The following is a 72089-nucleotide window of genomic DNA, read 5'->3' on the forward strand; positions in this document are numbered from 1 at the left end:
AAAGCATATATGCTTTAAAGATCCTTGAAGAATATTTGAGTTATATTAGCTTTATACGCGTATATAGAGCTAATATAGAGCTTGATTGCATTGTAAATGTTGATATCGGGTCCAATGCAACAATTATGCTAATGTGTACGCAATATTGTGCAATTGTAGTTACTTAAGAAAACGACCTCAACACGATCTCTGAAGCTGTGCAGGTTAAAAAGCATAAGATTATACTGCGTAATCGCTAGAAATATCTGGTTGGGCAGGCTATCTGTACATATGGATTGGGAAGCGCAATTGTGTTCGTCAACCAACGAATGTAAGTGATCGAGTGTATGGAAGAGCGACTGCTGCCTTTCCTGAAACAATACAATTTTTCTATACAGTAAACATTTTGATTTGACCAAGTTTTGTTGAAACGCCATTTAAGATCTGTTCATAATTTTTTTAAGAAGTTTATTTGTGTTCAGTACCTGAAACCGACCGTCTCTAATTCTCATTGGTAATTTTTGAGAGCATATATTAATCTTCAATAAATATTTTAGACAGATGCTCATTTTCACACAGCCAAAGAGCCAGCTATAGAACGAATGCTTCCCGAAAACGTCCTAGTCATACGAATCTCGATGATCTATCTTTCATCGAACGGTTCAGGACAATTTATTAATATCCAACAAGAGTTTTTTTTTCTCTATTTTCAATGTTCAACGTTTGTTTGAAACGCAGATATGGGATAATGTATATTTTATTATTGTCGTTATTATACCTGACCCACAGAACTGCACTGCAGCGGAAGATATGAATGACACAAAGGCAACTGATAGCAACAAAAAAAAACTATGTTCAGCGACAAAATGCAAATAAATTTTTTTATGCAACAAATCTCCCGTAACCAACGCATAACGCACCCGGCAGCAGTGCGTGGCAGCGGATTTTTTTTTGTTTGCTGCAGCAATCTATTTTTTACGGTTTCAACAGTTGCTGTACACACATATTCAATTGATCGTGTCTGTCGGGCGAAGCGTTTATGGTAATACATTTTTTTTATTATTTCTTCCTCAGCTTAATCTGTGCTGGTTCGACTGTACTTGAAATAATTTAATTCCGTGCGTTAACACTGAAGCGAAGAAAAAAATATAGCTGATAGAATTAAATTTCACCGGTGCTGCAGGAATAAGTTTACGTCGTCCGATGGTTATTGGATGGCAGCTTGGATGGGCAGCCGTTAAAAAAACGCCACCTAACCAACAGGCCTAACCTGGGCCCGTCTATCGGTGGTTAGTTTTTTTTTGTTGGTGTACATATGGTTCGAGAATTTTTTTTTTCTTGCTAGCATTTACTCGTTTTTGTTGTTTCCTTCATCTAGTACGGATCTCTAACCTTCCCGTGCTTAAGCTGCAACGAACAATTGAACACGTAATCATGTTAATTTGATCTGAATTTATGGGTTGAAATTGAATGGACAAAATCCTCTACTTGGCTTGCTAAGGCTAGGTTGGGTGCTTAGCTACAAACTTGGCCTGCCATATGGATGTTTGCAATGTGGTGCATTCGGGACGTGGCCAACTTCTCCTGGCGCGAGGCTTTCCCGTGTACATGCAGTACCGAAGCAGGGTCGGTTCCGGTGAATGCATGGCAGAGTAGAAACAGTTAGATTACTACAGTGAAAGAATATTCTTTAAGAGCAGTTGGAGTAAAACGCATTCCCTAAGGAAATATTATCCAAGCTTAGCTGTAGACAGTAATACGGGAATTCAATAAATTCTATCATTTTACCTGAATTTCCCTCGGTCATCGCAATCATAACGGGATATTCTAAAACATAAATGATGGACAACTTTTTAAAATAACTTATTAGGCCATTACAAATATTTTTTAAAAATTATGTCACCCCCCCCCCCCCCCCCTTCAAAATCGCTGAAAAAAATCAGGGGGCAAATAATTTTTTTAAATTAACCAGAATTCAAAAAATTGTCACGTTTTATAGAACAACAATAGCTTCCATAGAGTTTTGCTTTTCGTAACTGAAAACTATTATGATAGTTTTAGAAATTACCATCCCATGATAATCCCATTCTCGGGTAAATGTGAAGTTTAAATGAGATCATCGATCCAGTCCAACACCAAATGAAACGTTTGCTGGTCGCGGAAGGAAGGACCCATCTGTGTATTATCAAACAAACATCCCGAGCAGAGTCTGATAACAAATTGAGAACTAAACTTGATGTTGTGATGTAGTAGGGAATGATTGCTCAGGTTGTTATCATTTTGGTCGTTTTAACGGTTAAAAGGTCAAAATCGAAAGCAGAAAAATTGCACTATGACATCAAACAGAAAACTATTCATGCTATCAGTGAAAGCAAGTTGAAAACTCATTGAGATGGTGAAATATTTCATTGATAACAAAATAAGTAATCAATTTGATGAAATAGAAACAAACTTTTTTTTTCTAAAAATGTAAGCACATCAAAATGAGATCAAAATATGATGTTATATCTGAAAAAGTTTAAATTGATATCAAAATAAGATTTCAATTTGATGCTTGATATCAAAATATGTTGTCTATTTGCTGTAATTTTGATGTTGGACTTTGCTCGGGATCTCATGGAAAGGCTAATACAGACCGACTTCTGAATCGATTCCAGTTTAAACGCAACAGTCGATAGAGACATAATCGATCGTTGCATTCGAAAATAATTTCGATAAGGAAACAATCTGAATTCAAATCAAACTCCTGGAGATTTATATGTGGTTCAATATTCAATATACATGAGCTTTACCGAAAGGTTTTTGACTTTTAAAAATTTCATATGGGATCGTAGTATTCATACCGTATATCCGCAACCATATGTGCGTTTCTTATGAACTTGATCAGATCAAAATCTGCTACTAAACCTTCCATTTAAGGCTAAGCTTGTGAAAATCGAATAAGCCGTTTTCCAAGAACTCGAAGAGACATTAATTCTGAAATATTCCAAGAACCAGAAACATGCGAAATTTTCGAGATAGACGCTGGAATCAAAAGAACTTTGTCTGGCCATCAGCGATCAAGAATGCTCTAGCAAAACTAAATATAGATCTTACAAATAATGGTATCATCGGCACTTACCGTAGGAAGAACCGGGAATCCATTATCGATGTCAATTTTTGTAGCCTTGGAGTAACCGGAAAGATGGACTGAAAAGTGTGCGAGGATTTATCCTCAGCGACCTCCAAGCGATTTGGTACAGCATTGATAACAGGACTATGAACTACACATGAATATGAATATGTAGGAGATATATAAACGAGTGAAGATGGAAAACAGCGATTTTTCACAGGAACGTGTCCGTCGAAGAACTTGAATTTAAGGGTATCCTCTTCAACCTAAATGCGAACGAGTTCACGGCACTACTAACAAAGGCGTGTAATGCGACCATACCAAGGGATGGGAAACTGAGAAACGGTCGCCGGATGCAATACGACGATTATCGATCTACGTATAAGTTGCCTCCGAGCTTGGAGAAGAAGTCGGAGATCACTTCGGTTTCTCATCTCGCTCAGTTCAGAAGCTAGAAATCGCTCCGCTGCAATAGCAGGGCAAGTAATCAAATTTATCCGCGCGACGCTTGGCAAAAATTGATTCCTTCTGCCTAGTGTGTGATACGTGAACAAACAATGAGTGATAATGCCAAGCAAAAGTATATCACGATGCGGGCAAACTGTGTTGCTGTTGACTACACGAAATATCCGGTAATACCATCAATTCATGAAGGGGAGCAAATGTTGAAGGTGAACTTGAAGTTCAACGTAGCTAGCGGTACTTTATGTGGTGCAATTCCACCATTTACGTCATGCGGTACTGAATATGTTAAAAAATATCAATCAATCAGTCAATCAGAATCATTCGCCTCCCAGAACAACATGAAACACATCATCGAATGTAATAACATTTTATACAGTATCCCAACGTATATAGATGTTGACAGCATTGAAATAAAGATACATGACCTGGCACCACGTACTAGTTCCTTCGCTATCAAACAAATCCTGTCAAAATACGGAGAGGTGAATAGTGTTAAGGAAGATAGTTGGAGGAACTACTTCCCAAGACTCCGCAACGGAGTTCGTGTGGTGAGAATGCGTCCGACAAAACCTATTCCCTCTTACTTGACTTTCACATGCAAATCACCTCATGGTGTTGAATATTCTCAACGAACACTAGTCACGCACCCAGGACAGATTCCTACCTGTCAATATTGTGATCATCCGCTACACCACGGGAAACCTTGCGCAGAGACTGCTAAAGAAATTCCACCTGATACGACCAAAGCCGGTATACAATCATCGTATGTTAAACCACAACCAGTTGGTAAACCAAAAACTGCAGACCGGAAATTCACAAACACCCAACAACGATCGGCCCCAGTACCACTAAACCAACTGCCATTACCAACATCGAAGTAACAACGATTACAGCAAATGTTTCCAAACCAACAACCAACACCACCAATAAGGAATCTAATACCGATGAAGAAGGATTTACAATAGCGACCCGTAAGCACAAACAACAAATAAGAACATCCGACGATGAGCAAGATGAATGCAGTACCGATGATGACATGGACGTAAACGAAAACGCGAGAGAAGACGGACCAAATGACCCCCAAGGTGCGCTCCACGGCTCAGTTGTGCTCACGCATTGTGCCGTGTCAAATATATTTAAAATTAAAAAAGAAGTCAGAAAGCTCGAGGGAAGCGAGCTGCAAGAACCGCTCTCAACAAAGCAGTCAAGCTGTACAAGAAAGCCTTGCCACAAAGCCAACGCGAATTTCCTTAGGAGAGACCTACAAAGTTGGCATAACAAAGATAAAAGGCTCAGTTGCACCACCTGAAAGGTGCCCGGAAAAGATGGAGGTCACCATCGAAGGAGTTTCCCCCACAACATGAATCTATTTACGCTGTACAGTGAGGAGGATGATCACAAACATGAAGATCGATTTACCAACAAACAGCTTATCGAGATGGCGAAAGCCATAAAAGTGAAGCGATACATAAGAGCCCGGATATGTTCAAAACGATCCGATAATTGGAAGCGACAAAAGCTGATGTTGCTTCCGATGCCGGGACAACATGGAAATCTTTCAGCGTAGTCAATATATCCCTTGGTAATGTTAGAGAGAAGGAGTTATCCTGAACAAGCTAACGAAGTACGCGGACCGTGAGAACGGCATCTCATGTAATTCGGCTTCCTTATAGGCAGGTCTACAGTGAAATCCATCCAAACGGTTGTGGGAGCTGTGGAGACAGCAGAGATAAGGATATCTTTTTTGCGTGGTGGTTCCCTTAGGTGTGAAGAATGCTTCAATAGTACTAGCTGGGAAGCAATCGCCCATTCGCTGTACAGCATGAGTAACTCTGCAGGATATTATAGAGCTACTTTCAGTACCGAACACTGATCTACGAGACAGATAAGGGGGAATCACAACTACAACTGACGTTCCTCGACTCGACGCTGTGGAACGCAGTGTACGATGGAGTATTGAAGCTGAACCTTCCCAGAGATATAACGATTTTCGGCTTAACGGATGATGTGGTGTTCCAAGTAATCGGACAATCGCTAGAAGAGGAGACACTCGACACGGAGACGATTACCCATCATAAAACAGAGTTGGTGATGACTAGCAGCCGAAAGACAGCGCGGTCGGAAAATATATCATCGACTTGAACTTTTAAAGTCACGACGATTATGTTAAGGGGAAGGCTGTGAGAGCAATCACAGCTTTGCTTGAGGCGCCAGTGTACTGGGCACCACGAACCAGCGGAAATCGCTGGACCGAGCATGTGAGCAGACTAGTTTCACCGTCAGGGACAAGATCGAGTAGGTCGAGTGAAGTACCAGCGGTGGGTCGTCGAGTTTTCAACGAACCGGAAGCAGCGAACCAGAAGCTACGCTCCATCCGGTATCGCCGAACCGTCCTCGCCAAGTACTGGTTAGCCCTTTGAGTAGGATTTATGGACTATGCGAGTAGATTGCGACAAAACTGGGAGCTAAATGACTCGCGCAACAGGCATCGGTATCGGGAGAACTTCCGACGAGGAATTGAGATGGCTCGCGAAAACAGGAAGTAAATGGTTCACAGAAACGGGTGCCAAATGGCTAACGGAAGTTCACCACTGCGATTAGCCGGATATGTGTTCGGAGCTAAACCGCTCTAATGTATCATTTTGTCTTAAAACTGAATCAGCCTCCCCACGATATAACGCTTCGATGCAGTCTCGTGGAACAAAAGGAAGGAAGAAAAGTGAGGACTGTTAGTAGTGGTTAGGCACAAAAGTGAGTCCCACCTAGGGCCAATGCAGTTTTGAAGCTATTTAACCATACTATAAAACATACAGACATTTTCAGATATCGACGAACTGAATCTAGTGCTATATGACACTCGACACTCCGGGTGTAGCTTAAAAAGTCGAGTTTCAGAGTGATTGCACAGTCTTCCTTATATGAAAAACCTTTGACCGATTTTCATGCCTTGTGTGTACAGTCGGTCCTTGTGCCGCCACAACGGAACGAAAACTATTCAAGCAACCAAAAGTTAATACCTTAATGTACTCTTAAATGTTTACATTAAGTTCATAGAGAACTTTCAAGCTTTTATTGGGAATTTAGAAATTGCACTGTTCGGAAAATTATTTAAAACGAAAACTTTAGCATCCCTTTCCTATGTGAACTTTTGATTGATTCAGTAATGTTTGCTTGAATTTTTCTAGTAAAACAAATAGCTCAACCCCGCTATACGAAATCACCCTGCGGAAACGTCCACGAGAACAATCGAAAGAAAATGTAAAAAGAAAAAAAAAATTTGTGTTTATTAAAATAAATATTTATTTTTTGTTTGCCCCCTCCCTTCAGAAAAAAAATTGTACTTGGACATAATTTTTAAAAAAGATTTGTAATGGCCTTATTGCTTTTTAAAATATACTTGAAACGCATCATAAAACGGGAAATAATGTACCGAAATAACGGAGCAAAATGCACCGCGAACAAACAAAAAAAAATCCAGCGGAATTTCACATAAGTGTAGTATTAAATAGCCTTGGCTTCTGCAATTACCAAGTTTTCAGAACAATATTTCTATTTTCTATTACAAAATCAGCAAAATTAAAGAAGAAGGCATTTTACTCCCGATACACAGTGGTCAGAAATTCAAAAACCTATTTAATCCACCTAAAAGTGAGGCGAATTATTTCTTATACCACTACTTCGTTCTCATTATTTTTTCAAAATGCCTGTACACAATTAATGAGAGAAAGAACGTAATAAAATGCATGAAAGAAATAAAATAAATGCGCGGAATGCATAAAATGCATAATTCAATAAAACTAAAAAATTGAAACAAATTAATCATATACATACGGTAAGGTGAAGCAAATCCGACCTAGTAAATGGTTTTGACAATAAAATGCTCATTTTACATCGGATCAAGTTGTTAGCTGATCAACTCTGACGAAAAAACCCGTACACCAACCGTTGGATATTCGATTTTGCCAAGAAGGTTTGTCCGGATTCCGCCCCGAAACACCGTTTTCGATGGTGGAGTTCTCTCTTGCTCTCTTGTAATGTAACAATAAAGCCCCAGGGCCAGACAGAATCAAATTTAACTTGTTAAAGAATCTGCCAAACTCTGCAAAGAGACGCTTGTTGAATTTATTTAATAAGTTTCTTGAAGGTAATATTGTCCCTCATAACTGGAGACAAGTGAAGGTCATCGCCATCCAAAAAATCAGGAAAACCAGCAGCCGCCCACAACTTGTATCGACCGATTACGATGCTGTCCGTGTATCCGAAAGATGTTCGAGAAAATGACCTTGTTTTGTCTCGACAATTCGGTTGAAACAAATAGCTTACTGTCAGATACACAATTTGGCTTCCGCAAAGGCACGAACAACTGTTTTGTGTTGCTCTCAGCAGAAATTCAAATGGTTTATGCTAGCTAAGAGCAGATGGCATCAGTGTTCCTAGATATTAAGGGGGCTTTTGATTCAGTTTCTATCAACATTCTTTCAGAAAAGCTGCACCAGCATGGTCTCTCAGCGACTTTAAACAACTTTTTACTAAACTTGTTGTCGGAAAAGCATATGCATTTTTCGCATGGTGACTTATCGACATCACGATTTAGCTACATGGGCCTTCCCCAGGGCTCATGTCTAAGCCCTCTATTATACAATTTCTATGTCAACGACATTAATGAATGTCTTCACAATTCCTGCACGTTAAGGCAACGGGACCCAAAGCTGTCGATCTACAAGGACCATTACAGAATATATTGGACAATTTGTCTGCTTGGGCTATTTCTGGGCAATGAGAAAGCGGACTTCTTAGCTAAGGTGGAATCAGAATATATTGGCTCAAATGGTACGTTCCCCGTACATAGATTAGCTAAGGTGGGTGCCCTAAAAGGTGACGTTTATGAAAGACCAATTTGCTTACACGAATCTTTCAGTATTACTCATCAGAGAACCCTCGAAAGTTGGCAAACTTCGTGGAGCAATGGTGAACTAGGAAGGTGGCTACATTCGATAGTCCCTAAGGTATTAGGGTTCTCAGTACCGACCCTTTTTAGCGAGAACCGGTACTACGGTACTGAAGCCCTCAGTACCGGTAGTACCGGTAAAGTATCGGTACTCGAATATTTCTTTAAAAAAATCGAAAAAGGCTTCAAACTGAAATTGAATGCTCAAACTGATGATCTTATTCTTAGATGATTGATTTGTGCTGATCAAAAAACATGTTTATTGTTTTTAATTGCTTCGGAATGGCAAGACTCATTTCACAGAAGATATTTTTCGTATAGGGCACATTCTTTTATTTCGAAATCTAGGCCACTTTGAAATCAATAACTGCTAAGTAGTGCGACTTTCGTCGACTTGAACAGATGGTAAATGTATGAAACCCTATTAACAACAGTAAATCAAAGCGAGAATGGCAGTAAATCCGAGCAGGTTCATCGCATTTCCTCTCTTGCTTTTCTGAAAATGGGTTTCGACCTTAATGCATATCAAGGATCCTTGCTTTTCTGTAAACTATGGAGTTTTGCTGAATTTTCAGATCACCAATAATTAAAAATCGCCCCATTTGAAGCAGTTCACCAAGCCTAAAACTGTTAGCTACTAAATCGCTGTTCGTTCTTTTATAGATAAGTGAATAATGGAACCCAATCAGAATGTCGCTAATAAAACTTTAACTTATAGAATTATTATTATGATGGCCCCACTTCATTCCCACACAAAGATGATATCTCAACGATTTATCTTGAACGAAAATTAATATAATTAAACGTTATCTTGCAGACCGATATTTTGAACCAGATCCCCCTGCAGAGTTGACATATTTGTCATAAAAAATTGTATAGTACCGAAAATACCGGTACTGGCTTTTGTTCAGTACCGGTATTGCGGTACCAAAATGGGTCGGTATTCCCAGGATTTTCGGTACCGGTATTACCGGTAATGACGGTCTAAGAAAAAAGACCGTGTTCAAAGAAAAGCTTTGAAACCCTATATGCACTAGAAAAAAGGCGGGCATTAAAGTGTTAAGCTAACGCAAACCTACCGAATTGAATAAAAAAACTAGTGATTTATTTATAATGATTTTAAGATGTAATTTAATCAGGTGGATAATTTTAATTTAATCAGGTGGATCGTATCAGAGTTGGCAGCACCCTCTCAGATTTTAATGAAACTTTCTGTACATGAAGACTTTGTCACAAAAAGCCACTTTGCATACTTTGTTTTTCCAAAAATGATCTAGACTGCATTTTCAAAAGGGTCAAACTTTTTTTACCATTTTTTTAGAATGGCTATAGTCTTAAAATGACAAGTCCTACTAAAAATATTATAGGAGTGATTTTCACAAAATTAGTCAAATTTTTTAAAAAAAATATTGAAAAAATTCTGCATTGAAGTCGATTTATAAAAAAACCATCTTTAATTTGGATGAAATTTTGTTCCAAGATAGGTAATTATGTTCCCTGCCTGCCGTCAAAAATTCACCACTTGGGCACTTTCAAGGAAAAAAAGTTATTTTGAATTTTTTTTTTCAGTGTATTTTTATCGATAGCTAAGCCAATAAAAGTCGTAATCATCTCAGAATCCAATTTCCCAACTGCTAGTTGCCTGATATATGCAAAAAGTATCAGTACCGAATTTGGTATATATTCATAACAAACTTGAATGAGGGCAAAGATAAGCCGAGATTTAACTAAATACCACTTGGCTGTGTACGAAGAAGTATCTTATCTACGTACCCGCCCGAGATGTGGAGATTGATGGTTTAGTCTCCAACAGGGGCCTTAATTGCGACGTATAGGGTTCGCTCCTTCAAGAACCCTTTGCTTCGGTCCGTGAAAATTCTGGTTCGCAAGCAATTGCGTTCAGGAAAAATCAAGGAGTATATAAAAACAACTTATTTTCCATCAGCCTCATTTCGAACCTTTCGCCGAATCTGCTCTTCTAAACTTTGATCATTTGGACGGGGCTAGTCTATCTGTTCGCCTTTTTGTGCTGCGAGGCATGAACTACCGCCGTTGCAAACAATTGGGCTTACAGCGATTTATTGTAGAAACAAGGCACGATGTGGAAAATGCGGAGAGAATCATGAAAAGTTTTCCTACTGTGGGGAGACTCCGCATGATCTCTCGACATATCCCGCACATAAAGTATGTGGGGACGAAATGAAACATTATTTTAAGCAACTCTCCGATAAGAAATGCAAAAGAGCGTTACACCACCGACAACGACTAATTTCTACGTTTCCGTAATGAGCGAGAGTCTGACCATCAGGGATGCCAAAGGTACCGGTAAACTAGCCCGCACACGAAAGCGTTGATGCCGGTCGTGGCGTAAACGAACCGCATTCATTGTCGTCGTTTGTGATTGAAAATATTGAATAAATTAAAAATATAAAAAAGTGTAAAATAAGGAAAAAGAAGCTGTACCGCTCGCGTCTGGTGGCTGTACTGGGGGCAGTATTTTTTGTCATGTTACTACTTTGCTTACAGACTGCCGTACAGCACTGGGCGTCCTGCAATAACGAACGACAGCAGCGTCGAGAGAGAAATGAGAATGTAGGCAGAAAAATTACAGCCGCAGAAAAGGTAGGCATTTTGCATCCTTGCTGACCATCCCATTGTGGGAACATCTTCTAATGTGGCTATAAATTTCCGAAAGAGGAAAATCAGTTTTCTCTCCTAAGTTTCCCCGTAAAGGTCTGAGAGTGTCTCTTGAAGGATGCTGTTACAAAACCGAAGTAAGTGGTTCCTGGTCTCGGTAACCTTGGAAACTAGCAGGAACTTCCACATGGGACATCAAACACCCCAAGTGTCCCTATATTCCAGCCCCTACATTTTCCCCCAGGTTTCATACAATGCATTTGCACTACGATTAAAGGTCAGACGAAAAGAGTACCCGACGCGAACAACCGTGTACACGTACAGTCTTCTACTTCATGGTGGGCAGAGATTGCTCAGAATTGTAGGCGAAAGAGACTTTTGAACGTCGGATCGCCCGAATTTTTCCCAATATACGCGACGCTACAAATGCAAATGAAAAACTTGATGAAAGCTCAAAAAGGAGATTATTGACACCGGTTCGTCAACGGATTAACGGACGGATCATCAGAGCAACAATGTTTCGTCGGGTGGCTTGAACCTACGTTGTGTATTCGATTCATCTTGCGATTGGAATACACGGAACGTTCGTCATATGATGACAGCTATGCATCGCTTTTATGCTAATTATTATGACAGTAATGGTGAGTGCAATCATAAAAGAGGCTGTTCTACTGACATTCTCCTCACAAAACTGATGGTTTTATATTTACCTATCAACGACCATGCCCACATCGTTGTAGTTCCAAGGAGGCTCTCCGGTCGATGGGACATGGAAAACACTCTTTGTATTTTCTGCAGAAAACATAAGAGTTCCTGAGTGCTTTATCCAAAAAAATATACCAAACTACCTTAGTTTGAGTGCATTCTCAGTGCTCAATTCCGAGTAATGAGAAAGCCGGACACTTGGATTAGAATGATAATGAGTAGGTGAACATTTAGGCAATAGACGGTGATATTTATGCTTCAACGAGTTTTTAATTATTTCTCCTCAGAGGACGCTCGAATATTGGCAAACTTCGTGGAGCGATGGAAACTCAGGAATCCAAAAGGTATCAACAAACATTGGTCCAAAAGAATGGATAAGGGTCATGACTTCATTCGGGTGATACCTCGGGTCATGCACAATAATTATACGTAGAATGTCCATCTGCGGCGTATTGGGGTCGTGGAGAGCAGTCTCCGCTATCGCGATATTGAACATGTTGTCTGGTCGTACGCTGTTCTAGTACCAGATCTCCGTTAAACGAATACCTTCGGCCTTGTTCCAGTCCAGTCCGAGATACTATACCAAATTCGTTACTGATACTTTTTGCATGTATCAGGCAACTAGCAGTTGGGAAATTAGATTTTGAGATGATTATGACTTTCATTGGTTTAGTTATCGATAAAAATACACTGAAAAAAAAATCAGTTTGGGCAAGGAAGTTTTTTTTTTAAAAAAACTTTTTTTTCCTTAAAAGCCCCCAACATGAATTTTTGACGGTAGGTAGGGAACATAATTACCTATCTTGAAACAAAATTTCATTAAAATCAAAAATGTTTTTTTTTTTGTAAATCGATTTTAAGTTTTTAATATCGATTTTTTTTCCAGTTTTGAAGTCGAAAAAGAATTTTTTTCAAAATTTTTATTCAAAAATTTGACTAATTTCGTGAAAATCACTCCTACAACATTTTTTTGTAGGATTTGTCATTTTTCGACTATAGCAATTTGAAGAAAAAATTGATAAAAAAGTATGACTCTTTTCAAAAGACAGTTTAGATCGTTCTCATACGGAAAGTTTAGTTAAAATCTGAGAGGGTGCTGCCAAGATTCGTTCGAGTTGACGCGAAATTCGTCATGTATGGTCAATGCTTCTGTCTGTCACGTTACATTTGTACGCATATTTCATAAGATAAGTCAGCAAAAACAATAGAACAAGATTCTATCACAAATGCACATTATTAATATCACTAAACCCCACATTTTTTTCTACAGAAAGTTTTTTTTCTATCATGAACCGTTTTCACTTTATTGTCATTTTGATACGTCTGTCACGTTACACAATTTTCGCAGTTAGTTTGGAGGTTGCCCGACTAAATAGAAAAAGTCTGCTCCGTTGGCCCCCAAATTTGCATGAACACAGTTTTAAGTTGAAGCTTAGAAAACAAGGAAGAGTTTGAAATATAGTTTTCCTGAAGAAAAACTTTGTTTTCGATTTTATGGAGTAGGGGAACATGGGAAGACTTGACCAGGTTTTCAGCTAAAACTGCATAAATCTCTAAAAAAGCCTTCAATCCCCCAAAAATCATCCAGATATAATGCGCAAAGTTATTGCGCGTCTTCATGATTTTTTGCAGAATTTTTAATTTAATTTTTGAAAAGTTACAAAAGTTTTTCTGTGATCGTTTTTTCTGGTCAAGTCTCCCCATTGCGGGGAGACTTGACCAAGGCGTGGGGAGACTTGACCAAGAGAATTTTGAAAAATCATAACAAAAAATAGTGACAAAACATACTGTAATTATTTTTTTCCCTATTGTCGAGATCCTTAGGTAGCAGTAAAAAATATAAAAGAGTTGCATTTGATAAATTTTGATTTTTTAAATGCATTTCTTTTTAAGGATTAACTGTACTGCTTGCATTGCATGTTCATACGTCACGAAATCAGTCCCACTATTGCTAACTTTGCTTACAAATTTTAAAATATAAAGACTTATGTTTGAGGTGGGATTTTTTTATGGCGTGATTAACATTAACAGTAGGTACCAAAGCATAATAAATATTAAGAATTTTGTATTTTTCTTCAGCTGATCGCCACTTGGTCAAGTCTCCCCATAAAATCTTGGTCAAGTCTCCCCAACATTAGTTATTTTGTTCAATTTCATGCGAATTCTAGTAATAACTATTCCAATGTTCCAGTTTATGTAAAATCATTTCATTGCTTCACAAGGATTATGATGGTATATTAGTCCTTTAATAGTAATTAGTAGTCGAGTAGATATGTCCATACAAAGTTTGATAAAAAATTACATCATTTCATGCAAATTTATTAATCACGTAATATTTTCTGCAAGGAAAGGATTTTTTACTCCAAACTTTCAAAATTACCTTAAGGGATCGAAACAAGTATAAAAATATTTTGGAAATAAATTAAGAATAGAATAGGAGACGCCATAGCCGAAAATAGAATTTTGCGCTTGGTCAAGTCTCCCCATGTTCCCCTACTCTCAATGATATGTCACGTTACAACCAGAATCTGTCACGTTACAGTTCTGCATTTTGATTGAAGCAAGGATATCAAGACAATCGTACACAAATCACCCTTAATATAGGAAGTGAATATTAACGGGAAATTTCATGTTTATTTTGAAAAACGCATTGGTTTTGATGAACAAACGTTAATAACTTTTGAAAAGATCGTAATTTCACGAAGTAACATATTATGTCGAAAGAAAATCTAAAGTAACTTAAAAACAACTGCATTCTGAAGGGTAATTTTTCACAAGCATTTTGAATTGAAAAAACAATTTTGAAATACATTCTGTAACTAAATTATTTTAAAAAAAAATTCAAGTTAAAAGAATTTTTGAAATATGTCAAAACTTTTTATTGTTATTTTCTCTACGATGCAATTATATTCTTGAGTTTTTTTTATTTGCAATTAAATTTTATACGTGTTGTTTTTTAGCGTTTGATATTTGTGAGTAATTTATTAAAAGGGCGTATTTTCACTACTAGATATTTCTGTTGAAAAAAAATCTAAATATTTCGGAAAATTTTTCTTAAGAGCATTTTGCTTCAAAATGATATTTAGTATTAATATTGTATAAGAAAATTATATTCATGACTGGCAAATACTAAGAAATTTAGAAGAATATTTGAAGTTAAAAATGCTTTCTTACTAATAACTACCTAATAGTGCAATTCCACTTTCTTCAGTTTTTTTACTTTCGTTAACAAAAAAATCATTGTTTTTCTGTAATAGTATTTTTATTTTTTAGTTTTTTTAACAATATATATTTTTTAAACATTTTTGTTGTAGTTTTTAACATTGCTTTGTTTTTTTTTTTTTTTGAAAAATTTCACCAAGAAACATTCACAAAGAAGAATTAATTCCCTGGAACTCGCTATCATATAGTTTTGCTGCACAAATGGCGATTTTCGAACAATATATATTGAAAGTAGTGCATTCAAGATCTCATACGCACTTTTCAAATATTACTCTTGAATAAAAATTATTTGTTTAATATTGCAAAATACTTAGTCTCCCATATAGATGAAACGTAAAAGATTTCATCAGAATCCAAGATGGTCACCATCATTGACGTAATTGAATCAAACTTGATGGAATTGCCTTACAGCAGAAAACATCTGTCACGTTACATAAGATCAACTGTGTTTTCTTAAAAATGAATAAAACTTTAAAGTTTTCACAATACAGTTTTAAAAAGTAGACTCAAAGTAGTAAGAAAAAATGCAGGTAGACATTGCATGCATGCTTTTGGTGTGGTCCACAAAACTTTTTCGAATTTTTTATTTGTCACGTTACAAGTTATTTGGTTTCGATTACTTCACAACTGAAAATAAGCAATAATCCATATTCATCTAAATTTTTCAAGCAATATCATCAAATTTAAATTAGACTACGATGGAAAAATGTGGTTGTAAGCAAAAAGTTGAAAATATCTTTGCCTTTTTATTTTTTTACCGTCTTTTAGTCATTTTCAGATCATGCAAGTAGCATCAACAAACTTTTATAAATGACAGACATGGAATTTTTTCCTGGGATCTCCATACATATTTTTTAATATTAGAGGTTATGTACATACGAAAAACAAACAGTTTGACGCAAAATTTGATAAAAAAAAACTACAAGGAGCAGCCCTATGGGGTTGCACGAACTGTAGACGTAGGACTATACTATTTAATGTAAAATATTTATTTTCTTAGTACTTAGTGTGTGGGAAAAACACCCGGACCGGTGAAGAAAAATCAAATTTTAGACAATGTAATCACATCTCATGTATAGAACAAGCTTTCTAGTTGCTCTCAAACAGATCCTAAAAGTTCAAACACACATGGATAACCCCAAGTTTGTAGATGTATTTCGATGCCACAGGATTGTAAAATGGTTAATATTACGTCATGAAAATTCAATTCTTCCGTGACAATTTTTTTGCCTGCAAAATGCCCTGTGTGTATGCAAAGCTTATGATTTGTTGGGATATTAGCATTGATCGGAAAATGCTTTCCAACACTGCGCATTGCATACATACAGAACATTTTGCAGGTCACCAGAAGTTGTTCATTTTACCACCGCCACATGTTCATATTACCCACTCGCTATAAACATGTCTCATTTTTTGACATGTTTAAAAATCAAGAATCATGTTTGAAAAAAATGTGTTCATGACGAAGTATTTTTACCAGATATGTACAAAACATGTCTAACAAGAAACATAAGGTGATTGTAATATCTCATTCACTTATTAGTTAGAAAATAATGAGTTTGCTTAACGTGTTCATTTTACCGCCAGTTCCCCTACCTACCAACACATTCGCCCCAATCATTGAACTCAAAATTACAATGCAAAATGAGTCAACGCTGATGATGATGGCTAGAGCGAAAGAGACAACTAGTACCACCACGACACTATTAGCGCATTTCACCAAAATTCCACGCGGCCTTTCCCGATTGAAAGGAACGGCCGCGCTTAGCCCATCTGTCATAATATCGTGATTTTGCATAGCGAAGGGCTGAATGATAACACATTTTATTCCAAAAAAAAAACAGCCCTGCGTTATGCAACACTTTGTGCAGGTTGATTATACCAGTTGCAAGTGGGGCCAAATTCACCAAGTTCCGTAAAATTTCTTTTAAATTACAGAATTGATAAAATTGCTTAGATGAGCTAAACTAATTAATCAAATCCTGTTTTAAAACTGTCCTTGCGTTTAAACCAAAATGGGAAGCTTATTACTACCACTACATTACTTAATTTCAAGCGCAAACAGCAAATGCATGTGCTAGTTAAACCAAAAATTTACTGGCAACATTACAGCGGCATTTAGGAAGCAGTTGGAGCGATCGCCTGTTGGACGACACAGGGTAGCGTCCCTCCACAGCCAGTGTAACGGACTTCTAGCTCAGCTACACTGGCTGTAAAAAACACAGCGCAGCGATCTGCTTCACCAGCCGTTCAACAGGGAACTGAGCGTGTCTGGCCAAGTCCGTTCTTTAAATAGTCGATGATGACGTCATTCACAGAAGCGTTGCGCGCTAGGTACACCAATTCGTCGTACAGGGCTTGGGAAGCGCTATCTTCTGTCTGTTAATGCGCGATATTTTGACAAGGTTGTATATTATTTAATTTTTTAATGCTATGATATCAAAAATCTTTGGGTTTATCTATTGGAATCTATTCTTTGAAGTATTTCGGGGCGATTTGTGCAAAAAAATTGAAAATTTATCGTGAGATGGCTGAATTATATGCGTTTAAAATTGGACCACTTTTCGTTACATACCATTTTTGTAGAATTTGCAGAGTGCACCCCCATATCGAAAACAAAGACGTAGTCCTACGTCAAAAATTTCGCCAGTGGTTGACATTTTCGGAGCCTTGACCATGGACTTACGTCCAGGCGTCGTGTGCCTCAGCTGCCTAGCTCCAGTAACATTTTATTAAATACACCTGAAGATGAAAGTGGTTCTAACATCCTAACTTTTCATTTATGAAGTGAACCCGATGACTTTTTAACATGATCTCAGTTTGGGATACCCTAATGGGGAACCTGCCAATCGAGTCAATCTATTCTGATTTCTGATTCCGATTAACAATTTATAGAAACGCCACATGCGGAGTAAAATTACGCGATTTAAGAGATTATATGTCAAGTAAAATTACAACCAAACGTAAACCTACGTCATTGTTGTAGCTCGTATATATCAGTATCATGATACGTAAATTTATACGACTTTTTCTAGGTGTGCTGGATCCCTCCGAGTTACTCCTCCGAATTACGAAACTGCTCGTGAATTGAAAAGCAGTATTCGTAGTGATCTTATTTCTTCTAGACGACATGATCAAATTAATTGCCAACAAAATAAATGTATGTATGTTAATTTATAAACACGGAAGTTCTTCCCGTTTCAACTAAAAACATGAAAAATATAGGTTGCATTCTTTGGACACCAGTCATTTGACTTTCGACGGTTTGCGTGACCACTCAAATTCTCGGAATTATTTTTTTCATTTGCAGAAAATGCTCTACATAAAATACCGAAAAAATTGACATGTCCTTAAAATACCAATCTTTGTTTTTGTTCGCGCTGCTTCCCAGAATCAGGTTTCAGGTCAACTCATCAACTGCTTCGCGTTGGGACCCCGCTCAATTTAACAACGGGACACAACAACACGGAGGAGTGCAATCATCCAAAGTAGCACTTTCCAGATCCCGGCAAGATATGCCGGAGGCCTAGGGCAATAAAATAATCAAATGTATTACCAGGTTCCATTAGAGTGACACGAAAGGTCCCCCTTGTTCCTCCCTCGGGAAAGAATGCGGCATCACGCACTGGGCCCGAACCAGGTTTATTTCTTTCGCTGCAATTGACCCTGTAACACTGGTCCCGTACGAGCCGCCAGTGGCCAGTCGTACGTACTTGAATGGTCATTACCGGGAACCGAAAGCATATTTATTAAACATTAAAGTGGTAATATGGATATGGCTAATTTTAGCTAACCCTCTAAAGCAGGAAATCGGAATGACTGCATGGTGCTAGCGTGGGGGAAGGAGGGAGGGAGGTAGGTAGGAGGAGTTGTCCACCGAGCGTCTACAGGCAGGTCAGGCACGATACATCAAATGTCACCGAACGGTGGAGTATCGGCGCATATGGAACGAGAATGTGTCAACTGTTTATCTGATTTGGTCACGCTGCCGTTGTTGCTGGGAATGCTTCACCAGCCGTGAGCTGCTGTTGCTGCTGTGGTCATTTGAATTGCGCTGTACGGTTGGCCTGTTGGTGGTAACGAACCTCGTTGTTTCCGTGTGTATACTTATGATGTGGTATGAATCGACATGGTTGTGGTTTGATTGCTGTTCGTGCAATCGTTTGGAACTTGCTTTGCAACGTACTTACAGGTCCTGCAGGTCAGTTCGGTGTTATGCTAGATACTACATCTTGAAATCGATTCCGAATCTGATCATGATTTCATCGGGCCCAAAACCAATTCGTTTTTAGATACACCAAACTCATTGGGAATAAATGTGTGGGATTAGTAGACAATTTAGAACAATATGAATATCAAAAAGAAAACTTAACTGCCTAGTTTCCCAACCTTTCGAAATGCGGCAATATTTAACACTACGAAATTTGACTACCCACTCACGATCAACCAAAGTTCAGTAAACTTAATCGAATCGTTCGTTGGCCGGTGTATCGGGACTGGACCGGCCGTTCCCGGCGCAGAGACGAGAGACACCGCTGGGTCGTCATCGTCATCGCCGTTCGTCGTCGTTGTTGTCGTCCCAGCCAGCAGCGATCCCACAGCAGCGTTGGATGTAAACAACATCAACCTGTTCCGGGAGCGATTCGGAATGTGCGTCTCCCGCTGTCGTGTGCACCGTGGTCGTCCGTTCCAGTCGTCCAAGTTTTCATGTTCGTTCGGTGACTGACCAGGAGAAAAGCTTCTTCTTATCTGCCGTCCGGCCGTTTTGAATGGGAAGACGCAGGCAAAAATACGACAAAAAATCGTTACTAAAAACTGGAATAACTGGCTAGGAAGGAAATATAAAACGTTCCCCGATGCTCGATGTCGAGATGATGTTTTTTTTAGTATCGCAAGATTTTTCTGCCTTTCCCACTTGTTCCATGCCAAGTTTTGTCCTGCGGACCTGTGCCTGCGACAGCGACTCTCCGGTCGCTGGCTGCTGGCCGGAGCAATGTTGTTATTTTGTTTTCGTAAAAGGAGGAAAATAATAAACATAATAAGTGCTTTCTTTCAACTCTTTCCCCTTCTGAAGTCGATGTTTTGCTGCTGCCTTTGGAGCAATTTATATGTGACTGTATTTCGCCCAGCTCGCTGGATGGATGGATGGATGGATGGGATCTGCTCTGTCCTGTCCTGGTCGGTTTGCCTGTCCAGCTACCTGCCTTGCTGGCAGCCGCGTGACGTGAGCGGGAGCTGTCAAGAGCTCTACGGCCTCAAATTGATAGGTTTTGGTACGCAAATAATTACGGTACGATTTCTCCACGCATCATGGATTGGTTCTCCGCGGCAATTTACGGAATTGCATCGAAGAAATACAGAGAGAAAGACTCGCTTGTGACGTCTTATCTAGAAAGAACCATTCAACGTGTGTGAACTTGAAGGCTTTGTAAACTGGGCTATTGCGTCTCAATAGGCTGGTGATGGCGGAAAAAATGGGAATTCGCTTTGGGTCAGCTTATACACCACGACAGTTGAGGAGGAGGCGACGGGATGCGGAAATCTTGAGCGTTTTTTCAAAACGTCATATCTGCAATGAGTTACTCTCTTTGTTTACTTTCTCTTCTGTTAATAATTCGGTCACTTTAACATTTATCCCTCAACTCTTTGCATAATATGCTAGTTAAAACTACCGCCTTTCGATCTGTACTGTAAAATAAGTGAAAAGTGTTATAGTGACGCCGTAAAAATCGAAAGAGAAAGTAAACAAAGAGAGTAACCCATTGCAGATATGACGTTTTGAAAAAAAAAAACGCTCAAGAAATATTCATGCTTGTCTATGTGGCAAGAAGAGATCGTATAGCAAATGTCCACGTGGATTTTCTTCAATAATATACATATAAGTTTCCTAAGGTCTTTTTTTTCTTGGTACTGAGAGTCAAGGGGTTTCCAACAGCATTGATTACATGTCACTACCGAAAAAAAATACCTAGATTAATTAAAGGTTATAAAGATTACTAATTCGAAAAACGATTATTAATTAATTACTCGATTACTGTAAAATTCCTCGATTACTCTGGATTACTTCGAAGCAAAGCGAGATCCTATTGGAATTACTTTGGATTATTCAATTATTTTAAGCTGGAACTGTTCATACTTAGCAAATTTATCGCCATTTCATTAGATACAGTCTAGTTCTGCTGGATGATTCTCACTGCAAGAATCCCAATGCATGTGAGCCGACAAAAAAATTCAAAACGACGATTCAGATAAATAGAAAGATTTCTTGTTCTTTTTTTATCATTTCACACAATTTTTATGATATTAAAAAAGGCAAGCGGCATGCGTCTTCCGCAGGGTTCATCTCTTAGCCCGCTTTTGTACATTTTGCTTGTAAAAGAGATTTATGAATATCTTGTAAATTTTAACACGCTAAGGCAACTTTCAGATGATGGAAAGGTCTCCGTAATAGGATTCAAAGCCAGCGATCTGCAAGGTACTTTAGATAGTTTGTCTGCTTGGACTTATCAACCGGGTATAAGGTTTTCCATAAACAAAACAAAGCTAGTCGTATTTTCAATAAAACGCGATTCAGAACGAGTAAAGCTTCTTTTAACGGGTCAAACTATCGCTCAAGTCTCCACAGTAAAATATATTGTCATCTGGTTCGACTCGAAAACCACATTAGAAATCTGAAGTAGAAGTGGCAACATAGGATCAATTTTCCAATTTTCTTCAATTCAATAACCAGAATATGGTGGGGTGCTCTGTCTCATCAATACTCGTTGAGTCTCCTGGCTTCGGCACATTCAATCAATATTTCACCGCTTTCCACCAACTGCTTCAGTTTATGTCTCAGAATTAGCCGTTATTTAGGATATCCTTGGGATCGTTGACACCCTGCCTGTAGACCATTATTTCATCGTTACGGATAGTATAGAGTCTCTCCGTTCGATGGAGCGTGGAAAGCACTCTTCGTATTTTCTGGGGAAAACACGGAAACTCCTGAGTGTTTTATCTGAGAAGTCATACCAGATTACCTTAGCTTGGGGCCCTTCCAATTGCTCCATTCCGGGTAATGAGGCGCAAACTCTAGCTAAGGCGAGTGCATTAGAACGCCTGCTTTAAGGGGATAGATGTGGGTTGTAATTTAATTCGAGTAGTGTCCATGTCAAATCATTATATGTTGGATGCGCATTCCCGGTATATTGGGCTTGTGGAGAACGGTTTTTGAACTTGTGGCTAGGAATTATCACGACATCGAACATGTTGTCTGGTCATGAGCCAAGTATTGTGGCGCCAGATCTCAGAAAAACAATTTCTTTTGGGCTCTGGATGTGCTGGCGATGAATATCCACACATAAGTTATTTCTTCTCTTTTCCTTTAATTCTCTGATCTCTACTACAAGACTAGCAGAAAATCTATTGCTGCACTATTAAAAACGGAATGCAAATAATGGACTGGAAGTCGGGCTCCTAAAAATAGACCAGCCGAGTTGTCTTCCGTGTGTCATAATGGTGCAAGTGTGTGTTCATCTTGTTTCTGTCATCGTTGTCTGCTATCTATTTGCTGTCTCTAATATGCTCTCTACTACGAAATTCCCCGTATGTCGCTTTTATGAATGACTCCGTTGTGAATGTATTTCCAAAGAATTGATCCCCGATGTGAATGTCTTTCCAAAGAATACTTTGCACGCCTACCAAATGCCGAAAAGTGTTTCTCCTAATTTTAATTGTTAAATCAAAGTAGCTTTCTTGTGCTAGGATGTATTCAATTGTTTATGATTGCCTCCCTAATTTTTAAATAAAATCAGTAAATATCTTAGGGCCCAAGAAATTCAATTAACAATTTATGTATATTACCGATATTCTTAGTTTTAGAATGGCCATTCTATTGATTTAAAAAAAATAAATTCCTAAAATATTTGGAGCTGAAACGTACTAGATTTAAAAATATTGAATTGTAAAACAACAAAATTATTGGCACCGACTTTTTAACGTAAACGTGCCAGTTGAATAGAGCACTCAAATAAACACTTCATATGCGTCAGGGGACATTATTTAATATGCTATCGATTGTGTTTATTGTTACGTTGTTCCCAAATGCATTGCCAAAAGTTGTAATTATCTAGAAAGAAATTAATAATAGCTTGAAATTCTAAATACACCGTATTGTTTAGTACACATCTGCAACGTGGTAACATTCTGAACCTTTAAATAAATCAAAATTATTGATGAATGCAAGAGCAAATAGTAGATTCAATATATTGCTATGTTGTCCCCTAATGCGACATTTCAGCACTGTAGTTGTTACTTTCAAAACACCATGGAGTTATTGGGGACGATTTGTTAAAAGCAGCATGAGGTGTGCAAACCTTTTCCTCTGTAGTTTCAATAAGTCTAGTAAGAATCGAAATCGCCGGATTAGTTTTTTTCCTAGAACTTTATTGGAATAGGTAAATAAATAAAAAATGGCCGAATAATTGTATGTAAAAATGAGAATAATGAGAATTAGTGGGTAAAACATTTTAAAAGTAATTTTTATGTGACAACAGCCCCTTTCCGCCAAAAATTAAATATGATTCGAAATTTAAAAACACAACGGGGAATGCATGTCAGAATGACCCATTAACAATTTATTTCATGCAAAATATGTTAAGTAGGCACAATACTGTATTTGATCACATTGTTATATGATCCAGTTTATCATTAAACCCTTTCTGCCGACGATATTTATAAACTATAATATTTCTACTCTTGGAATTCCCCGAGAAGTGATATAGCCAACGGGCGTAGTCTGCTAAACAGAACACGAGAGAGTACCATGTAGGCAGCATTGAGGATCATTATTCCTCAATAGTCATTACGCTCGAGTCAGTGGCGTAGCCAGGGGGGGGTTTTGGGGGTTAAAACCCCCCCCCAAACCAAAATTAATTGGATTGAAAAAAAAATTGATGCTGACGAGTTTAATTTAATATTCAACAAAATATTTTTGGAAAAATATTCTCTGATCACTACATTGAGAACTGTGTTTAAAGCGTCATGAGAACTTTTGGAAAATTGTGGGAAGGGGATCTTGTAACTTATCTCTTAGTCAAAATCCCATAGTTGTCAAATTACTTCAATGTAAAATAAAATAACTGTCTGAATTATTATGAGCTCATTTTTGGAAAGATGCTTCAAAATATGGATTAGAGACAATTTTTCGAATGGGAATCTAAATTTGAATAGGTTGATTGCATATAAAACATAAGCTTGTTTGCCGAAAACTTACATACATTTCAACATTTGCTGAAAATGTATTTTTTTAGATTGTGTAGAGTTTAGACAACAATTCAATATGGTTAACAACAAGAATAACATTTCAGAAACTAGTTGAAAGCTGATGTAATTTTGTCTCTAGCAGGTCAGGATCGGTTTTATGAGCATTGGTTTTTTGTTGTATTATCAACTATATGAATAGCCTCTTAGCAGGATGCAATGAATGGCGTACTAAAATTTTGTGTGCTACGTACTAGTACTGCAAGTTGTGAGGTTGACTAATAAAGAAAAGTAAAATTAATGCTCGATAAATTTTTAACGGTCACGATCACATTCATTCGAAACTGCCATATTTCGATGTTAAGTAACATTGAAGAATTTCAAAACGTAAAACTGTTCATCTGCTGATAGAATAATTTTGACGGTTAATCCTCCTAGAAGTAATTATAGACAAGAATTACTCTTCAACCAAATTTGGGTCGAGACTTAATGTCTCCAGCAAAGTTTTCGAAAGTGCTATTTCAAACAACTTTGTCAAAGACATAAATATCCCACATATTCAGAGTATCGAAATATAGTAGTAAAAAACCTTTACAACAAGCTATTCTGAAATTACTGTATTTGATAAATCTCTTCTGCGGTAATTAAACAATAAATTCACATTGCGTTCAAGGTGCCTATGAAGCTTACAAAAAAATAAGGGAACTGGATTTAAAACAAATAATTCCCAGATATTAAAAGGACTCAAAAACACAAAGAGTGATTCCATTTTCAGGAGCTAGCATCAATTCGGCGCTAGCTTAGTCCGCCCACCAAGTTAGTGTCGGATTCTGATGAGATGAAGTCGAAACGCAAGTTTCAGTTCCATCCATCCATAATTTAGTTATAGGTTTTGTGTTCTCAACTCGCAATGTTTGTTTCAAACAATTTTATCCGTAGCGAAGAAAAAATAGTTTTCACCTAAATTTTTCTTCACTAAGAGGAAATATAGCAGCCCCGTCCATTTAAACCCCTATATGTTGAATTCCTTCATATTTTCAACAAAATTGTTTGAAATGACATTATAAAAAACTTTGCTGAAGGCACCATGTCTCTTAATATTTTTGAAAAATTAATTCACCATAATTACCTCTATGAAAGTTAATCACTAAAATTTCTATATCAAAGCAGGCGCTGTTTTATGTTGATAACTTCCCGAAGTTGTCAAACCTTCAAAGTCAAGGATTATTATATTAGGTGAACTTGAACGTTGAAAATTTTTTAGATCATTTATCCCACTTTAAAAGATGGCAATTTTTAATTTCATTGACATATTATACAAGAAAATAATCTATAGAGGTATGAAAACTGTTCCATGTTGATCTTTTTTGTTTGTAGACTGGAATGACATCTGTTGGACTACTTATGTTTTTGAGTTTTCAATAATTTATCAAACTCATATTAAATTTTAGCATTTTTTCAAAAAATTTGCAATTTTCATCAAAACCCCCTCCAAGCCAAATTTCTGGCTACGCCACTGGCTCGAGTTTGTGGCACAATTATTTTGATATACTCTGAATAACAGGTTCCGACTGAAATTGAAGTAGGGGAGAGTAAGATGTGGGTAAGATGGACAACTTCCGTTTCTTACAAACTGGAAAAAAAGTTAAAATATACTGAAACTATCGAATCTTTAGAGGATATCAAATGATTCTGGAAGATAATGCTATTATCTAATACGCGAATCAGAGGCGAATCCAGAAAAAAATTTCGGGAGGGGTCCGAAATTTCGATTTTAAATTGAACATTATACAATTCGAAATACGTAATAACCTTATTAAAAGAATATCAGTTTTGTTAATCAAATTTGGTTTAGAGTAATTTTGAGTTTAAAGCTAATATAAAATTGAAACTAATTAAAAATTTCTCTACATGCAAAATAATTTCGGAGGGGGTCCGGACCCCCAGGACCCTCCCCCTGGATCCGCCACTGACGCGAATTATCAGATATTTAAGCAAAACAATACTGGTGTCATTTTTGATATGACAGACACAGTAGGGTAGGGAACTATGGGCATATTTATTGGGTGAAACACAGCGGAATGCTGGTAAATTGTTTCAATCTCTACCAACGCCGTATGTCCATCTTACCCATGCCAGGTGTCCAACTTATCCATAGCACTTTTGAAATGACGATTTTGTGCTTCATTTTCACAACCACTTCAAGGCCCCCGTCGGGTTTCTTTTTCTCCTTATCTTCAGAATTGAGGATATCAATATAATACGCATATACGATACTCATATGAATGTATGCGTGCACGCGAATGAAATGAATGATTTCTTCAACCCGGTTTTTCTCTCGCTTTTCCCATAAAACTACCCAAGTATAGTATACCAATGGATTCGTAAGAATCCGAGGAAACTAATGGTTAGGGTGATCATACGTCCTGGTTTCCCAGGACATGTCCTGGTTTTTCACTCACTGTCCTGGTGTCCTGGGAAGTCGAGGAAAAAGCTTGATTTGTCCTGTGTTTTTTTCCTGCAAGCCAAATAACAAGTGTTCAATAAAAATGAGTTTTTTCAGTCATGTAGTTGAAAAACAAAAAAACCTATTTTAATCCACCTAGCGGTGCAATTGTGCCTTTCTCAATCATGAATCACGAGAATGTGTGCGTTGTTTATATTCATTAAAAGCTTTAAATGCATATATTACATTTTATTATTATACATCAAATGACAACTATATACAGGAAAAGAAATCATTATTCGAGTTCTAAAATTTTGAAAAAGAAAAAACAGCCACGGTAATATTGAACTGAAAAAAGGTGCGAAATCGGCAAAGTCCCAAAAAGTCGATTTTTATAAAAAAAATTTTTTCGAGATAACATAAAATCTCGACGTTTCATGCATTTTAAAGATGTTTGGCATCAAAAATACGAATTCGATTTCTGAAATTTCATGGGGTCCCCCCTTTGAAAAAAAAATTTGAGTTCCGGCTTATATGGGAATTTCATATGTGACCGGACGATTTAGTCTATATTTCCGGACCCAAATAAGCGATCCGTACGAAATTTTATAGACATCTGTGGGGATATTATAGCTATCATTTGGAACTAAGTTTGTGAAAATCGGCCCAACCATTTCAGGGAAACTGATGTGAGTTCGTAAATTTTGACAGATGGCCGCTTTTCCCGGGCACTTCCGAAACCGTCTATGGTGGTCAATGTAGTCAACGAGAGATTGGTTGGCCGTCGGTGACCTAGAACAGCAAATTTAAGTTGTTTGAGAGACATTTTAGCGAAAGTTTTACCTTTTTTGCTTTCATCGGAGTATCGGTGTGAATCACAATTTGCTATGTGATCGCACGCCACAACCTGTAACTCCGGAACCGGAAGTCGGATCGGGATGAAATTAAATAGCCATTTACGGGGACGCAATACCTTTAGTCGAATCGGTCTAGCCATCTCCGAGAAACCGATGTGACTGTTATTCTGAATTTAGATACTTCCGCCGGGGCTTCCGGAACCGATGATGGTGGCCAATGTGGCCAAATAGACTTTGAATGGATGTTAGTGACCTAATACTACAAATCGAAGCAGTTGTGGTCATATTTTGGAAAAAATTTCACCTTTATACATTCATTGCAGAATTTATTAAAATCGACATTTTCTGCGTGTTCGTACTCATCACCCTGTAATTCCGGAACCGGAAGTCGGATCCATTAGAAATTCGATAGCAGCCTATGGGAACGTTGCACCTTTCATTTAAAACTAAGTTTGTCAAAATCGGTTCAGCCATCTCTGAGAAAAATGAGTGACATTTTTGGTCACATACACACACATACACACACACATACATACATACATACATACATACACACACAGACATTTGCCGAACTCGACGAACTGAATCGAATGGTATATGTCACTCGGCCCTCCGGGCCTCCGTTAAAAAGTCGGTTTTCAGAGCAATTGCAATACCTTTCTATTGAGAAAGGCAAAAACATCTTCGACGAATTCAGAATTCTTTATTAAAGACATAATGTTTATTCTTCAAAAAACGTTAATGAATATTAGAGAAGGGGCCCTGGTCAGCCGTACGACGCAACTTAGTCGCGATGATCTCACAACAGCACTGGACGGCACTGACGTCCTTCTTCCGGATACAATTCCGGATCCTGGTGGTCAACTGCTTCGTACCCTTGACTGGCCAATTATTTCTATACACTAAAGCACTGAGGGAGCCGATAAAACCCCAATCGGACGGCACTGGGACAAGTTAGTTGGGTTTCTTTCTTTCGGCACGTACGGTATCTTTTTCAGTATCTTTCAGCGTCTTCTTGGCGTAATGGGAAGACGTCTTGTCCGGCCAGATGACGTACTTCCCAACCGCATGATGCTCCTTTAAGAACGGCAGAAGAAAATTCTTCAAGACACTTCTCCTGGTACACTTGTTGATTGATGGCCAGACCGCTCGGCTTGAACCACGGTTTTGAAATCCCTCTGTCCGATATGGCGATGTACAGCATAAAATTTCTTTTAAATGTATGCTTGAACTTGTATTTTACTTCGGAGTGTGTGGCCGACTTGTCACTGGAATAATAGCTGTCATTTCCTGGAATGTGGGTATTCGAGAGCAACAACGTCTCGCGGTAGTTGTTCGTCATCCACCGGCACTGCGATTTCACGATCGCTATCTGCTCGTCCATTTCGTCGGGGGACCGAGTCTTCTTCCGACAGATGATGTCCTCCATCTTGAGGGCTCGGTGAATCAAGGCCGGCATCACGCAAACTCGTTTCGTCCTTGTTGTCGAACAGCTTTTTCAACGCTTCCTTCTTCTTCGTCGTCATTATCTTTGCCGGCGACTCGAAAGTGATCTACCGTAAACTTTTTTCCACGATGGCCAAGTGTTTCGTAAAACCGCACAACACGCTCGCGGAGTACTTGCTGTTTTGACGCCATCTTCGATTGAACTGACAGCACCCGAGCGAAAAGAAACATGTCTCCCATTTATAGGGAGTCCAGAGAGCAATTCTCTTGGAGAATTCTTTTCTTTAATTACAGAAAGGTATTGAAATCATTCTCATTTTTTATTGAACACCCGTTATATTTCTAATTATTGAGTTTTCGCTTTATTCGCTCTACTCCAGAGTACGGCAAACAAAACTTAATACACTCGAATCTCTAAATTGTACCATCCGATACATTTTTTAATCTCTCGATAGTACCTCGTTATTTCTTTTTCCAACTTTTTTTTGCATTGAAATTAAAAAGAGAAAGAGGCGTTCGTATGTACGTACCATATGAACGAGCTGTAGTCTGTTTGCAATAACATTTGGCAATCGAACAAATCGAACCGATTCCAGTTGTGGACCAAACTCTGGCCGCTATCAATGTCGATGAAACAATGATTCCGGTATCCGAAAAATTTCCTTTAGTGCCTACCTCTAAAAAGACACATGGTAGTTTTGGCGATTCTGCTTCTTCTAGAGTTCTCTTGCAAGTGGCAGTTTTTCGTTTTACTGGAAATCCATTTCATAAAAAGGAAAATAGCAAAACAACAATAACTGTCGTGGAATAAACTTATTGAGTGCTCTCTCGAGCTGGTAATTATGGAACCCCTTTAGATCAATACCAGTTCCTAATCAGTCTACTTTTCCATCTCAATGTACATGTCTATATGTACTGCGCCAGCAAAGCAATCGAAAAATAACAGTTGTCCCAAGCCAGTGTGGAAAATAATGCACCGTTACTTTCATTGATGCGGCATCGATACTTTATTTAAAAATGATTGAAACTCAGCAGCAAAATTTGAACAATCTTCGATCCCATACAGTGGTCGTTTGTCCAATCCGCCCTTGTGTTCGCGAAGTGGAACAATTAATAAAGGTGCATACTCGTAATGCGGTACTGATAGCACTTAAAACTTTGGCCATGGCGAAAAGTTTGGCTATGGGAAACAACATGCAACACGTCGTTGCGCATCTCAATGTTAGAATCAAGATACCCGTTTAGATTGACGAAGGTAAGACTGGTGTGAGCCTGCACGATCTATCCCCGCGTACAAGCAATAAATTCACTATTGATGTCGAAGTACGTAACGGTGAAAGTTTGAAACCTGGAGAAACTTTTTCCAGGTATATTCAATGGTGTTCGTATCGTGAGAAGCAAATTTCAAATCACGCTGCGCACATATGAAGGACAGATCCCTACGTGCCAAACCATGTGTGAAAGCCTCTAATGAAATATCAACTGCGAGCAAACCCAACAACATTAACTAAATCACCAACAACCAGAGTTGCAACTCAGCCACCAACGAATGCTGGAACAATAGAAACTACACACAGTGTGTCCGATCATTATGATATTGCTTATCAATGGTTGTCATTCGAGATTTCCAGATATAGCGCAGGGAAGCTAATTGGGACCGTTGATGTTTCTGCTTTGCTTCAATAACGTGTATTTAGTGCTTAAAACTCCTCGCTTGTTCCTGCACAGACGATCTTATAATAATTCGTCTCATTTGCTCAATTCAGGATTTCCGATTTCTCCAACAACAGCATGAAACCTTCGCTGGTGGTGGTGTTGCAAGAACTTCGCGTGTGTGTGTAAATCCTGAAAAGCACGGTGATCGAATTCCCTCGAAAAATTTTCTGGTAGAGCTCTTCCTCTCAGACCCACAGAACTTTTTTAATGCCGAAGCTCTGCCGGCCCGACCCATTGTAACTGCCGAAAACCTGTGGAGAAAGCACAGTCGATTGATTGGTAACGGGGGGAGGAGCCACCCTACTAATGGTAGCAAGTAAAACATGATTTGAAAAACTTCATAACAGCGTTTTTCAATTTTCCCGTCGTACGCATTATATCGTCGCTTGTTCTGCGCAGTAGAAAAGCACAGGGTTTGTGCTAAATTAGTACTAGCCGAAAGCTTGGTGTAGGGGCTAATTATAAATCATGGCACACTTGTATTGAGGGAGGGACAATGAAAAATTTCAACATTTTGTGAAATATGGTGTAAAAAAGTAACCTGAAAAATACCAAATCTATTTCTACCGAAAAAAAAACATTGGACATCTTATTCGTGACTTATTTACCAAGGAAATAACCAATAACCCTGAGAAGAGGGAGGGGGTAAATGAAATGAAAATTTTGCGTTACATCATTGATAGTTGCCCTGTTTGTATTTTAGAACTCACAGATAAAGCTTCGTTTCTGGAGAAATATACTAAAAAGCTTCGATTGCCGATTTCTTTCCAATTGATACTAAAAATTTATAAAAAAAAAATTATTAAATTACTCATACTAGCTACAAGAAGCGCCAAAATAATGCACCCTTATAATAAATTATGATAAAAGAATGATTTCGTTTCGAAAACTACGTACTATATTTCTTTTTAGCTTTATGACTTTATGCTATGAATATATGCTAGCAATCAGTTTGCCCAAATCAATCAAATGACTATTGACCTCTGGCACATGGGCGGATTTTTCCTAAAATCCTATAGCGTGTTGCCTGTTTTTCATGGGTATTTTTTGTCCAAATTTTTGCACGGTTTTCAAAATACCACGTTTTTAACATAACGATTCCTCGCAAGTAATAGTTGATAGACCAAAAAATATTGAATCCACGAATATGAGGTTTGGTTTTTTGAACTATGCGAAATATGGTTATATTCAAAATCGTAAAAAAAATTCTAGTGCCAAATTTCGGTACGTAGCTTGAACAGTTATTTCAACGGATATCTAAGTGAAATCCCAACGATTAGAGCTGAAGAACTACTTCTACTAACACAAAGCGTATATCTAGGTCGAGACTCGACAGAACAGACTAGCTATTGGAACCAGTGATTTTCCTATTTCTTACCTCCTGATCAGGGTATATATTATTACCATCTTATTATCATATTATATAGCCAAAATGTTAACGAAACTGATTTATACCGCAAGTAATGCACTGGTACTATGAGCCAGTATGTCCAGTTGGACACCGACCAAGAAAGATCTTTGAAAATAATAAGATTAGTTATACGGTAGAATAGTATTTTGATATAAATATTTTCATACTACATAGAACGAGTTGTGTGTCATGAACAGTCCATTACAACTTTATCGTTGAGTTTCAATAATTCACTATCAAAAACAATACCTTGGTACTAACATTATTTTACAGTGCGATTGCAGGGTTAGTATTGCGCCCCTACTTATCACTAAAAGTTCATACATACAATTTCCATGCTTATTATTGTTTACCAATGTAATCGACGGATTACCGAATTATTTCGAAAATCGAAGTAATTCTTGATTAAGTGTCACTATTTTGGCTTGATGGAAACCCCTTGCTGAGAGTCTTTCCTGATTGTTTTTTCACATTTATTGCCATAGAAATATATAGGATTCGCTCCAACTTTGAAAACTGTTTTCCGAGGCCCGAAGCGCCAATTCTCACCAATCGATTGAGCTCGACAAATTGGGCCAATGTCTGTATGTGTGCAAACCAGGCCCGTGCGCACGGGGGGTTCAAACCCCCCACCATGATCGTTTTGAATTACTTTTAAAAATTGATTATCTTCCTGTCCAGGAACATAAATATACTGCAAACCGTTTGGACACATAAAATGTCATTTGAGTTCAGTCACTTTAGAAACAAGTCAATGAAGAAACCAAAGACGAAACTTTGCGAGGGTGGCTGGAAAGGGATGTATTGCAAGTGGAACGGCTTCTCTGAAGGATCGGTTAACGTATTGACAAGTTTCGATATTAGCAAAAGTAGTGAGTAGATAGCAGATGTCGGTCAGAGGGCTAGCAACGGCAATTAAAAACACGAAGTTGGAGAAAATCGGGATATCGTTGTCAAGAAAAATGTTACCGCCGATGATTATTCCGTTATAGTGGCAGCGAAATGGATCGCGAAAATTGGCATCGGTATAGGGTGAAATACTGCCGCCAAGAAGTTATCAGCACCAGCAAGCAGATAAATAGGAACGACTAGCACCGAGAAGGATGAGAAACCCGGCGAAGGTGATTGTAAACAGATAAAAATCCTTATGGTCGACACCCCCGGACCGGTTCATGTCTCAACAGGGTGCGATATTTGCAGCAGACCTGAGCAGGTGAGATATATCGCGAAGGTATGACAGCAAGTAAGAAGAAAGTAGCTATGGATAAAAACATGACGATTCACACAAAACAAAATAAGCAAGAACACAATCCTTACTAAAGCAGTACTTAACAGTTGCCCCGGATGGATGAGGATTACGAGATACAAGAGGTTTAAGTTTAGTCGGTTGGCTTAACAACTACTACAAACCAATACGAATCCACCACGAGCCAGCATTTAACGCACAGTGGTCGGAAATGCCAAAAATGTCTCTAGAGGCCAAAATATTAAATATATTCATAGGGTATCTTTGGAGGAATTCTTCGTAAGAATATTCCCCAGAACCTGATAAAAATTAAATTGAGGCATGGCTTACTATGATTGAAATAGAAAAATTAACTTTTTTACTGACGAGGTAAAAAGTTGGTGTCTTCGGCAAAGTTTTAGGAATGCTCATAATGAAGAATTTTGTTGAACAATTTGAGCTAATGTTATCGATTTTTGAAAGCGTTTTGTAAGGCAAACCCCTTAAATTTAGCTATTTAAAATAGCTTTTTTCGCTGTAACTTTTCGTGCAAACGATGTTCCAGACAAATGTTGAGGTATTAACACCACTTAATATTGTTGAAGACTGCATGTAAAAATTAAATTATTGTTGAAAACTGCATGTAAAAATATTGTTGAACACTGCATATAAAATTTTTACCTGGAATCGGCGACACACCTCTTGTAAAAATACTCATTCGTTTTAGAGTTATTGAAGAATTTTGAATTTTTTACGCCAAGTTAAACTGCGTATAAGAGAGAAAGGTGCAAACCAAAATGAACGTGCAGGCACTATTTTCAATGTCCGGACTACGCATAATAAAGGTAAGAAGGTTTTAAGCTCATTTTGTAATGTTTTTACTTGGATATTTTTACTTACAGTCTTCAACAATATTATGTGGTTTTAATGCACCCATATTTGTCTAGAGCACGGTTTGCACGAGCCAATCAGCTAGTTGCCGAGGTCAGTTCGACGATTCCGGTAGAGCAGGGCGTCTGGTTCACTGGTTCCCCGATGACCCGCGACCGGTGGTGTCTCGTCGCGGTATACTCAGTCTAGTCCCCAGCGCCGATGGAGAATTTCCTGGCGAATTAAGTTCTCCTAATATCGATTCTTCTTTGATTTTCGCTATATTTCTATCGGGCTTACCGGTGGGGTTCCGTGGTCGGCTTAGCAATTCCAGATGGAGCGTGGCGTCCGGTTCGCTGGCGTTTCGACGACCCATACTCGATGCTCTGTTGCAGTCTACTCGACTAGTCCTCGGCGGTGAATCTAGTTTATTCCTGCGCAGTTCCCTGGTAGTGATTGTTCTCCCGAAACTGCTGCTCGATGTTCATCACGCCGTTTCCGCTATAGGGCGGTAATGATCTACATCATAACTCTGTTGACTGCGTTCCACGTCTTTGCGTCGCTGTATTATCCCATTCCTGCTGCCACGTCACAATCGAATCGATTCTCATCATCTTCCTCACGTTTCTGGCGTTTGACTAATTGTAGCACTTGATATCCTCCTTGCGTCTATTATCTCCGTCACCGACACCTCCACTTCTCCAAGTGTCTCACTCATAACCGTTGGTGACACGTCATCCGCGAAACGCACAATTTTCACTTTCCCAGGCAGCCGCAGTGTTAGGACCCCATCATACATCCCGTTCCAAAGAGTTGGACCGAGAATGGAACCCTGAGGAACGCCCGCTGCGGCTCGCATTGCCTTCTTCCCTTCGTTCGTCTCGTACAGCAGCTCTCTACTCTGGAAGCTCTTCAGGATCTGGCTTATTCTTCTGTGCAGCGCTGCGATATTGGCCTATACGAGGCTGGATGGCCCAGTGACTTCTCTAACTTTGGCAGCAACACCAGCTTCTGTATCATCCACATTTCGGGGAAATTGCCGTCATCTAAACACTTCTGCAGTAGCATACTGAACATTTCCAGATATGCCATGATCGCTGCTTTCAGCGCCATGTTTGGTATTCCACATGGACCGGGGGCTTTCTTTGATTTTAGTCGCATCGACGCTTCTTTGAGCTCGTCGTTAGTCGCTTGCCGTTCGGATGTATTTGCTCCTTCTTCTTCTGCGTACGGTGTTGGTGACCAGGTATTTGAATCGTGCTTCGGGGAGAAACCCTCAACGATTATCTTTAGCTTACCCTGGCATATTTCAGCTGATATTGACGGGGCCTTCGTCATGATGACTTAGTACGCGTCCCCCAGAGATTGGCATCTACCTCGCAGCACAGCTACTTATGGAAAAATGGCTTGCTAAGCTTGATCTACCATTTTAAAGCGTCCCTACTTACGCTCCTCTCTCTCTCCGATCCTGCTCTCTGAGCCCGCCTTCTAGCTCTAAGACAAGCAGCGTGTAGCGTACTGAGCTACTTATTTAACCAGTAAGCTGCATTTAACTTATTTTATTCACTTTTATTCACTTCATATCATGTATTTCATCTATATTTTCCAGTTCATACATTTTGTTCAGATTCTTCATTTTAATATTTTACTATTCTACTACTACTTTTTCCATTCATTAATATTAATCATTTCATCCAATTTGCTAGTTTCACATTATTTAATTTATTCCATTAATCATATAGCTTTTTCAATACTGTTTCATTTTTCATTTCAAAAATTTAATTCATTTTATACTGTTTACTTTTTCATATTTTTATTTATTTTAGTCATTTCATGCTTTTTTTATTTTATTCGTTCTATTCATTTTATTGAAATTGTTAATTTTGCTCATTTTACTTACTGTATAAATTTCGTTTGTTTTTCTACATTTGCTTAATTTATTAATTTCATCCATTTCCATGGATGCATTGAATAAAATAAATAAAATGAATAATTTATTTTATTCAATTCATCCAATTAATTTTTTTACATTCGTTTCAATCAATTAATTATTTCTATTCGTTTCATTTATATTGTTCATTTTATAAATTTATTTGATTTTAATAATTTCATTAATTTTATAAGCCTATAAAATTTATTACATTAATTAATTATATATAACAATATTAATTTTTTTCATTTAATTCATATAACTCATTAAATATTAAAGCAATATAATTAATTCCACCCATTTATTTAACTTAATTCATTTAATTGATTTAATGATTTAATGATTTTATTCATTTTACTAATTTTATTTACTTCAGTCCTTCGTTGATTTTTTGTTTTATTTATTTTATTCAACTCATCCATTTAATTAATTTCAGTCGCTTTATTTATTTTACTATTTTTATTCATTCCATTCGAATTGTTAATTTAGTAATTCTATAAATTTTTATAATTTTATTAATTTCATTCATTTAATAAGTTTCCATGCGTTTATTAATCTCATTTATTATATTTGGTTGTTTCCGTAACAGTATTAACGAGTAGACACCAAATGTCTGAGGCCATTTTGAAAACCAAGATGGTGGCTTCCGGTTTCGTGGAATTCTCTGACACCCAATCAATATGGCTAATTATGGAACGAGCTTAACGAGTTGACGCCAAGATTTGCTGACTGACTCCATTTTAAAAACCAAGCGGGCGTAGAAAGTCTTTTGCATTCAATGTATCGCGATTTTTGGAACGACTTTTTTACACGGTACGTATTCCCCTTGAAAACATATCTTAATGTAATTAATTCTGTTCGCTTAATTTATTTAATTAATTTAATAAATTTTGTTCATATAATAATTTGTATTTATTTAATGCATTCATTTCATTTTAATCGTTTTATTCATTCCAATTATTTCTTTTTCAGTTCGTGCATAATATTCTGTTTCTTCATTTTATTAATGTCATCAATTATGTTCAGTCTTTTCTTTTATTCATTTTATGCAATTTGTCAATTTTAATAAATTTATTCAATTTTATTAATTTTATATTTTTTTTAGCTTTTTTAATAAGTTAAACTAATTTGATTAATCTATTTGAATTATTTGATTTAGATTAGTCATTCACCTCATTTCATGAACTTGATAACTTTTTTTCGATTTTCTTTGATTCATTATTTTTTTTAAATTTCAATCGTTTTATTGATCTTTTATAATTTATTCAGTTTATTGGAGGTTTTATTCGTTCAGGACTAAAAGCTGTGTTCAGTTTATGCATTTTATTCTGCTTCTTCATTTTTTCACTTACTTACTTCATTTTATTACTATTATTAATTATGTTCAATCATTTCTTTTATACATTTTATCCAATTTGACTCAATCTTATCAATTTTATTAATTTTGTAACTTTTTTTAACTTTTCTAGTTTTTCCTTTAATAAGTTAACTTGATTTAATTTATCCATTTGAATAATTTGATTTAAATTAATCATTCTACTCAAATTATGAACTTTTATGAAATTATATTTCGATTATATTTGCTTTATTTTTTTAAATTTCATTCGTTTTATTGATTTTCTATAATATATTCAGTTTATTTGAGGTTTTATTTGTGCAGGACTAAAAACTGTGCCAAACTCAGCTCTAGTTGGGTGATTACTTCGCATGAGTTCTGTAAACTAATGAATAATCGAACAGTGATATATATAAGAAATGTCTCATCACACTGTTAGGTGGATTAAGTCGGTTTTTTGAATTTTTCAACTACAATTAGGCGGTGCAATGAATTCGTCTGAATAATTCTTTCACAGAAACCTACGTCCTGAATCTACCCAGTAAGAATAACAATAATGCAAAAATCCCTTGCAAAGTACTCTGGTATTGTGCAAAAATACAAGCAGCACCCTTGCAATCAATGTAGGAAGCATTCTTACATGATATGCAAGAAGCTTTCTTGTAGGTAATGCAAGAAAATAATAACTACAAGGCTCTTGACACACGAACTGTTGACGTTCAACTACACTACCAATGGAAATATATTCTGATTATATTTCATTTCTGAGTATATTTGCATTAAAAATAAATGAAACATTTGGGACGGGCATAGTGTAGTTGGTAAATCGATTGCCTTGTACGTAGCTCACCTTGATTCGATTCCTAACCCTACACCTCGGATTAGAGATTTTTCCAAAAGAGATGCCTTTAACTCGATCTCTGGACCTGTTTTCAATCAGCATGGATCAATCTCAATCATCATTCGCACAGTGACTCTCGGAACGAAAAGACATTTTTTCTCAAATTCGTGAATTGCAACGCTGTAAAGCAAAGCTAGGTATTCCGCTTTTAAGGTTATCTCCGTCTCTTCGTCGTTTTGAAAATTTTACTTCCTTTATGTGAGCGCAGTAAACCGTTAATCGACCAGCAGAGCAGTAGTAGTGTTTCTCATTTTGTGAGCTGTCCGAATACAGATATAAAAAAGTATCGCTATTATGATACCTTCTCCTTCTTGGTTGACCTACGGACTCTTTAGCTAAGGTGGGTGCTTTGGAAGGTTGCACCTACGAAAGAGTAATCTGCTTCAATGAATTTTTCAATATCTCTCGTCAGAAGACGCTAAAAATTTGCAGACATCGTGAAGTAATTGACAGATAGGACGGTGGCTACATTCTATCATCCCAAAGGAATGTATGTGGGCCGGGATTCCATTTGTGTGATGTGAAGCTCATCTTCGACGTATTAGGTTCGCGAATAGCGGACTCTGTGCTTGGAGCGACGGTTATCACGATAACGATCATATTGTCTGGGCATGCACCGAGTATTGTTCTAACAGATCTGAACTATTGGATTCCCTTCGGGCCCGAGGAAGATCGTACAATGTCACGGTTCTGGATGTACCGGCAAGCCGAGATCTCCTCTATACATCGCTCGTATATACCTTCCCAAATATCATCAACATACAGATTTAACTACTCCTCTAATTTTCTTGTCATTCTCAGAAATGCCATCTTCGGCGTGCACCGGTTTGAGGCGACTTTACGGTGACACGAAACATCCCTGTTGAAACTTTTATGAAACCTTGTCACCAATGTCTCGTAGAGGAAACTTAAGGAACTTGGGCTTCCGACATATGGTTTTACCGATGATCATCATATAATGGTCTCCTGAATTTGCATTACAATACTTTTTAATTTGAGGCAGCAAGCATTACATCTTGTCCAGCAATCGTGTCTTTATGTTGGACGATCAGTTAATCCAAATAAAACATCAATAGTGCTTTTTACGAAACGAAGGATTACAGCCGGAGCTCGTGCGATGCTGTTCTTTGACTCTGAAATTATTTTTGCCGATCAATTTATGTATGTGGGAGTAATTCTTGACTCAAAACTTAATTGGACAGCTCAGATCGTTTTTAAAATCAAGAAAGCTTACATGGCCTTCAACCAATGTAGACGGGCTTTCGGCACACCACAGTCTTGTTCCCCAAATGGTTACTTGGGATGAATATATACTTACTCCCAGTGAACCTGCACTTACATGTAGTTTTCCTTATTAAAACTCTAAATGTGGTGTCTGGTTGGATGGAGCAACAACTTAAAGAAAACACAGTTTGTTATACTGACAGTTCTCTGTTGGAGGCCCGAGCCGGTGCTGGTGTCTATTGTCGTAGATTGGACCAATTCCATTAGCTTGATAGAGGCTGTACCGTATTCCAAGCAGAAATCTTTGCAATTCTGTAGGGCGTATAAATGGTAATTTTTTTGTGCTGTGAGCCTACCCTAAAAGTACATAGTTCGACAGATTCGAGATAGCAATTAGTAATCGCATGTCGAACTCAAATCGAATAACTTAGCTTTTCAAATGATATCTACCTTCTATGGGTACGAATTGGCTAGAGCGTGCGCTTCGTCTGACTTCGTTGGTCCAGAACCAGTTTCACTGTCGATAAGTTGGATAAAGCACAAAATTCGCACTTGGGCTGTATCCGAACAGGCCAACCATTTGCGTAGCTTAGAAACTTGCATTCAAACAAAAACTTTTCTGCAGGATGTGAGTCCGAAATTGTCACAGAATTTGTTGCATTTTTTCAAGCACAATTACAATATTCTAGTCAGAACACTGACTGCATATTGCAAACTCAATTATCACATGGCTACTATTCAGCGTGCTGAGTATTATTCGTGTGATCTTTGTGAATCCGATTACGGAATATCATATCATTTGATATGTAACTGCCCTGCAGTAATGCAATTGCTTATCCGGATTTTTAGTTCTCCATACACAGATAAACATGTGTGTATGGAATTAAAACCAAGAGGGTGAATGTTTTGACGTTTCTTTGAAAAAGTAGTGAAGCCAACATAAGCTGGCTTCCTGGCTCGGCTAGTTGCCAAAAATGACAGCGAACGCGCTTTAAGCAACGTTCACATCGCTGGGAGCCAATTTTGTTAACAGGACGTGAAACTTATCGAATGCAAAAAAACTTCATTTTGATGTGATAAAAGTGTTCGGATTTTGTGTAGAAGAAGCGATGCAACAAAAAGCGTGATTTCTCATATATTGTTATCAATTACTTGTTTTGAATCCAACTTTTAAACAGTATTGTACAGTTCATGTGAACAGACCTTGAACATTTGAAGCGTAGCTAGCGCTACTGGCATTTGGTGGAAGCTTCGGGCAACAAACAGTTTTCACGGGGCTGATTAAAACTCAAAGATAGGCTATTGTTCCCAACCCAGTGTGGTAAAGACCTATAGGTTTTATTCCTTCGGGAGCGAAGAATCGAGACTGTTACTGTTTTGTGTTCACCTCCCTTTCCCTTCCCGTTAGGAAAAAGATGAAACGACATGGCAAGTCACAAATCTCTGAATAACATGGGGAACGCACCATTCGAACCAATATATTATTATTATGATTCCTTAACATTCAACCTATAGGGGAGAGTGAGGACACTTGATCATTGGGGATATTTGATTTCCTTGTCATATCTCATAATCTATACGCATTAAGTTATCACAATATTAAAAGATTTTATTTGGTCGCTTATGATGTTTAAAAAAACAATCTGAAAAACATTTGGTTTGGAAAAGTTATATAATATTTTAGAAAATATGTGTTCAAATCCGCCACGAAGATCTTTTTACAAATTTTTTGAACGTTTGTATGTGATTATCGAAGTAATTATATTTGAATATTTTCAAATAAGATTACTTTCTAAGGGCTTTTATCTAGGAAAACACGTTCTTTCGAATAAAAAGTTTTACAACACATAGAAAAAAATTTAAATTTGGTTCACCTCATGCAACAGGTATCTTTGATCCCTGTAACACTGGATACTCTTGATCCCTATCATTAGTTCTCTCAAACACTTTCGAAATGTATAGAAATAGAAAAACATCATTTCATGTATCTGGCACCATCAATTGATCTAAAAAATTTTTTCGCTGACAAATATGGTATAAGTTATTGAAGATTGGAAAAGCAAGTTAAACAGCACTGATTTGTTTTTACAAAAACGTCGCTTTGACATGATTTTCAAAACTGTTCATATTACTAACAGGATATAGTATTCGGATTTAAACATTATTCATAACTCTTACAATACGAATTGACTACAAGCTGGTGAACTTGGCAATTAAAATTTTTATTTCATTGAAAAGCTATGAGAAAAAAAGAAAAGTGGGATCAAGCGCACCCACTCTCCCCTACAAATTATTAACTTAATAATAATAACAAAACTAAATTACAGATGGGCTAACTCTTGTTGGCTATCTCATAACTTTTTTAAAAATAGCCTCTATATTTCTTTGTTCGTTTTGAGCTCGGTTTTGAGTCACTTTACAATGTTCAGCCTAGCATGTGTCCAGCAAGCCACCTGAATCCAAACTGCTCGGGATAAGGCCATAGGTTGCCGAACTGAAATGTCACAGCAGCGGCATACCATAAATTCACAAATCATGCAGTAATTCCGCAGCTGTGTTTATGTTTATCCTTTGGAACCGTTCGAAAACTCCCTCAATCCAGGAAATGCACTTAACCAAATGGCTATAACTGGAACCCTCCACCATCACGAACTGGCAAAACTAATGCTCAGCTCAGCATGCAATAATTACCGTATTATTGCGATAATTGTTGATTTTTAGCAAAAGGATTAATTAATATTTATTAGAAGGAAAGCCTACGCCAAACGCCCGGAGAGCAGAGTTAGTTGTTCGAGGGTGGCTGCGACCCGTCCGTGCGGAATATTTATGAACAAAGTACCACGCAGTCTATTGTTATTCCCATGATCGACAGAGTGAGCCTCTCCCTCTCTTTCTCACACACACGCTCTTTGCGAATCGCGCAGTGTGAAGTGCCTTATGAGGCTTTTGTTGTGATGAAACTGATGACGGCGGTGACGACGACGACGACAACGACGCGGGCTTTCGCTTGCATATTTTGTTTCTGGAACGCGAAACGAGTTAATTGGTTGATTGCAGGGTCTTTGTTTCATCATAGTGTAACCGCCCCAACCCTCGCCGCGACCCTTCCGCCGCTGCTGCTGCTGCTGCTGCTGCTGTTGTCGTCGTCTGCCACCACCATGCCAAAAGTTGAGCTCTAGTTGAGTACATTTTCATTAGGCGTTGTTTTTTATGCTCGATGCAGTTTAATTTCGGTCTTTCATTGCGCGAGTCTCGCGTTTCCCCCTGGAGCGCTCCCTAATTAATTGGCGAGGAAATTAACGCTTCTGATGGATGGATGGAGGGATGTAAATTTGAATATGTGCCACTGCACCAGTATCGAAGCAATATGCAAAGAGCGGTACCGAGCGCTCGTTGCGTTGGCGAGTGATTATGGGCGTTAATCTTTCGCTTTTTTTTTCTATTTCTAGTTTGTACTTAATGGTTCCTACGGTTTGTATAGGAGTCTGATGGAACAGAATCTAATTGAAGGTATGGCTCGTGGGAAGTTAGGGCTTTAAAAATGAGAAAGTACTTCAAACAATATATCGATATAATCAACATAGTCATAAAGTTTGACATTAATGATAGTGTTGTAAACTAAATGGCATTTAATAATCAATAATACGCAAATGTTGAATGCACTTGTTAGCAGTAGGGTTCGTCGCGGTTGCGGTAATTACCGCAACCGCGCGGTATTTACCGCACCCGCACCGCAAAATCTGCGGTGCGGTAAGACAATTTTTCCCGCGGATGCGGTGCGGGAAAGAGCTTTTACCGCGCGGTTTTACCGCAACCGCACTGCTAAAAAAAATAAATAAAGTGATAATTTCGGTTATTCTAAATTGATAAACGGACTGCTATTACGAAAGAAAATCTAGCTGTGTCCGAAATATTTTGACGCTATTATTTTTACGCCATATTTTGGACACTAGTTATTTTATACTTCTAAGTCTTACTTCACAAACTAACCATGTCAAATACATAAAATGCAAGATCCAAATACGGACAAAATTATTAGATCATTTAAAAACAATAAATTTTTACTCTTAAATTCAATTTAAAAGTGCATCACTTCTTCCGATTTCTGTTGGAAATCGTTGAATTATGAATCGTTTCCGATATCAATTTTCCCCGAATGAGCAGCCGCTGTTGCTGAAAGAAGATTTCGCTAGAGTTTCGGAAGGAAAATACAACGGCGCGTGTGCTGGAGGGTTAAGACAATTTTGTATCTTTTTTGAAACTATTTTTGCCAAATACCACATCGGTTGACTCCCGTCCACTTTAATTGAAGTTTTTGCCATTGGCTCTTTGAGAAAATATTATAGGAAAATACATTAAATGCTAGAACTTTCTAGAACTAGCCTTTAGAAAATTACACTTCATATATTTTTAAAGGGAGCCATCTTAGTTTCTGAATGAAAATACATATGTTTCTTGATAAATGCGGAAGTTAGAGTTTTGGGATATTTTGTCCATAAAACCCCCTATTTTTAATAACATTTCTGCTGTATGTTACAAATCATACATTTTTAGCAGTTTTTATAATGTTCAATAATTCTGTACCAGTTGAGACCGGACTCCTGATTAGATGTAATGTATAGAGCAATTTTTTTCGTCAAATATGGCGTCGTTCTTATTGATGAAATACAATGTTTTTATTTCACTGTATTGGAATATATGCGCTACTATATAGAAGCACTGGTATTTCGACTTTAAATTTTTTTGTTGAAATTCCTTTAAGAATGAAAAGTGGTTTTTATTACGTAAATGCGAAAATCATCCATTTAATGTTCATATGTCAAACACATTGAAAATATGACAATTTAAAGAAAAAAATACTTCATTTCTTATTACATTTTTATTACATTTTCATTACATTTTTTCAATTAACTGGAGGGTTGCTAAAATAAAAGTTTTCCTATTATTGCAGCACAACGTTTTTGAATGTATTATGCTTGCATTTTAAATTTACTGAGTTTTATTAATAGAAAATGCAAAAGTTGATTTTTTCTTAAACATTACATTCTGATGAGTCTCTTAAAGTTAAATTTCGTGTAAATAAGAATAACATTTTATTATATATGGTTATACAAATGAACAATTTTTCAACACAATTTTTAAAAATATAAAAAATTTACCGCATTTACCGCATTACCGCGCGGTGCGGTGCGGTAAATAAAGTGCGGTTGCGGTAAGCGGTGCGGTTTTGATATTTTTTTGCGGTTGCGGTGCGGACAATCCATTTACCGCCCACATCCGCACCGCGACGAACCCTAGTTAGCAGTTCAAATATTATAAAAATGGAAAGTTTTAGACTTCCATCAGGTACTTTGATATATGTACAGATCAGACTCGATTATCCGGATATTTCGATAAAAAAATCAGTTTCAAATCGAATCCGAGGATAACAGTGCTAATTCGATCATTACCAGTGCCGTCTTGTGGCTCCTATCATTGAACAGGTGAAAACAAATGTAGAGTAGAATGGATCTCCATTTAACTTTCAAATTTGAATCAAGTAGAGCAACAATTAAATTTATATGCGAAAAATCATCGAAACATGCGGAGAAAAACATGGTTTCGGATTCCACCACCAGGTTTCATTATACATGTAAGATGATCTGAGTTAATCCAAAAAAGTTATTGGCAAGGACGTCATGCGCATGATTTCCAGCAAAATCAATATCCTGAGCACCCTTAGCACACCTCAAATTATTCTTTAAACCTTAAAAAGACAAGCTAAATTTGGCATTTTATCAGTGAGAGAATTAAAAACTCGAAAACGCTCGATCATTTTTATTTCTAATTAGCAATTCATTAAAAGTGGAGAGTTGTAATCTGAGGCCCGACGTCTGAGACTCTTTGCCGTTTTGAGGGTTAATATAATTGTGGTTTGATGTTGGCGTTGATGCCGCTGGGTGATGCACTGGATTCGACGATCGTTGGATGCTACCAATTTCTGTCCTCTATGAGCAACTCATGTTGTTCATGAATACAATTCTGACATTATTGGTGTAAATTTTTAAATTTCGTAGCGCTGATAAGGGCTATTTAGTTAGTTAAAGAAAATAGTCTCCGGATTGGAATTATTTCGTCGAATTTTTCCCAGCAAGTTACACGGAGCTGTACAAACTAAATAATGCAGACAGTCCACGGAGGCGGCCGCATACTAATAATTATCTTTTCTCTATCTAAACTTATAATTCTTTCCGTTCAAGACTGGCGGCTCGATGCATGAAATTAGCGGGTACCAACCATGAACGAGCTTCGGTTCAAGGTTCTATTTTCGTGTACGTGTATGTGTGTGTGATTTGTTTTTAGAGAGCAGTAAAAAAAATTTCAAGAAAACCCTGAGACCTGAGGGAAAATGTACGAAAACCCCAATGTCTCAGGGAACGGGTTTGGCCTGCCATCACCCGACCCGCTAAAAAATCACTGCTCTTGCCCAGAACCTGATTCCTCCCCGGTACTACCTTACGGCATTACTTCGGGGAGGGGTTTTTATGTGCATAGCACACACTCTTATTCAACTACTTACTAGTTCGTTTCTTCCGCAGGGTTACGGCACCACTCCTCGACACACCACCAATTCTCCATCATCCACACAGACTGACAATTTCTGCATGGCAGTCGGAAAGCTGGATGTGAGTCGAGACTTAATGCTCCTCCCCTACGAAGACAATCTGGGTGGCAAACATCAGACTGTCTAATTCACCGAGCCCTTCGGCTCCCTTGTGCCAGTTAGCACCGCATCTTCCTTCTCGCATTATTCAGCGCCGTTTACTCGTTGAGCAACAGACTTGTTCGCGAACTACTCGGTCTAGTCCCCGACGATGGACCTAGCCTACTCCGACGGGGAATTCCCCGGCGAGAGAAGTTCTCCCGCAACCGAGCGGTAGATTTCCGCCGATACCGTTGTTCGTTTCCGTGAGCCATTTAGCTCCCCGCTTCGTCCCGATCTACTCGATCTAGTTCTACTCAACTGGTCCCCGTCGGTGAACCTAGTCTACACCATGGTCGATCCGGCGATTTTAGTTGGAGTGTAACTTCCAGTTTATCGGAGCTTCGAAGGCTCGAAGCCGTGTACTGCTACGTTGATGGTCGTTGCTCCTCTCGCCAGCTTCGTTGCAACGCTGACATGATTTGAACGACTGTTCTGTTCACCGCGTCCCATTATTCCGCGCACATTCTTTGGACAATATTGTTCATATTAACGTCTTCACCGAAAATAGTTCTCATCTCGTTTTGCTCGTGCTCGAATCGCGGACATTCGGGGACCACATTTCTCAGGCGTCTCCTCTGCATCACCGCACGCGATGCAGAACGGCGAACTCACGTGGCCGAACCTGTTCAGATACTTTTTGAAACAGCCGTGACCAGACAAGAACTGCGTCATGTGGAAGTTCACCTCCCCGTGCGCTCTGTTCATCCAGACCGACAAGCGTGGAATTAGTCGATGGGTCCATCTACCGTTAACAGCGTTATCCCACTGATGCTACCACTTGATTAAGGTGTCAGCTCGGACTCGTTTACGGACTCCTCTCGTGCCTCGATCCCTATAACACTCGCTATCTTCTTCGAGTAGGAGGTTTATGGGAATCGTTCCACCTATCACGTAGACTGCCTCTGACGAGATAGTTCTATACGCGCTAGACACCCGCATGACCATCAGCCTAAACGTGCTGTTCAGCCAAGATGTGTTCCTCTTCGTCTGCAGTGCCGTCACCCGAGCAGGCCCTGCATGTCTGAGCACCGATGTGGAAACACTCGCCAGTAGTCGCTTTTTATTGCTGCTGATCGCCGAATTGTTGGGTATGATCCGAGATAGTGCCGAAATCACTTTTACGGTCTTCCCGCATGCATGGTCGATGTGGCTATTAAAGCTTAGCCGGTCGTCTATCATCACTCCCAGTTGTTTAGCTTCCCGCTTTGAGTCGATGATACAATCTCTGACCGTTGTACACTGTATTCCAGATAGTTGGACCGAGAATGGAACCTTGTGGAACGCCCGCTGTTACAGTTACACTTCTTTTTGCGGCGTCAGTTTCGTAGATCAGTTGCCGATTCTGGAAGTAGCTCCTCAGGATCCTACAGAGGTACTCAAGAACTTTCAGTCTGTGCAGCGAATCGCCGATTGCAGCCCAGCTAGCACTGTTGAAGGCATTTTTTACGTCCAGTGTAACCACTCCGCAGTAGCGGTTTCCTCTTCTCTTTTGCTTCTGTGCAGCCTCCATAGTTTCCATGACCATTCGTATGGCGTCCACAGTGGATCTACCTTTCCGGAAACCGAACTGCATATTGGATAGCCCATTCTCTCCCTCTGTGTATGTTGTAAGCCTGTTAAGGATTACTATTTCAAGCACTTTGCCAACCGTATCCAACAGGCATATCGGTCTGTATGCTGAAGGATCTCCAGGGGGCTTGCCTTCGGCAACAGCATCAACTTTTGTCGCTTCCAGATGTCGGGAAAGTCACCATTGTCGATGCACTTTTGCAACGCAGTCCTAAACATATCAGGGTTCGATAGGATTGCTGTTTTCACAGCCACGTAGGGGATACCGTCTGGTCCCGGGGCTTTTTTGGTTCTCAAGGCTTTTTCCACCACCATCAGCTCCTCGTTGGTTATCCGAGCTTCTTCTTCGTAGTCATACTGCGTCCCGTATGGCATGGGCGGCCAGGCGGTCGGTTCATGCTACGGGAATAGTGCTTCTACGATGGCTCTCATCCTCTCCGGGCACCTATCCGGTGGCACTACCGGTCCTCTTATCTTCGCCATGGCAACTCGATAGACGTCGCCCCACGGGTTCGAATTGGCGTTGCTATAAAGCTCTTCTAGGCAGGCTTTCTTGCTGAGCTTGATTTCCTTGGTAAGTGCGGCTCTTGCCGCCTTATACGCTGGTCTTAGAGCATCTCTTTCCGCGACGTTTCGGGCTCTCTGCATCTTCCTCCGGGCTCGGTGGCAGCATGCACGGCAATCGCCGAATTCCACCAGAAGGCTGGGCGGCGAGTGTACCTAGGTTTACCTTCTCTTGGCATGGTTGCATCGCACGCTCTTGATAATGCCGTTGTCACTTCATCTGCACTGAAGTCAATATGATTGCACTCACGCCTCAATGCTTCGACGAAAACTCCCTTGTCGAACTTCGTTGTTTTCCACCTCCGCTCGTTTGATTGGATCATGCGCGCTTCCTACTGTCTACTGTATCCGATAGTGTACCGAATCGCTTGGTGGTCGCTGTGGGTATACCCCTCGCACTCTCTCCAATTTAAACTGCCAACCAGCCCTGGACTGCAGAAGGTAACGTCAATAACTGAATGTCGACCGTCGCGGCGGAAGGTGCTGGTTGTACCATCGTTTGCAACATATATGTTCAGCTTTGCAAAGGCCTCGAGTAGACTACTCCCCCTTGAGTTAGTGAATCGGCTGCCCCAGTCTACTGCTCAAGCGTTGAAGTCCCCGTTTATAACGACAGGTCTCCGATCGATGAGCTGCTCTGTCAGCTTGTCGAGCATTTCTGTGAATCGATCGGTCGTCCACCGCGGGGGTGCATAGCTGATTTTGCGTTATCTGCTATCCAGTTTCCATCGCAGGCCGGGATACGGTAAGGCTCCGAGATGATAGCAATATCGCATTTAGACTCCGCTACAGATTGCCGCAGCAAGTGTTGTGCGTTGTCGCAGTGATTGAGGTTGATTTGCGTTACCTCCACTGTGATTTTGTTGCAGTCGCCTGTTTAAAGGCCGGACATCGTGGGCCTGCTGTAACGTGTTTGTTACCTTCTTCGGTTGCACAGATCAGACATCTCGGAGCCTGCCGGCAGTCTTTTGCCATGTGGCCTTCTTCCCCGCACCTTCTGCATAATTTGCTCCTGACAGGTCCACTGCAATTTCTCGCCAGGTGGCCGAACTCTTGACACTTGAAGCACACTTCCGGTCGCTGGGAGCCGCTTAATGGACATACCGACCAGCCAACTTTGAACTTCCCAATTTTAAGTGCCTTGTTTGCTGCTTCGACTGGAAGCCTAACCGAAGCCGCTTGCGTGGCGAAAGGTCCCTTCCTCATTCGGATCATCATCTGCACTTCTCTAAGTTCGCACTGTTTTTCCAGAGCTTCCCTTAGCTGTGTGTGTGTGATATTCCAACCATCGGAAATGAAAATATTGGACTCTGATGGCAGCACGTAATGACACAAACTAATTCAGCCACAGTCAACCAGCCGTGTACAGCACACAAACAATTCCTACTCTGCATTGCATAGCTCCTTGGGGAAATGCTCCTTTCGCTCAACATGAATACTAATAGAATCAAATCTTTAGCGGACCTATATTTAAAACTTTTCAACATTTTTGTGTTTGGTTGATACACCATATTAACGGCTCCGACCGAGATGAGCAGGAAATTTTCAGCTTTCCAAACAGTTTTCGAAAGAATTTTCAAAACACAATATTTGGATATTAATGCATGCCATACATACTTCAAAATTTAATACAATGTTGCTGTACATATTTTTAACAAAATGGCGAAGAAACATTATTAATTCCGAGTAGTACAACAAAATGCAAACGTTCCCAAACCATACCTGACTTGTCTTCCCAAATTTTTAAAAGAGGTCTCTATACTGAATGTCTAGTTAATAGTCACGTCAAAAATCGATTTCTTGCCCTATAATTTCCAAATGTATTTTGGCGCACTTACTAACTCTGAAAAGCATTGATAAAAGTTTTCCGACAGAAACACCGTTTAAAATTTTTTTGCTCAATCCTTGGAGCTATTCAGAAATATTTCAGTTTTTGTGGACCGACTTGACCAATAAATAAATAAAAATAAATCCTTTTATTTTTCAGATTCAGTGACCTCGAAAACCCCCTTGTAAGACGTTTTAAGCCAATATAAAAAAATAAATTTAGCCAAGCACAGTCGCCATATTAGATCCGCCAAATTGAATTTTACATTTTCGACATCAGAATCAAATTCAGGGACCCGGAAAACTTCCTTGTTAGACGCTTTACGCCAATATAAAAAAAACATGAAATTTAGCCAAGCACAGTCGCCATATTGGATCCGCCATTTTGAATTTTACATTTTCGACGTCAGACAGAATCAACGACCTCGAAAACCTGTATAAAGCTAAAAATAAACAATACTAACAATGAAAAAAAAATCGCGTCGCGAAGGGTTAGGTCTACAATAAAATTTGCTTGCAATCTTACGTACAAGTATAAAGGGCGAACACGAAATTATTGCGACACCGAAAATGTCATGCCAATTTTCTTATAATGTTTAAAATGAAACCAAAATTTTAGGGTAGTTTTATACATATATTTACTTCAAAAATCAAAAGAAAAGTTAATCAATGGAGCCTTGAGTGTAAAATTTAACGCATTTTCGCTTGATGCCCTCCATCAAAGTCTTTACAGTGTCATCCGGTACCAGTTTCTCAGTTTTTCTCCATTTTCTTAACATGTCCTTCTCGTCTTTGACTGTCTTCTTGCTCATCCGAAGTTCCCGCTTCATCATTGCCCAGTACTGCTCAACCGGGCGCAGCTCCGGACAGTTTGGCGGATTCATGTCCTTTGGAACAAAATGGACAGAATTGGCCTCATACCACTCCAGGACACTTTTAGAATAGTGGCATGATGCCAAATCTGGCCAAAATAGCGGAGCTTCGTTGTGCTGCTGCAAGAACGGCAAAAGGCGCTTCTCGAGGCACTCAGATTTGTATATCTCGCCGTTTACTGTGCCCTTTGTGACGAAAGGCTCACTCCTCAGTCCGCAAGAGCAGATGGCCTGTCAAATGAGATATTTGGAGGCGAACTTCGACATTTTCTTCTTCTTAAATTTGTCGTCCACATTGAACTTGCTCTTGCCAGTGAAAAACTCCAACCCCGGAATTTGCTTTAAATCGGCTTTTATATACGTTTCGTCGTCCATCACACAGCAGCCATATTTTGTCAGCATCTTCTCGTAGAGCTTCCGTGCCCGAGTTTTAGCCGTCGATTCAGTCACCGCGGTTTGGGAAGCTCTGGACCTTTTATGTATGTAGTCCAGCTCTCTTCTTTGCATTCTGGAGCTCTGCGACATGCCGATCTTTTCAGCCAAATCACGGCTTGAGACGTTGGGATTTGCTTTAATCATCCGCTTCACCTTTCCCTCCGTCTTTTTGTTCTCCGGTCCCGGTTTTCTTCCAGCTCCTTTGCCGTGGTCCAACGTCAACCGCTCCTGGAATCGCTTCAACACTCTGGAGACGGTTGAATGGTGAATGTTCAACATTTTCCCCAACTGCCGGTGCGACAGGTCAGGAAATTCCAGGTGTTTGGAAAGAATTTGTTCTCTCGACTCGCGTTGGTTCACCTCCATTTTCGTTGAATCGAAAAACACGACTTCGAGTTTGACAGCATGTAAACAATACACATCAATGAGAAAGTGTGCAAAATTTGGTGGATTTTTACCCAATGGTAAAAAAGTTATGCCCTGTTGAATGTGTCGCAATAATTTCGTGTTCGCCCTTTACGTTCAAATTTGACCTTATACAGGGCTAGTAGAAGTTTTATGTTGTCAGGAATCAAGAAGTTTCTAAGACATATAAATTTGTTTTTGCAGACCAGTTTTCCGGTATGCTGATGATCTGCCAAGGAATCTACTATTGTGGCAGGAAGACTCCGATTTTAATTACAACCAAAAATATAACCGGACGAATGACAGTAAGAAAAGTATTTTGCCGTTCAGTAAGCCTAATCGATATGTAGGGTAGACCGGGGCTAGTTGAAAGTGTTTTCAGTTTCAATTTTTTATCGCTTTGATGTAGGTAGGTCTTGAAAAATAGAACACGTAGCATGAAAGAGCAGACTGTTGGCAACATCTCTGATTTTTTTTAAAGTGTTTGATGCATTGTCTCCGTTTTTGGAAACAAAAAATATGTGACACGGAAAACCCGCCAACTTATAAGCCATAAGCCAAAAACTAAGCAATCAAATGGAGATTCAATTACTTCATGGGTCCTTTTGGGACGTGCTGAATGTCTTTTCGAGAAAACTGTATATTAACCGACATTTGCTATTATATTTCATTTTCAATACCCCGGCATTTTGACTTTGACGCGTACTCCCTATTCAAAAGCAAATTTTCGAAATTCTTCATGCAATTGGCCGGAATAAATGTCTCCTACATTGGCAAGATACACAAGAAAAAGTATGAAACTTTGGAATGAATTCCAGAAATAAATATTTTAGATTACTTTTTACACTGTAGATAGTACCGCCAACTTACCCCGCGCGCATATTTTATTAAAACTATTTAAAAAATAACTTTTGTTTGTGGATAGATGTAATATCTATACGGATACTGAAAGCTCTGATGTAATATTTATATGGATACTGAAATACTCGCAAAGTATTTCAAATTTAGAAAATTTACTTGGTATGCTCGAAAACACAATATCACTCACAACTTCCACCAAACAAATCGTTTTGCTACAAAACCACATTGGATAACGGGTTTCACATAACTTTAGGTATACAAGAAGAGGCAGCGCTATATGTCTAATAGAAACAGAGAAAAAGGGATTCCGCCAACTTATCCCAACCGCCAACTAGCCCCGGGCTCCCCTATTCGGGTATATTCAAAGCTAAACTGAAGAAGAGTGGAAAGAGGGTTAAGGATGCTATCTTAATAACAAGATACTGGAAAAAGCAACCGATTTGTTTGATCAGGAACTTGCACAGAATTTGATGGCACGTATCAAGAACAAATTTAAAACTTTCATTCCAACATTCTTTTTTTTCTAAGATCGTTTTATTCTATATCAAGCACATTCTGTGATTCTTTCGATTGGATATATCCTTATTCTACATTGGTAGGGCTTCAATTTGATAAATCGTCAAATACATATGCATCTGTGGCTACAACTTTAACAAAAACTTATTTAAAATCGGGAAAAGACCATGCTGGTGCAGCTTCTTTAACGGACTTTGTTTTTTTTTTTTTTTTCATAAAACGTTTATTTGACACGGCATTTGCAAAAGCTTTTTTACGCCGGGGTTTTTTTTACATAACATGTTACAAAGGTTCTTAAGACTATCACGTTATAAAAAAAATCACTTTCTAATGCTAACACTGAGGATAATCATCATTTTGAATGTTTTTAATTATACTCTATTTTCTTGAATTTCATTGTAAACCTATTGATAGTTTTTCTGTAATCTTTGTTTATTTTTTTCTTTATTTATATCGTTTTATCTAACTTAACTAACTGCGAAGAAATCTAAATTGTTTGTGGGTAGCATGGGAAAAAAACTAGAAACATTGTGGGGATAATTATATTTGAATATTTATTGTTTTGAGGAAATGATAAATATGGCTCATGTATGTAAGATCTCGTAAAGCGAGGATATCACGAACAGGTACATAGGGTGGTTTTCTTCTGGCTCGTAAGGAGTCTATTAATTGGGATCTGGCTTCACGATATTCAGTGCAAGACCAAACAACATGTTCAATGTCTTCGTAACCCTCTCCGCAAGCACATTGATTATCTTCTGCGATCCCAATACGGCGGAGATGCGCATTCAACGTATAATGGTTGGACATGAGTCTAGACATCACACGAATGAAGTTTCGACTTACATCCAACCCTTTGAACCATGCCTTCGTTGATACTTTAGGGATAATTGAGTGCAACCACCGTCCCAGATCTCCATTGTCCCATGATGTTTGCCAACTAGTAAGCGTCCTCTGACGAGAAGCGCTATAAAATTCATTGAAGGCAATAGGTCTTTCATAGATGTCACCGTCCAGCGCCCCTATTTTGGCTAAATTATCCGCTCTCTCATTACCCGGTATGGAGCAATGAGCGGGAATCCACACTAAGGTAATTTGATAAGATTTATTTGTTAATTTAGTTAAGTATTCTCGTATCTTCTTCAAAAAGAACGGAGCGTGATTATCAAGCTTTAATGAGCATACACACTTAATTTATATTACTGGGTACAGTAAAATTTTGCTGGGGTTTTGAACAGCAAACCGTTCGGTAATCAATTCAGTAAAACAATTCCGTTACCGAATTCTCCGCAATTCGTTCTCTCCAAACGTCAAAAAATACTGGTCAGTCAGCAGTTTTCTCTGAAATGCTGTACCTGTTTTGTAAGTTTTTGACGAGGTTCGGTAATGTTGGTACAATTTTGCCGAACAATCAGTCAGTATTTCACTGGATAATGTTTATGTACCGAAAAAAACAGAAGTGCTGATAAATTCAGTAAAAAATATTGCGGGTTTCAGCAAATTATTCGAAAAATTACTGAAAATCGCTAAAAAATGAAAACTTTACCGCAATTTATTAAACAATTTGCTGACAGCTCCGTAAAAATATCACTTTACTGTTCAAGTCGTCAAAAGAAATTACTGAACAACTTTTGGCTAGATTAGTGTGTAGTGCCTTAATTGTGCTGAGGCTATCTGTGAGGATGAAATAATGGCTCGGAAGTAAAGTATCAATGATTTCCAGACTATAGTGAACTGCTGCTAGTTCGGCTGTATAAACGGAGGCAGGTTCTGCAAACTTGAAAGAGATCGAGGTGTTATTGTTGAAAATACCGAAGTCAGTGGCCTCATTGATTCGTGACCCATCAGTGTAGAACATTTTATGGCAGTCAATGTGTTGGTATTTACTTATGAATATTTTAGGGATCTCCAGAGAGCGCTGGTGATCCGGGATTCCACGAATTTCCTCTTGCATGGAAGTGTCGAAAAATAAAGTGGAATCGGGAGTATCTAGTATATTAACACATGTCAGAACATAACTAGAAGGCGTTATTTCTTGTGACATGTGATTGAAGTACACTGTCATGAATCTGGTTTGGGATTGAAGCTCGACAAGCCTTTCGAAATTTTCAATTACAAGTGGATTCATAACCTCACATCGTATAAGTAAACGAGAGGAGAGATCCCAGAATCGATCTTTTAAGGGAAGAACTCCCGCTAGAACTTCAAGACTCATCGTATGTGTCGATTGCATGGAACCTAAGGCGATTCGTAAACAACGATATTGTATTCGTTCCAATTTAATAATGTGAGTGTTTGCAGCTGAACGGAAACAGAAGCACCCATATTCCATTACTGAAAGTATCGTTGTTTGATACAATCTTATCACGTCACTTGGATGAGCACCCCACCAAGATGCGGTTATTGTTCGGAGAAAATTTATCCTTTGTTGGCACTTCTTTATCAGATACCTAATGTGGCCTCCCCATGTACCTTTAGAATCGAACCAAATTCCGAGATATTTAAAGGTCATGACTTGGGCTATCGTTCTACCAACCAACTGAAGCTGAAGCTGAGCTGGATCACGCTTCCTTGAAAAAACAACCAACTCTGTTTTCTCCGTAGAGAAATCGATGCCTAACTTCAAAGCCCAACTTGATAAATTATCCAAACTATCTTGCAGTGGTTGTTGTAAATGTATGGCTTTTGGTCCTGTAACAGAAACCACGCCATCATCTGCAAGTTGCCTTAGAGTGCATGGGCTGACAATACAATTATCAATGTCATTCACGTAAAAATTGTAGAGAAGGGGGCTTAAACAAGAACCTTGTGGGAGGCCCATGTAACTTATTCTGAATGTTGCCAAATCGCCATATGAAAAATGCATGTGCTTTTCTGACAATAAGTTGTATAAATAATTATTTAATATTGGTGAAAGACCACATTGATGTAGTTTCTCTGAGAGAACATCAATGGAAACAGAGTCGAATGCTCCTTTTATGTCTAAGAACACAGACGCCATTTGTTCTTTTTTTGCGTAAGCTAGTTGGATTTCTGACGAAAGTAGCGCCAGACAATCATTCGTTCCCTTTCCCCTCCGAAAACCAAACTGGGTATCTGATAGCAAGCCGTTCGCCTCAACTCAATTGTCGAGACGTCGTAGGATAATTTTTTCCAACAATTTCCTGATGCAGGATAGCATTGCAATCGGTCGATACGAGTTATGGTCGGAGGCTGGTTTTCCCGGTTTTGGAATGGCGATAACCCTCACTTGTCTCCAGTCGTGCGGGACTATGTTCTGCTCAAGAAGCTAATTGAATAAATTCAACAAGCGTCTTTTTGCTAGGTCAGGCAGATTCTTCACCAAGTTGAATTTAATTCTGTCTGGACCCGGAGCATTATTGTTGCATGAGAGGAGTGCAATTGAAAATTCCATCATTGTCAAAGGCGAATCTATGGAATCGTTACTTGTGGGAGCATCGCGAATGATTTTCTGCGCAGGAGCAGAATCTGGACAAACTTTCTTGGTAAAATTAAATATCCAGCGATTCGAAAAATCTTCGCTTTCATTAGTTACGTTTCGATTCCTCATTCTTCTGGCTGTGTTCCAAAGAGTACTCATTGATGTTTCTCTTGACAAGCCATCAACGAAACGTCTCCAATAACTAGACTTTTTGGCACGACGGAGACTGTCAAATTTGTTTTGTAAAATCGAATAATTTTCAAAGTTTGCACGTGTACACCCTTTCCGTTTCATAATTTCTTTGTAAGCAACTTGTTTAGCTTCATATGCATCCGAGCACTCTTTGTCCCACCAGGGATTAGGAGGCCGGGTGTTCAATATCATGCCAGGATTGCATTTCGTTTGGGTTTGTTCTGCTGCTTCACTAATCAAACCCGCTAGAAATTCATATTCTTCGGTTGGTGGTAGCTTTTCCGTCGAAACAAGAGAAGTGGAAATTAAAGATTGGTATTTTTTCCAATCAATATTTCGTGTCAAGTCAAAAGGGACATTGATTGAATTCGTGAGGCCTAATTCACTGTTAATTGAAATAACGACTGGCAAATGATCGCTACCGTGAGGATCAGGTACAACCTTCCATGTGCAATCTAACCGAAGTGATGTCGAGCATAGAGATAGATCTAATGCACTTGGTCGTGCGGGTGGTCTGGGAATGCGTGTTGCTTCGCCTGTATTTAAAACTGTCATATTGAGCTCGTCACAAACAAACATATCAAAGAGGATCGATTATCATTGAAGAGGGAACCCCACAATACTCCGTGCGAGTTGAAGTCTCCCAGTATCAGCCGCGGAGCAGCCATGGATTCCACTACCTCAAAAATCTGACGTTGTCCAATTTGAGCTTTGGGAGGTATATATATAGAAGCGATAGACATGTCTTTGCCTTTAATATTCGTTTGGACAGCTACAGCCTCAATGCCCGCAAACAAGGGGATGTTAATTCTATAGAAAGGATAGCACTTTTTAATTCCTAGAAGCACTCCTCCATATGGGGTGTCTCGGTCTAGGCGAATAATGTTGAAATCATTCAAGTTGAAATTAATGTTTGAGGTAAGCCATGTTTCACATAAAGCAAAAGCATCGCATTTCAAATTATGCAGCAAAATTTTTAAGGAGTCAATTTTAGGTATGATACTTCTGCAATTCCACTGTAAAACAGTGATGGAATCTTTCATTGGAGGAGGTGAATTACCCATTGAAAGATACAATCGCTGCAAGGATGGGCCATTGAGCAATCAGCTGCTCTAAAAATGTTCTAATTGTTGGGAGGAACGCTGAAAGTATACTTTTTAGTGGTTCAGAAATATTGAATGCTTTGAAAATCCAATCAACAATTTCAGAAAATTTCAATAAACCTATCCCCGGTTGAGGCTCGGAGGAAGTTGAAGTTTTATTATTTCCAGTAATGGTGTTCTGTTTGGATTGTACATTACCAAAACCGGGAGGGACTGGCTTCGGTATTGCATCGGAATTCTTTAGCTTTGGCCGCAATTTATTTGTTGGAGGAGAAATTTTAAGGCCCTTGCTTGGCAGTTTGGGAAAAGAGGATTGTTTTCTTTTCCTGGATCCTCTAGGTAAAACAAATGATGTACCTTCGGACGCTTCGTCAGAGTCAGACTCTTTCGGCAATAGAATAGCGTATCTGTTTTCTGGGACCGTGGGTTCAGGAGTAGCATTTTTCAGTATTTCTGCATAAGAGCGCTTAGATCTCTCCTTCAAGGATCGTTTAATTTTCTCCTCCCGCAATTTATATATGGGACATGCAAGGAGCTCGTGTGAAGTTTCTCCGCAATGTAAACATTTTTCTAAGTTTTTATTGCATGTATCCTCTTGATGAGGCCCCCCACATTTGCCACACCGTACCTTATTGGAACAGTAAGTGGCTGTGTGGCCAAGCTGTTTACAATTGAGGCAATTCATCACACGAGGGATGAAAAGGCGAACGGGGAGACGAATTTTATTAATGAGAACATGGCTAGGCAGAGCAGACCCAGCGAAAGTTACACGAAATGAATAGGATGGTCGGTAAACTTTTTTCTCTTCTTCAATTGATACTGAGTACAATTGCTTAACATCGAGTATTTTTACTTTATTAAGCAGGGCGTTCTTGAAACAACCAACACCATGCTTAAGTATATCCTCGGCAGTGAGGCTGGGTTCGGAGATGACTCCATCGCATTCTATATCGCGCGAAAGTATATAAACTTTATATTCACGCGTGAAGAGTTCGCAGGCTACTATTTCGTTAGCTTGTCTAATGTTATCAATGCTAACTCGAAGTTTATCTTTATTTACTTTCACGATCTCTGTTACAGCAGAAAATCGTGAAGTCAGATCCCGTGCAATTTGCACAAGGTTTAATGGCTTTCCTTTCCGCCTGAAGAAAACCTGCCAAGGTCCAGAAGACCCTTGGGGGTATAATTTTATTCTAAGGGGAGTTGAGGGGGCGGGATCAGAAGAATTTTGCTGTTGTGAAATGGAGGATTCCATCTCATAATCCTCCATCTCGCCTACCATACACAGTAAGTAAATTAAATACTAACACTAGTAAAATTATATTAAAATCTACCTGTCCTTCGAAGAGTTGCAGATTCTCGCTGTCTCCCTCTGTCACGCTCGGGTTGAACACAGCGCAACCACCACTACCAAGATGGAGCCGCTGTTTACCTGTGGGTCCAGGGGTATTTCCTTACTATGCAGCGTGACTAGGTACACAAAAGCCCGTTTCTGCACTAGCACAGATGAATAAGTGATGATGAAGCGAGACGCTTCACCAACAAGATGCAGCTCTGTCTCACTTAGCGCCGACTGTATGCAGCGTAACCACTACCACCACCAAGGTGGGGCCGCCGCTTACCTGTGGGTCCAGAGGTATTCCCTTGCTACGCAGCGTGGCTAGGTACACAAATACTCAAAATCCCGTATCTGCACTAATACGGATGAATGAATGATGATGAAGCGAGCCGCTTCACCAACCAGATGCAGCTCTGTCTCACTCCGTCGCAAGCGCCGGTTGTATGCAGCGCAACCACTACTACCACCAAGGTGGGGCGCCGCTTACCTGAGACTTTGTTGCCTTCGCACCAACACTCGCTTATCGCGTGGTACCACCACCAAACGACCGCTCTCGCAGCCAACAATCCTGCCTGTCTCCGCACCAACACAGCATCAAATACTGACACGGTACACAAACTTCTAGGCTATTCACGGCTTGCACAGCCTTGGTTGCTACAACCAATCAGCAAACACAACCTTTCAAGGCGAAGGCTAAAACTGTTATGAACGGACTTTGTTGGTAGAAACTGAATCAAAAGCTATTTGCTCTTTTGCTAGCTTAAACAATTTGAATTTCTGTTCAGAGCAACGTAAGACAATCGTTCGTCCCTTTGCCACTGCAGAAACCATTTGCTTCGATCCAATTATCAAGACGGTAAAATATATTTTTTCTCGAATTACTTTCGGATGCAAAACAGCACTACAATCATCCGATACGAGTTGTTGTCGGAGGCTGGTATTCCTGGTTTTGAGTTGGCGATGTCTTGCACATACCTCCAATCCTGAGCGGTAATGTCTCCCTCAAGAAATTTCTCGAATGAATATAACAAGCACCTCTTTGCAGAGTCAGGTATATTGTTCAGCAAGTTAAATTTTATTATGTCTAACCCGGGGCGTTATTGTTGTGAATATCCTGTGCTGTGACTTGTCGGTGGTTTTGTTTCGGTTGCACAGCCATATCCCGAAGGGTGCTCATCGACGTTTCTGTCATTTAACCTCCAACGAACCGGCACCAATAACTGCGACCAGGGATGCCAAAGGTACTGGTAAACTACATTTTTTTCGGTATATTTACATTTGCACAAGCCGTACAGCCCGCTACAGCGACGCATCACTACAGCTCATGCCAGAACGATAGCCATACCGAGTACATTTTCCCGTAGAGAGTAGTAGAATACATTTTTGTTTTGCTGCTGTACTCCGACTACTCGGTGAGAGTGTGGCGTAGTAAAGTTTGTTCTCTCGCTTTGTACATTTTTCTCTGCATAGTCAAAGGGAGAGGCCCACACACGAAAGCGATGATGCCGGTCGTGGCGTAAACGAACCGCATTTATTGTAGTCGTTTTGGATTGAAAATATTGAATAGATTAAAAATATTAAAAAGTGTAAAATAAGGAAAGAGAAGCTGTACCGCCCGCGTCTGGTGGCTGTACTGGGGGCAGTATTTCTTTGTCATGTTACTGCTTTGCTTACAGACTGCCGTACAGCGCTGGGCGTCCTGCAATAGCGAACGACAGCAGCGTCAAAAGAGAAATGAGAATGTAGGCAGAAAAAATACAGCCGCAGAAAAGGTAGGCATTTTGCATCCTTGACTGCGACTCTTTTGGTTTTCGTCAAGCTCTTCATTGTCTTTTCTAAAGTCTCGTACCTCTAAAAACTGTCGGAGACTCAATCGTTCTGGAAGGTTTTATATACACAGTTTTTTTTTCGAACACGGTATCGAGTATCAAGCCAGCCAAAAATCTATGCTCTTTCTCCGGAGCACTTGAAAAAATACTTTTCGGATCTTGCGGTCGCGTAACTTTCCATCAATGTTTCGAGTAAGGTCATACAAGCCATTAAATATTTCTGATGGTCTAACTATAGTAGAATTTCTTGTCATTTTTATTGCTCCGTAAAGCTGTTTCAACAATTTATTTGTGGATTACGAGCGGTTTCATATTATCCCGGCCAATGAAAAATAATATTAAATAACAGAAAAAATCGGAAGGTTTTCCTTACACCGAATCATAATTTTAATTGAAGCCAATTCATTCGAAGAGAATATTTATTTGAATAATCTTGCATCAACAGCGAAACAGCTAACCATGTTCCTGTTCAAACTGTCTAGTTTTTGGGATGTTTATCGGACAGTGACCTTACACCACCGACGATATTCCGGGTTCCAAAGTGACCGTTTGAAAAGATAATTGTAGGACGAGCAAAGCTCATGTTCAACGTTCATGTAACACGTTAGGTTGGCAGCGCGAACTGAAATTCCTAAATTCTCGAACCGATGCAGCCGAACGGTAAGTCGAAGCGCAGCGAGGAAAGAAAGAAAAACAGACATATTAGATGCGGCCGTTTAGATAATGTCCAAAGTGAAATCGCGCTCGTTGTAAATATGTTATACTTTTTCGACCAAACATGGGCACCGTTTGCGGTGGCATAACTGCCGCGGACCCGCCAAACAGGAACGGCCGATGAGGAAGGAAGGGAAGGTGTGTCTTGTAGTTAGGTTCGTAGTTGTTCGCTCAATGTTTCGTTTTTGACCGGGGTATCTCTTATCTTGATATGGGAATCACTTTCGAAGCGCCGAAAATTGCAGACAGGAAGTAGTGTAATCCAATAAATTTTGGCAAACTTGCAGAGCTGACTGCGATGGGCGATGGCGGTGTGCCGTGCGGCTACTTCACTTTGCGCTACCATCAGGGGTGGTGCTTAGAACAAAACGTCGGTATTTGAGGAAAAAAACAGTAAAACGAAACCGCGCTGAGTTAAATTACATTAATTATTTTGACTGCAATGCGCTTCGAAGGGGCGATTGATAATCGCGAGTTTTAATGCCAAATAACTTTCAAATGATTGGTACCTGGAGTTACATTCAGAAGAGTAGTGCGATTTGTTTAAAACGATTTATTCAATTTATTTCGTACAGTGAGTTTTCGAATCCGTATAAATTAAAAGTATTTGCTGGGGTTGGTAATAAAACATATATCGAAAGCCTACCAGGCGAGTGATACTTCGGTCCCTCATCCATCTTCTCTTCCTAATGACCCTTCTCTGTTGACTTCTGCCTACGTGCTTTCAAAAAAGAACTACAAATAAGCATACAATTTATCACCACTCGATCACTCCAAGTCCCAGTCTCATTAGACCGTCCCATACTCCCACTAGCATGTGAACATTGCGTGTGTAGACAACAATTATCGTACGCCTAACACGCGCTGGAACCGGCACCTTTGCGACCTCAACGCCACTCTACCACCATCAGACCAAAGAACGCACTGCGTTTGGAGAAATTGGGTAGGCCAAAACCGAACAAAAGTTAAGTGTGGCTCCGGTTCATCAACACTTCGATGATGGTTTCGCAGCCCCGCCAGCCAGCCAGCCGAAGACTAATTTTTATGCTGTCGGCCAGCCTCTTCAAAATAGAAAACAGCGAACATTGAATTCTATGGGACTCTCGGATGGGAGACGATTGCCCGTTGTTCGAGACTCACTCCCCCTGGTACCCCCTTCCGGGGCAGACGCCAATGTGCGATGATAAGTGCCCACTCGAAAGCGTACTCCCACTTGAATTTGAGAGAGAGAATCGTTATTGTATCCAAATAACGCTTGTTGAACAATGTACATATTATGTTCAGCGACTTTGGTCAATTGTCTGACTGGAACATGTATAGGCAATTTCGGCTGAAAAGCAAATCATTTGCTCTCATCGTAGTTCAGGGTGACTTTTAGATGCGTTTTAAAATCCTCTTGATTCGTTGCATGTGTGGGCTGAAGAGCAAGTGGATACCGAAACTAGCAAGGCTACGTACATGTGGTGTGATTATTAGTATTGAAAAAGCTACACTCGACTATAGGGTGATGAGCATATTTTCGCGAAGTTTTGTATTAACATTTGGTTATTTTGGTTCTTAACTATGAAGCAAAGCTGTTGATGCCAATGTACGCATTCCATTGATTGTAAGGCGAATAATCAATGAACTAGTGAAGCACCCTTCTTAATATGGCTAAAATAGGCACTATACTCTAGACTAAAATTTTAAACTCAATCTCAATGCGCTTGAATTGTTCACTCTTAAGCGAACCTTATGTACGCCACCTTGCAGTTACGTTGTTATGTGTCGCTTTAACCCAGTCAGTAAGAGAGTATCTTTGGTGAGTCGTTGATTGTCGGTTCAAGTCTTGGTATTATTTAACGCGATTTTTTGCCTTTCTCATATAGAAAGGTTACGCAACCACTTTAAAAATGGTCAACCTAATCCCGGCCCGGAGGGCCGTGTGTCATATACCATTAGACTCAATTCGTCGATATAGGAAAATATCTGTGTGTTTTTATAGTAAGTTTTAAAAAGCTTCAAAAGCCTGGCCTGTAGTGTATTGGCACTGTCTGGGACGACTCACGTTTGTGCCTAACCACTAAAAACAATCCTTACTTTTTACGCCCTTCTTCCCCACGGAACTACGTCATCGTCTTACTTCGTGGGGGGATCGATGCGCTCTCGTCGCACCTCTTTCTTCTACTCTATCTCGGAGCCTCACTTGGTTCATGGAGTTGCTCGACCTATGAGCTTTGATTTAACTCTCGACTCTTCTCTTGCTTCTTGTCTCCATCAATTAGGTCGCCGTTTAGCTCTAGTTCCCGTGAACCGTTTAAGTGCTGATTTATTGAGCCATTTAGCTCATGTTTCCATGAGTCATTCAGCTCCCGGCCTTATCACGAACTACTTGGATAGTCCGCGATGGTGAACTCACCCTCCTCCGACCGATAGTTCCCCGACAGAGGAATTTCCCCCGACACCGATACCCGCTTCCTTGAGCCATTTAGCTCCCAACTTTATCGAGATCAACTCGGATATTATCCTACTCCGACTGAGAGTTCCCCGGCAACAGAATTTCTCTCGGTACCGGTGTTTGTTTCGTGAGCCATTCAGCTCCCCTTGTCGTAACGATTCGGTTGGGTAGTCCATGGCGGCGAATATACCCTAACGTGAATTTCCTGGCGGTAGATCGCTCCCGACACCGATGTATCTTTCTGTGAGCTATTTAGCTCCCCGCTTCGTCTACTCGGTCTAATCCCCGGCGATGGATCTAGCCTGCTCACGAGCTACCCGCTAGGGTGTCGAGGTCGGTCCGGCGATTCCGGTGAAGCCTGTCGTCCGGTTCACTTGCGCCCCGACGCACGACCCAAACCCGTACTATATCTCGTACTACTCAATTGTCTATACCGTCGGAGAGTTCCCCGGCGGCGGAGTTGCTCCCGAAACCCGATTTATGGTTTCCGGGCGGCGCTCTAGCCAATGGTGCTACTTTGTTGGTCACTTCGCCACTTCCTCTGCAGCTCTGAGAGTATACTCGTAACCACTCTATTGACAGCGTCCCAGATATGCTCATCGTGGCCATTGTCACACCAGGCATACCCCTTCGGACTTACCATTCGAATACCACGTGTTCCGGTGTCTTATGCACGTTCACACACTCCGGGCAAAGGGGTGAAGAAGCGTGTCCAAACCGATGCAGGTACTTCCGGAAGCATCCGTTCCCTGACAAAAACTGAGTCAAATGGAAATTCACCTCGCCATGTTTCCTATGTACCCAAGCAAACACATTTGGGATGAGTCGGTGGGTCCACCTTCCTTTCTCAGAGTTGTCCCACTCGTGCTGCCACTTAGCCAACGAGTCCGCTCGGACCAGTCTCCTTGCATTACGTGCATTTCGCCGCTGGTAGCATTCCACGTCCTCAGCCAGAGTGATGCAGATGACCCCGGCAATTAGGCATACTGCCTCCGACGATATCGTTCTGTATGTATTTGCGACATCAACAGCCATTAGGCGAAACGTGCTTGTCAACTTCGTCCGGTTCCGCTTTGAGTTCAGCGCAGCAGCCAAGGCCGGTACGCCATACCTCAATATTGAGGATGAGACATCCGCCAGGAGACGTCTCGTGCTGCCTCTTTCTCCTCCGTGATTTGGCATGATCCTTGCCAATGCGTTAGTTGTCTTCGCAGCCCTTTCACATACATCGTCGACATGGTTGTTGTAATTTAACCGATCATCGACCATCACACCCAGGTGCTCCAGCGCACGCATCGATGGGATGGATTGTCCCCCGACGCTGATCTCGACACGCTGGTTTTCTTTACAGTTGCTGACCAGCACTACCTCGGTCTTTTGGTGAGCCAGCTTCAACGTCAGCCATCCAGGTTTCGATGATGCCTATTGTCTCTGCCGTCAACATCTCCACCTCCTCAAGAGTCTCGCCGGTTATCGTCAGGATAACATCATCTGCAAAGCCGACGATTTGAACTCCCCTGGGCAGTTCCAGTGTTAACACTCCGTTGTACATTATATTCCAGAGCGTTGGGCCGAGTATAGAGCCCTGAGGTACTCCCACCGTGACCCTAATCGACCTCTGCCCTACGTTCGTTTGGTAGACAAGTAGTCGGTGCTGGAAGTAACTTTTCAGAACCTTACATAGATAGTCCAGAACCGCATACTGTGCAGCGCTACGGCGATGGGCTCTACCTCTGCGATAGTCCGCTCTCACTTTCAGCGTAGGTCGTCAATCTGTTGAGGATGGCCCTTTCCAGGAGCTTACCAAGAGTATTCAGAAGACCAAAACGATGCTGGATCTCCTGGTGGTTTTCCTGGTTTCGGCAGCAACACCAGCTTCTATCCGGGAAAGATCCATCGTCCAGGAATTTCTGTAGGACTATCCTGAACATGTTCGCAAACGCCAGGATCGCAGTCTTCAGTGCCACGTTGAGGATACAATCCGGTCCGGGAGCTTTCTTTGTTTTCAGCCCTTTTACCACTATAAGGAGCTCGCCCTTGGAAACTCGATTGTCACCAGTATTTCCACCATCTGCATCAACGTACGGCGTAGGTGGAAATGCGGTTGGGTCGTGCTTCGGGAAAAGACCCTCCACGATAATTTTCAGTTTGTCAGCGCACATTTCGACCCTTGATCCTGGCCACGACGACACGGTAAGCATTGCCCCAGGAGTTGGCGTCTACTTCTCTGCACAGCTCCTTATAGCAGATGGACTTGCTTAGCACTATCTCGCGTTTAAAAGCGGCCCTGACTGCCCGGAATGTTAACTTGCATTCTTCACTGACTGCCTCAGATCTTGCTCTCTGAACGCGTCTTCTGGCTTTTAGGCAGGCAGTACGCTGGACGCCGGTAGTTCCTTGGCTCCATTTTCCTCGGCATTGTTACATCACATGCCCGCGCTACTGTTTCCAACAATTGAAGTGACGCTGTCAGCACGAAGTGCTTCCACAAAAAGGTCCTTGTCGAAGTCCTTTATTTTCTACTTCCGCTCGCCAGTCCTCACTCTCGGTGTTACCGTACAATATCGCCGTGGTGTAGTGGATCGCTTGGTGGTCACTATGTGTGTACTGCTCACGAACTCGCGAAAGGCCGCAGAATGTTATGTCTATGATGGATTCTCGACCGTCTCTACGGAATGTGGTAGCGAAGCCTCCGTTGCACAGTCTCACATCTAGCTTCGCCAGGGCTTCCAACAAGCTGTAACCTCTTATATTGGTCAATCTGCTACCCCACTCCACGGCCCAAGCGTTAAAGTCTCTTTCTATAACAATCGGCGTTCGACCGACTAACGAGTCGATTAGTGCGTCCAGCATCCTATTGTACTGCTCTGGTGTCCATCTCGGGGGAGCATAGCAGCTACAGAAAAATACGCTGTTGATCCTGGCGATCACCACCTCTTGGACAGGGAAACCGCCCTTTACTTGTATTGCTGCCACCCAGTTCCCGTTATCGGGAGGAACACGATACGGCTCTGAAATAATTACAATAATCGCACTTCGTTTCTGTTGTCGACTGCCACAACAGTTGAATCGCTGGCGTCCAAAAGGGGCTAACCCACATTATGTATTTTTTACAGGAGATGGAAAAAGCTTCCGCATTTCCAAATTAACATTGTTTTTATTGTAAAAATACATTATTTCAGTAGTAGTTTTATTGACCCATATTGTCTAGAAAAAATGAGATCATTACATGTACTACTTTTCAATTCACGAGCATTTTCGTAATTCGGGGGGCTAACACCGGGGGTACCTAGAGTCCAAAAAGGGCTAAGCCACAATTCACACATCCCTACCTCACCTTTCATTTTAGAGTTATGGTGTCTTTGGCAAAGCTCTAAAACAGTATTATATGGAGTTCATCGATATGTGAGCTACAATACAAAATTTACTGATTGCGAATCGATTGACTACTTTTTCTTAAAACCTCGGAAAACGAACGAGAAAACTTCAATTTCCATAGGACTCAATGTGGGGTTAGCCCCTTTCGGACGCCAGCCATTCAGTTGCTGAGGAAACGTTCCTCCGTAAGATTTCCAAATCCGGATAGCCGCCAGCACATCCAGTTTGCACTGCTCGATCACTCTTCGGTTCCTCGACGGTCGTTATCTCATCTAGACCCTTGCACTCGACTACGGCTTCCTGTCACAGGGCTCTCACGTTCGCTTCGCACCCCAAGGATTTGGCAACGAGCTCGCGGTAGGTCGAGCTCTTGACGGAAGGGGGTTGTGTATGTATGTGTGTATGTTGAAAAAAGCTCTGTTTCTCACAAACTCAAATGAAAGGTACAACCTTCCCTTCGGCTGCTATTGAATTTTTTACTGATTAGACTTTCGGTTCCGGAGTTACGGGTTGAACAGTGCGACCACACAGCAAATTCCCATGTAAACTGAAATGAAAAATTCTCAAAGGGGGGGGAGTAAGGGAAAATTTCAAAATCGAATTTGTATTTTTGATGCCAAATGATTAAAATGCATGAAACGTTGAGATTTGATGTAATCTCGAAAAAAAAGTTTTTGACAACAATTGACTTTTATGACTTTGGCACATTTTTGGCTTTCTCATATAGAAAGGTTATGCAATCACTTTAAAAATCGTCAACCTAGTCCCGGCCAAATTTTTTTGACTTTTATAGGCTTAGGTAGGAGTATGCAACGAGGGGTTGGTGCTTTAAAATTAAAACTGGTTTAAAATTTCTTAACAAGTTGAAAATTTTCAGCAGGGTCCGTCTTGATCCCCCGCTGGTTTCAAGCGATGATTCAGTGTCGATACATAGTATCCCTAAATCCTGGCTGTCGTTCCATTGTATGTATGTGCAAATCATACTGAATATGTAATATACATTTCCACCATTGTATTGAACATAACCGGCCATGGAATCGTAATTTTGACAAATTAGAAAGGCACAATTGCACCACTAGGTGGATTGAAACAGGTTTTTTATGTCAGTATGGTCACCAAAATATACGAAAGTTATGTATAGTAAGATTTTTAGCCAATGAAAAATTAATCACGCATAATTTTATACTATTGGTCGCGTTCCCTCTATGTGTAGGGGTGTACCCCATTAGGCATAAATACGTTAGGCATACGGACGTTTGGCATACGTACGTTAGGCAAAATGGACCTTAGGTATAAAGACGTTAGGCATAATGGACGTTAGGTATAACATTCGTTAGGCATAATGGACGTTGGGCATAACATACGTTAGGCATAATGGATGTTAGGCACAATGGACGATTGGCATAAAGGACGTTAGGCATAAATTATGATATTGAAGTATAATTGTAAAGAAATCACTTTTGGCGTTGACGGCCTCGGGTCGTAATAGCACAAATGTTAGAAATTTTTGATGTTGTAGAATTACTCTGGAAGCTGATCAAATTCGATCAACATTTCATTTTATTGTATATACTTGAAGAAATCTTCATTCATATAAAAGATGCATATCGAATGCTTGGTATGCGGAAACTCAGCTTGCGCTAATGTCAACCGATAAATGGCACATGACTAAAATAAGCTAAACACTCTTGTTTAAAATCAGTTTCATTCGTATAAAGGTATAAAATACGCATATTAACCCTTTCATGCCCATATTGATTATAAACAACAACGTTTTTAAACAGCTATAATTTTTGATTTACGTAGAATTTACTCACAAAAGCAAGTAAGACAAGTAAGTGAGACGATTACCTTTCATTTCAGCGCTAAAAGTCCCTAGAACTGAAGTTATTGCTATTGGCCTGATAGAACTCCGCCTGAGCAGTACTACCAGAGATATTTTCGGTTAGCGTTGATAAATGGAATTTATAACGTTGAAGAACAATTCATGAAAGACAGAATGATGCATTTAATTATTCATTCAACGAATATACGAATATTGCTGCTTCTATATTGATTATCTCTCATATTATTAAGGTCAATGATTATATTCTCGAGGCCATCAAAAATTGAATTACGGAAACTGTCTGCAATGAGGGAGAGTTTTTTCGTGTGCTGTGACGAGTTACCGAAACGAAAAAGGTATCGTCATTCGTCACAAACATAAAATCCGTGCCCTAATTCTGATACTGTACATAACACTGCAAGTTTCCATCGGTGCCAAAACCTAATGTTTGTTCATTATTTTGCTTTTTTAAATATTTGGATGTATTGGTAATACATCTAAGAGGCTTGAAATGTGCTTGTACCAAATCTGTTCACTTAAATCAATGAATACTTTCTTCATTTCGTCCACGGAAAAAATAGAGAAAAACTCTACACTTGCAAGGAATAAATATCTCGCATGCTATTTTTCATTTTGGAGTTTCTTTTTTCTAACCCGAAAAAAAACAAGCTTTAAGTTGTTTGACGACTGTTGTTAATTATTCTGAGGATGTTATCGGCTGAATCAGTCAAAATAAAACGGCAAAAACGAAGTATTGCTTCTTAATCCGACAGTTTCGGTGATTTTATTTCACCTATTTCCTTGATAAAGGTGAAATAAAATCACCGAAACTGTCGGATTAAGAAGCAATACTTCGTTTTTGCCGTTTTATTTTGACTGATTCAGCCGATAACATCCTCAGAAGAAAAAACAAGCGTAAGGTTGAAATCTCTATAACAGCGAAAGCCTTGCGATTATTTTTTCACTTTTGTGAATTATGCTTATCATACATTATGCCTAACGTACATTATGCCAATCATCCATTATGCCTAACGTATATTATGCCAATCGCATATTATGCCTAACGTCCATTATGCCTAACGTACTTATGCCCAACGTATTTACGCCAAACGTCGCGCACCCTATGTGCAGTATAGTTAGCATAACTTTACATGAATTGTTTATTTGTGTGCGACTCATGCATGTATGTGTACAAAGCAGTTAGATTTTCTTTCTGCTCAACACCGTTTCGTATAAAATGTGTGAAATTTTGATTGAAAGTTAAATGAATAAAGCGCAAGTCTCGAACAGAATAATGTAAATTTCCATAAAAACATTCAGATTTGCATGATTTTTAGAGTTCATTTTATGTGCATGATCTATAGCGTAAATTTATTCATGAAACATAATTTCACGAATTATCTCTGCGATATTATGAAAAACGCTTAAGGCTCAAGTTACCTCAAGGCTTGGTAGTATGCGTAAGAAAAATTGTGTTCAGCTTTGCCACCAGATTATCCATTTAAACCTTTTCAAAACTCTAAAAGAAGAATATCAGTCGATTTATTAGATCATCACGATTCAATTCATGCAAAATACCTGCTGGAAAAACCATCGGCTTAGCTGGATGGTGCTTTTGAAAAAGTGGCTGTGATTTTTTATCACACTACCACACCGAGCTGGGGTACGCAACACAACTGCGCAATGAAAAAACCACAGCCACTTTTTCAAAAGCACCATTTAGCTAAGCCGATGGTTTTTCCAGCAGGTATTTTGCATGAATTGAATCGTGATGATCTAATAAATCGACTGATATTCTTCTTTTAGAGTTTTAAAAAGGTTTAAATGGATAATCCGGTGGCAAAGCTGAACACAAATTTTTCTACGCACACTACCAAGCGTTCAATTCTAACACATGCTTAAAAAAGGTAATTTGAACCTTAAGTTAATTTTCATATTTTTGTTGCTGTGCGTGCAATTCAAAATTTATTCAACAATCGATAAATCTATCATGAATTCTCGGCAGCCGGCCACAGTAATAGACACATGATAATACTACTGAGAGTTGCATAGTATAGATTTGTGTAACTCTTTACTGTATCCAGTTCACAAAAACTCCTTCCCTTCCCCGATGACTGTATAGACATGGCCGGCACCATCATTGGCATTTCAAAGTATAGAACTCTTGATACGTGCACACAGAGTATGGATAGCTACTCACAGGTCCCATTCACACGGAGTAGCGAGTTATACTACGAGTTAGGGGAAGATGGGGTAAAACGCACCCCCGGGGCAAAATGCACCCCTTGATTATATCGAAAACAGCTGAAAATTTCTAGAAAACGGTAACACCAGTCGGAAGTCCGCCATAGTAAACAAACACTGTC

At 39.6% G+C, this 72089-nt stretch overlaps 1 protein-coding gene across 1 annotated transcript; it reads right to left on the reverse strand.

Moving 5' to 3' along the window:
• Positions 1 to 47186: 47186 nt before the first annotated feature.
• On the reverse strand, positions 47187 to 47925 carry LOC131688186 (uncharacterized). The gene is made up of 2 exons (XM_058972355.1): positions 47716 to 47925; positions 47187 to 47654 (listed from the first exon to the last, which is right to left on the reverse strand). Exons 1-2 carry the CDS (start codon positions 47923 to 47925, stop codon positions 47187 to 47189), a joined length of 678 nt encoding a protein of 225 aa, XP_058828338.1.
• Positions 47926 to 72089: the final 24164 nt, after the last annotated feature.

This window comes from Topomyia yanbarensis, chromosome 3, assembly GCF_030247195.1.
Source record: "Topomyia yanbarensis strain Yona2022 chromosome 3, ASM3024719v1, whole genome shotgun sequence".
Taxonomy (NCBI): domain Eukaryota; kingdom Metazoa; phylum Arthropoda; class Insecta; order Diptera; family Culicidae; genus Topomyia; species Topomyia yanbarensis.

Excerpts from the sequence above, each read along its gene's own strand:
- LOC131688186 (XM_058972355.1), bottom strand. The coding sequence starts at position 47,925 with ATGGAGGCTGCACAGAAGCAAAAGAGAAGAGGAAACCGCTACTGCGGA. Across the intron at positions 47,655-47,715 it reads CTGACGCCGCAAAAAGAAGT|TGTACAACGGTCAGAGATTG; the intron begins GTAACTGTAACA and ends TCTGGAATACAG.